Source organism: Triturus cristatus, chromosome 6, assembly GCF_964204655.1.
Source record: "Triturus cristatus chromosome 6, aTriCri1.1, whole genome shotgun sequence".
Lineage (NCBI taxonomy): Eukaryota > Metazoa > Chordata > Amphibia > Caudata > Salamandridae > Triturus > Triturus cristatus.
This window is the reverse complement of record NC_140589.1, coordinates 1,942,836,140-1,942,908,228: the sequence shown is the minus strand read 5'-3', so window position 1 is coordinate 1,942,908,228 and position 72,089 is coordinate 1,942,836,140. Positions and strand designations below refer to the sequence as shown.

At 46.7% G+C, this 72,089-nt stretch overlaps 1 pseudogene; it reads left to right on the top strand.

The window, feature by feature from the left end:
- Positions 1–23,172: 23,172 nt before the first annotated feature.
- Positions 23,173–55,631, top strand: LOC146822551 (olfactory receptor 2K2-like; annotated as a pseudogene).
- The last annotated feature ends 16,458 nt before the right edge of the window (positions 55,632–72,089 follow it).

Below are 72,089 nucleotides of genomic sequence, written 5' to 3'. Positions count from 1 at the left end.
CAGTCGCCTTAGGAGGTGATTGGGCAGCTATTGTAGCGGCAGATGCGCAACAAGTTGGTGGTGCTAAACCTGAGCCTCTGATTGCTGCCTTACCTGGCAGAATAATTAATCTGATGAAAACGCTGATGCCAGCGTTACGAGTCAATTGGGATAAACTATCGGCATGCAAACAAAAGAAGGACGAAAGCGTCTCTGACTTCTTCACTAGATTTGAAGAGACCTTCGTAGACCACAGTGGGCAAGATATGAGTACTGAGGGAGGCCAGAGATTGTTTGTCGACAAGTTCGTGTTTAATTTACTACCTGAGCTTAGTAACAAGTTAAAGGATTCTGAAAGTGCATGGGCAGTGTCGACAACAGCACAGATACTTGCAACTGCTCAGTATTACGAGAATAGAGAGAAAGAAGAGAAGGAAAAGTCAGAAAAGAAAACGAAAGATTTAAAGACCAAAGTTCTTTTGCAACAGGCGTATCCGCCTCGTTCGAATCAGTCAGATTCACAACAGCGACCACAGTATCAGCAACAGCCACAATTCCAGCAAGGGACGTCCCAAAGATTTAATTATGGTTTTCCCCGACAACAGTTAGCATGGAATCTGTGTGCTTATTGTAAAAAGGAGGGTCATTATAAGAATGAGTGTCCAGTACTGCACCCACAAACTAGTGGTGTCCCAGCTCAGAGAGGTAATGTTGGGTTTATGCAAGCTCCTAGAGGTAGAGGGCGTGGTACGATGACACCACAGACTGATCGCCAATCAAATTATTTCGATCAGCGAAATGTACAACCTACGCAACCAGGTAGATCTCCACAGTACCATGTTGAAGATTATTATGATCATAATGAAGACATTCAGAGAAGCGAGCACTAGGACAGCCACAGGCAAAGAGAGGGAGTAGTATCAGTTCCAGTTGATCAGAGTGGACCTTATGTCGCAGTAGTTACCTCAGGCGTGGTCGAACCGTTTCTGTTGGATACTGGTGCGGCAAAAAGTTCAATTATGCATGCGAAACTCCCTGGCGCACCTTTGTCTGGCTTAACGAACACTTCAGTAGGTTTTTCAGGCGCCCCTGTTCACAATCCTGTTTCTAGTCCTTTGCCAATATCTGTTGGGCCATGCGAACTGGAAGCGCCCCTTATTCTAACAACCGGTTGTAATGAGAATCTGCTTGGTTTAGATCTGTTGAAACGCCTGCATGCGACACTGTACTGTTCTCCTTCGGGAGTACAGCTCACATTAGGCAAAAGAGTCATCTCTCCAATGTATATGTCGATGGATAAGCTCCCACCGGAGCTGCGTTCTCTCCCTGATACTCTTTGGGCGACTGGTCCTAACGATGTAGGCCTCTTGGAAATTCCGCCTTATGTAGTAAGTCTGAAAGCTAATGTTAAATTCCCACGAATCCCACAATATCGGATTTCGAATGAAGGTGAACGTGCACTCTTGCTGATTGTGAAAGATTTAATACAGAAAGATGTGATTGAGGAAACTAGAGGAAATGTCTGCAATAGTCCTGTTCTGCCGATTTTGAAACGTACTGACCCTTCCAAACCTCCAATTTACAGATTTGTGATTGACCTCAGAGAGGTTAACAAAATAGTGATTCCACAGTTTCCTGTGGTACCAGATATCACTGCATTATTGACGTTGATTCCTGCCTCAGCTTCATGGTTTACAGTGATCGCCTTGAAAAATGCCTTTTTCAGCATTCCCATAGCCGAGGAAAGTAGAGACATTTTTGGCTTCTCCTTAGGAGGTCGCAGTTTCAGATTCAAACGCGCTCCACAAGGTTATTGTGAGAGCCCTTCAATTTACAGCCAAGCATTGAAGAGTCAATTATATGCCCTTGTACTTCCTCATGGTGTTGCTCTGATCCAATACGTAGACGATCTTTTACTGGCTGCTGATGACAAGGAAACTTGCAAAGCAGCTACAATTTCTTTATTACGTCATTTGTCAGACTTACATCACAAAGTGTCACCTTCTAAACTGCAATATTGTTGCCAAGAAGTGACCTACTTAGGTCATCTTTTGTCAAAAGAGGGAAGAAGGTTGACCCCAGAGAGAATCAAAGCAATTTCACAGATGACTGTACCAAGCACACAGAGAGAAGTGCGTGCGTTTTTGGGTGTTACGTCATACTGCAGACAATGGATCCCAAATTTTTCTCTCATGGCGAAACCATTGGTAGCCCTGACTGGAAAAGGTGTTCCGAGCCCTTTGCCATGGTCTGACGAATGTCAACAGAGCTTCTCCGACTTACGTGATGCGCTGTGTTCAGCTCCTGTGTTGGGTACTCCTGACTACAGTAAGCCGTTTTCACTATATGTCCATGAAAGAGAAGGTTGTGCTTTGAGTGTTTTAACGCAACAATTTGGTGACAAACAGCGGCCTTGTGCATATTTCTCATCCACATTAGATCCAGTAGCAAGAGCGTTGCCAAGTTGTTTGAGAGCTACAGCAGCAGCTGCGGTGTCGATCCGACAGTCTGCTGGACTAGTCATGAACAACATGTTAGTAGTCATGGTCCCACATGCTGTGGATACACTCATGAATCGAACGAAAACTCAGCACCTCACCAGTGCTAGACTATCAGGCTATGAACTGACGCTTTTGGCAAATCACATTCAGATTAAGCGATGCAACATCTTGAATCCAGCAACGCTGTTACCGACTACTCAGGAGTCGAGTGATTCAGAGCCCCATGATTGTTGTTTTAGAACTGAGGAAGAGACAAAAGGTCGGATTGATTTAAAAGACACTCCGTTGCCAGATCCAGACGGCACTTTATATGTCGATGGGTCTTGTTTTAAGTTACAGAATGGTGATGTGACGGCCGCGTATGCAGTTACGACTTTAAGTACGATTGTTGAGACTGCAAGAGTAAGTCAGAACTCTGCCCAAGCTGCAGAATTAATTGCATTAACAAGAGCGTGTGTTTTAACGGAGGGAAAGAGAGTGAATGTGTTTACTGATAGCCAATACGCCTTCGGCGTTGCACACAACTTTGGACGTCTCTGGAGAGAAAGAGGTTTTCTCACGTCCCATGGGACTAAGATCCAACATGGACAGTAAGTCAGTGATCTATTGGAATCCCTGACTCTACCGAATGAAGTTGCAATTGTGAAATGCAGTGCACATTGAAAGATTACGGATGATGTTGGGCGTGGAAATGCGTTTGCTGATGAGGTCGCTAAAGAAACGGCCAAGAACATGACGAGCCGAATGTACGTTGCAACGTCTGCAAGATGGATTGCTGAATCAGGAATGTGTGAGAATACGATTGAAAGTGTGAAGGCAATCCAGAATGAAGCAACTGAAAACGAGAAGAATGAATGGAAGGAGAAAACGGGTAAAATGGATTCAAGTGGATGTTGGGTTGATTTGTCTGAGCAGCAACGTTGGATGTTACCTGATGCGTATGTACTTGCAGTAGTCATGATGGCGCATGGAGCGGCACACATCAGTTCGAAAGGGATCTGTAAAATGTTAGCTCCAGTATGGAAGAACGATGGAATTACTAAGTGTGCGGAAAGAGTGGTGAAAAATTGCATGATATGCCTGATGCATAATCCTGGTAAGGGAACCCCAACCCCAACTGGCCATTTTGCTCCCCCTTCTTGTCCCTTTGAAGTGATTCAGTTGGATTTTATCCACATGGACAGGTGTAACAATCTCAAATACGTCCTAGTGGTAGTCTGTGCCTTCTCAAGATGGATTGAGGCCTATCCGTTAAAGGATAACACTGCTATGTCCACTGCCAAAATCCTCCTCAAAGAATACTTCCCCAGGTATGGTATGCCACGGATTGTTTGGTCGGACAATGGAAGTGAGTTTGTAGGGAAAGTTATGAAGAGTGTGTGTGCGGGTTTGGGTATTTCCCAAAAATTTCACAGTGCGAATCACCCACAGTCAGCGGGTTTGGTTGAAGGGTACAATGGCACCCTGAAGCTGAAACTTGCTAAAATTCAAGCTTCCACTGGTCTCTCTTGGCCAGACGCACTGCCTTTAGCTTTACTGTCCACCAGAGCGACTGTACACTCTCGAGTAGGGCTCAGCCCATATGAGATTGTGTTCGGCCGCCCTGCTAATGTTTGGGGAGTCCCTAGGCCAAAGGAATTCAAACAGATTGAATACCCAATGTTGATTGATTACCTTCATGATCTGACTGCTAAATTGAGCCTTATTCATCAACAGGTATTCGAATCCTTGCCTAAACTGCCGGAGAGCCCAGGCCACACGTTGAAACCCGGCGACCAAGTTTTAGTACGGAACTTTGAACGTACTCGGAACCTCCAACCAAGATTCGTAGGTCCGTTCCAGGTACTCCTAACAACAAGAACTGCTGTACGCCTAGCTGGAAGAAAAAATTGGGTGCACGCTAGCCATACGAAGCGTGTCCCTCTCCCACTCCCCTATGACAACTGGGTTAGACAGGGAATTGGTGTATCCGAGACAGAACCTGTTCCTAGGCACATCCCTTTCAGTGATGCAGAGTACATAACGGACCACCCACGAACTGAAACACAGAACTTTGATACCTCAGCAGGAACCGTTCCTTTGAATCTTGAACCGAGTATTGCACAAAGTGAACATTTGTCACCTGTGGAGTCGAACATTTCCGCACCTATAGACCAGCTATTTCAAGACCAGACAAGACCCGGAAAGTACAGATATAATCTACGTTCACATGTTATGAACTAATGACATTGCATAGTTACCTCTCTGTTTGAAAACTGTTTTGATCGTATTGCATTCCATTCAGTCAGGAAGTTTGCTCAAATTTTTATCTTTTTATTTTTGTTTCTCACACCTTACCATCTGGGTTACCGTAGGGTCGTAACGTGTGCCTTGTTTTAATTTGCAGGGAATCAGACACAAGGTCGGTTTCTTCTGTCTATCCTGGGAACTCCCAGGGTAAACAGAGGCAAGTTTTTAACAGGTACAAACCATCCATTGCGAACGGTTGTAGAAGATGGAGCTTCCTGAACTACGACGGGTTAATGTCATAAATGTGCACAAGACAAAACTATATGACATATTATACAGTAAATGTTTCCTAATGCAATGTACTCTGACACTTCTAATTGTTTTAATAACTTTGGTAGGCGGAATTATTTTTGGTATTCAGTTGATCTTTACACCTGTTACATCTACAGTATCTCCCCATGCTCCTGTTTCTCCGACTGTTGTTTCTCTTCATTCTTTCCATCCTTTTCCTGCCCACGAGCAAGCTCGACGCTCTGAGTTTATAAATAACACTTTCATTCAGCTCTTGCACCAACATCAACTAGTGGTTAACACAACAAACTGCTGGGTGTGTGGCTTGATACCACATGCCATGGACAAGGGCATCCCTTATCTGGTTCTGCCTTTTAGTTATAATGGATCATTCTGGGCATTTCAGACCATGTTCGCTTATGCCCTAGAGACCTATCCTCCACTCGGTATAAATCACTGACATGGTTAGAGATGTCAATAATACTCCGTTCATTCCCAAGGATGAATTGCGAGTTTACATGGGTTGGAATGTTACGGAATATGGCATTACTCTGGGTGAGAACAAACGTAAGAGCTCAACTCCGATCTGGGTCGTACCCCACCAAGGTCAAGTCTGTTTGCAAGGAAATGGGAGGAATCCGAAAGCTCGACTAGGGAAAAGTGACTGTATCGAAACATATGTTTTCCCATCACAGTCTTCCCCTGCATTCTTAGCTGCTAAGGGTACCTACTTTGTTTGCCAAGACAGAGCATACACATGGCTGCCTGCTGACTTCTCAGGCTCATGTTACATCGCTCAACTGTTACCTCCGACATACACTGCTGCACCGGACTATCACAAAACTAGAGTTGTGAGAGGTGTTTTCAGTAAAGAAGATACTGCTGGCCAAGAGGCAGGAGACTTTTTCAAGGGTTTCCTCCCATTCTGGGGGCCTATGGCCAACAGTAGAAACTTACGTCAACTAACACGGGTAGTTGAATCCACTATCACCGAAACTGCAGGTGCCCTTAGTAACCTGACAGCTGAGCTTCAAGCGGATCGCCTCATGACGTTACAGAACCGTATGGTTCTTGATGTGTTACTTGCAGATCGAGGTGGAGTATGTAAGATGATCCAATCAAGTTGCTGTGTTTTTATTCCAGATAATGCGCCAACAGTATACAAGGCCATCTCTAAGTTACATAAGATTTCTGACTCTATTCATGTAGAGGAAGGTGACTGGTCATTAATGGGATGGTTCTGGAGCCTGTTGTCTGCGTGGGGATGGAAGGTTCTGATAGTCACTAGTGTTGCGTTAGTATTTTTATTTTCGTGCTGTCTCATTGTTCAGTGTGGTCCTACCTTATGTAATCTCTGCATTTCTACATGCGTAAGAAGACCACCTGTTTTTAGAGATACGCCACGAGATAGAGTAATGCTTCAACAACATATCAGTGACCTTATGAAAATACAAATGGACTCTGACATAGAGTGAGTTATTGCCTATGTAAGGGCAAAAGGACGGTCTGAGGTTCTGTAGCGATCCGAACCCGTGAATTCGGTATCGTAGTACTGACACGATTTTGGTACCAATGAACCGCAAATGATCCATTATAAGCATGACAGTGTTTTCGCTGCGCAACTAGCATGAATTCACTGAAAAATAGGGCATTCTGTTGTAAAGTCATGGCATCCATTTTAGTTACGGCATCCATCTTGTTTCTTGCCCTCACATAGTCAATGAATGGACGATGACCCCGTCAGAGTCACCTTGTTAAAGACACGTAAGCTCGAGCCCGAGAAAGACTGACGCTGCATGACTAGGCAGAATCAAGCTGCCTCCCTTGCCTGAGGCCAGTCCTGCTATACTGGTTCTCGTGTCCGTTGTCCTGACTGAAAGGCGGAAGACGGTAGCCATGCCCGTTTATGATCCATAAACACCTCTTATCCTACGTTTCAATCCTTTGCACCTGGCTCTGCTCCTTTCCTTCTGGGCTTTTACAATGGGGAGGTTACGATTTTTATGATGGGGAGGATCGGGCAAAGAATGGAAAACTGTCGAGAGGACCTGATCGAATACCGAAAACCTACGACTAATTATTGTTTGATGTCAAATTTACTGTTTGTTTGGGATACCGGGTTGGGCATGAGAAATATTCGCGTAATGTTGCCTAAAGACATTTTGCGTGTATTTAAAGAGTAACCCACTTAATGCAATTTGAACAGTCTCGTAGATTCTGCCTCTGTGTGGTTCCTATGATTTCTGTGTCCCTGCAGTAAATAAACCTTGGTCTTTGACGCCACCATTGAGAAGCCCGTGTCTCTGTTTATTTGTGCACCGGGACAGGAGGAACTCAGGGGTCTTCGGGTGTTGTTTCCCTGACACCTCTGGACTCTTAAAAGTCCAGAACCTCACCCACTACACCTATACCTCTACCACCGAATATCACTCCTCCTCCTCATCATGAACTCACTTCCCCCCCCTCTCTCCAACATATCCCCTTCCCCGGCCTCACAACCTACCTGCATGAGTGACCCCTCCACCTCAACGTCCCACCTCACTAGCTCCCCTCTGACCCCGCCACACTGCATCTCCCCCCCGCCACCGATCAGGCTCTTATCTCTGGCCAACACCGAAACCCCATGCTCCACCCCCTCCTCACCACCCGAGCTAATACTCAATCTTATCGCTCTGACACTCTCTAACATCGAACTGAACCTCTCAACTGTTCAGACGGAACTTATGAGACTCAGAGAAGACTTCAGGGTTCTGCACAACAACAAGGCCCTCGGCAATCTGGATGCACCCCCCCACCCTTGCCTCACTCACCCCTCCCAACAGAACCTCTGGAACACTATTCCCCTCTACAACAGATCTTCTAGGCCGCATCGTGCTAGGTACAGTCTCTCCCCCTCTGCCACTACGGACCTATGTAACTCTTACCTTCTCAAATCCCTGATCTCCGAACACACCCCCTATTTCTCCAGCATCCCAGTGATCTTGGGAACGAGAAGAACCCCCTCCTCTCCCATCTCGCTCAGACCTCCTACCCAACTTACCACAATACACTCTTGCACTACCGCCAAAGCCAACTCTAAGCCACTATCCTGCAGGCTCGTTACCTGCCGCTCGGCTGTACGACACGCAAATGAAATACCCAAAATACTCCTTAGTGAATCCATCGACATCGCCTTCCTTACAGAAACCTGGCTTAAAGACCACTCAACGGCCATCCTTGACCTACTCACCCTCCCGGGCTACTCCATTATTAGGAAAGACAGAACAGACAGGTGAGAAGTTGGCCTGGCATATGCTGTCCACTAGTTATAGGGACACCTTGCACCAGTCCAATTCGACTCTTAAGGTGATAGGTTAAAAGACAACTTTTAAAGAAAGCTATCCTAGTGGTAGCTGTGGAGAGCAGCCTTCAGGCTAAGTCTTGAAGGAGTGTTAAGCTTATTGTTTTACCATAGATAACCCCTTGAATGACCAAATGAAAGAGTAGTCCACACAGGTATATATTCCAAATATATGTATTTATTCTAAGAATAAGCCCACAAGTCTCTTTCTGAGGCTGGAGGTAAAGATACAATTCAAACAAGCATTGATAGTTACAATAAATAGCACTGGAATCATAGGGCCCCAGGGGGGGACCAAACCATATATTAAAAAAGTGGTATAAGAACCACGACAATTCTACAGACAATGCCTAGGGCATTTAGGGTTGCTGGCCCCTTGTGAAACCACCCACGTTAGTGAGGAAGGGGAGACGCATGCAGTGGTATAAGCTACTGTCGGGATCTCTTTTAAAGCCTATGGAGAATGTCGCGGTTGAAATTTACAAGATTAAAAACACTTCTAGCAGGAGTTCAAGTTCACGACTTTAGAGTTAAGCTTTTGAAAGGCCCACACCCACGAGAGTACCGAGGTACCACTGTTACCTGCCCCAGGGAAGCCGGGTGCATAGGTCGTTTTCGATGTCGGGTCGCTGGCTGATTTTCAATGGCAAAACGTGAAGAACTGCTGCTAGCAAGAAGCGTCGTCGATGTCGTGAAGATTGAAGATGTAGATCTTGAAGAGAAGGACCTGAAAGCAGAGGGGACAGAGTCTGGGTCACGGCACAGTGACCAGGGGGCTCAGCAGAAAGAGCCCTTCAATGTCGGGTGCTTCCAGGTGGAAGAGGTGTAGCTTGAATCAGCAGCCACGGGCTCCAGGAGGCTTCAAGGAAGGCCAGCTTCTAGAGGGCAACTGTCCCACAAAGGATGAGGATTGCTGCGGTGTTAGTGTCCGGATTTGATGCACTAAGCCTTGGCAACCGCAACCCACGCAGGAATCACAAAACAGCTACTGGTGCAGACCCATGAGGTCTGTGCGAGGTCTCCAGCAAGGAGACTGAAGAGCAGGCCTGGAGCAGCCAGGGGACCTCTTGAAAGTGAAGATTGACCTCCGCTAGGGCCCACCAGTCGAGAGACAAGGGACTGCGGGAGGCAGCAATTTGGCGTGCATGAAGAAGCACCCACGGGTCGCCGGAGTGGGCTAGGGCATCGATCTTTGGCGCAATTGATGCTGAGAGGTTGGCTCAAAAATGGGCCAAAGCCCAACTTCCCCGGTCATCATCAGGTTTGTGTGCTGTGCAAGAGGTGGCCGGTGTCCTGGGGTATTGGGGATCTCGGCACCCACGTGGTCCACGGTGCTGAGCTTTGCTGTGCACACTCACTGCCCTCTGGGATGCTTGGAACCCCACCTCAGTGTGGGTAGGAGTCGTCGATGTCTGTAGGAGCAGCGAAGTTCCAAACGGGTCACTTGCAGGGTTTCAGGTGCCTGCCAAGCAGGGGGGTAACTCCTTTACCCCAAGGGAGATTTCTTCATTCAGCTGTGCGGCAGCAAGTCGAAGTTCAAGTCTGTAGAGTCCACGAATAATCTGAGGCTCTGGGGACCCTGCACCCACCTTTATCCAGAGGTATAGGTGGGTGGCTAAATCAGAGCCCACCAATGAGAGTTCAGGCGGGAAAGGGTGGCTACACTCTCTCCCCTTTGTGTGTTTCCCACAAGGGCAGGGGACAGGATGCCCCTGAACCGGTTCCAGGTGGTGTATGCAGAAATAGGCACTGGAGAAGCCTATGTGCAACTCTGAAAGACATCCTATTGTGCACCCACCCAGTTCCAATCCACATAGTCTGTCTGGGGAGGTGGGAGCACCTCCCTGCAACAAGATCCCTATTGTCCAGCTGCCGTGGCTGGAGTTCTGCCCAGCAACAGGCAGCCAGAGTCGTGTGGGTGGCGGGTAGCATCCATTTTGTACTACATGTACACTTTTAAATTGGTGTCTAAAATCTGCCGCTTTTACCATATCGCCCCTCTAGCAGGGGGAATCATGCCCTCAGCCCCATGGCTGGATTGGGGGTATGATTCCTACATGTTTGACACCAAACACGACATGGTTCTGTGCAGCCACTCTCAAGATATCACTCTATCGCAATTACTTATAATGCGGTTAAGAGCATATGGTATGGCTTCACTACAAACAACCTCGCAATAGTTTTAATGAAGGTTGCAGAGAGGCCCTACTCAGATAGGGGCTCCCCCTCACATATATCTCAGCACCCTGCCTTGTAAGATTAGCAAGGCCTGCCTTAGGGGTGACCTACGAGGATATATATGTTGTAATTAAGTGGGATACAGGGTACCTATATCCCTATAAAAGGGGTATTAGCACCACCTTACCCAGACTACAGTAGTGGTCTGGTGGTGTCAGTTTGTATGGCTGTCCCAGGGGTGGCACAAAAAGTGCTGCAGCCCCTGGTAGGCCTCTGAGAGACCCATGCCCTGGGTACCTAGGGCACCATCTACAAGGGGCTCACAGGGTGACCTCAGTATCCAATTGGTATGTACCTAGGGTACTCACATCGGTTTAGAGAGGAAGCAGATAGGCTGGGGTCCTGAATAGCAGGACCACAGCCTGCCTAGAGTCAGAAAACAGTCAAAACATCAGCAAAAAGTTGGGGGCAACTATGCAGTCGATGCCACTCTCCTACATAACTCCCCCCCCCCCCCAAACGCAGGGACATTAAACTAACCTTGACCAGTTGAGTCTTCATGTTCTAAGTGGAAATATCTGGAGAGGCCATCTGCATTGGCATGGTTGCTCCCAGGTCTATGTCCCACTGTATAGTCCATCCCCTGTAGGGAAATGGACCACCTGAGTAGCTTGGGGTTTTCACCCTTCATCTGTTTTAGCCATAGGAGGGGCTTATGGTCTGTTTGAACAAGGAAGTGAGTGCCAAACAAGTATGGCCTCAGCTTCTTCAAGGCCCAGACCACAGCAAAGGCCTCCCTCTCCATAGCTGACCAACGTCTCTCTCTGGGGGTCAACCTTCTGCTAATAAAAGCTACTGGTTGATCCTGGCCCTCTTCATTCAATCAATCAATCAAGACATTTATAGAGCGCACTACTCACCCGTAGGGTCTCAAGGCGCTGGGGGGAGGGGGGGTGCCGTTACTGCTCGAACAGCCAGGTCTTCAGCTTCTTCCTGAAGGAGAGGTGGTCTTGGGTCAGGCGCAGGTCGGTCGGGAGGGAGTTCCAGGTCTTGGCGGCCAGGTAGGAGAAGGACCTTCCTCCGTTGTTGCTCTTCGGATGCGGGGGACGGCGGCGAGGGCGTCGTTGGCTGATCGGAGGTGGCGTTTGGGAGCGTAGAAGTTGATTCGGTTGTTGAGGTAGCTCGGGCCTTGGTCGTGTAGTGCTTTGTGTGCGTGGGTGAGGAGGCGGAAGGTTATCCTTTTGTTGACGGGGAGCCAATGCAGGTCTCTCAGATGTCCGGAGATGTGGCTGGTTCGTGGGATGTCGAGGATGAGTCTGGCTGAGGCGTTCTGGATCCGCTGGAGTCTCTTCTGGAGCTTGGCGGTGGTACCAGCGTAGAGGGCGTTGCCGTAGTCCAGTCGACTGGTGACGAGGGCCTGGGTGACGGTCTTCCTGGTCTCGGTGGGGATCCACCAGAAGATCTTCCGTAGCATGCGTAGGATGTTGAAGCACGCCGAGGATACGGCGTTGACTTGCCTGGTCATGGAGAGGGAGGAGTCCAGGATGAAGCCCAGGTTGCGCGCGTGGTCTGTTGGTTTGGGTGCGGAGCCCAGGGCGGGAGGCCACCAGGAGTCGTCCCAGGCGGAGGGCGAGGAGCCCAGGATGAGGACCTCCGTCTTGTCTGAGTTCAGCTTCAGGCGGCTGGTCGTCATCCACTCGGCTACATCTTTCATCCCTTCGTGCAGATTGGCTCTGGCGGCGGCGGGGTCGTTGGTCAGGGAGAGGATCAGCTGGGTGTCGTCGGCGTAGGATATTATGTTGAGGTTGTGTTTGCGTGCGATGGCCGCGAGGGGGCTCATGTAGACGTTGAAGAGGGTGGGGCTCAGGGAGGATCCTTGAGGGACGCCGCAGATGACTTCGGAGGCTTTTGACTTGTACGGTGGTAGGCGGACTCTCTGTGTTCTTCCGTCGAGGAAGGAGATGATCCATTCCAGTGCCTTCTCCTGGATTCCGACGTAGCTGAGGCGCTGTACTAGGGTGCGGTGGCAGACAGTGTCGAATGCCGCGGAGAGGTCTAGGAGGATGAGGGCCGCTGTGTCTCCGTTGTCCATCAGGGCTCGGATGTCGTCGGTGGCAGCGATGAGGGCGGTCTCGGTGCTGTGGTTGGCTCGGAAGCCAGACTGTGAGGGGTCGAGGGATCCATTCGTCTCAAGGAAGGCGGCCAGCTGCTTGTTGACGGTCTTCTCGATGACTTTGGCTGGAAACGGGAGGAGCGAGATGGGGCGGTAATTCTTGAGTTCGGTGGGGTCCGCTGTGGGTTTCTTGAGTAGAGCGCTGAGTTTGGCGTGCTTCCAGCTCTCAGGGAAGGTGGCGGTGTCGAAGGAGGTGTTGATAATGTCCCGTAGGTGGGGTGCGATGACAGCGTCGGCCTTGTTGAAGACGTGGTGAGGGCAAGGGTCGGTCGGAGATCCGGAGTGGACGGTGTTCATCATGCGGATGGTGTCTTCGGTGCTGATCGGGGTCCAGGTGCGGAGGGTGGTGGTGGGGGGCGGTGGTTCGGTCGTGGTGTGTGTTGGTTGGGTGCTGAAGCTGTTGTGTATGTCTGCGATCTTGTTGTGGAAGTATGAGGCGAGGGAGTTGCAGAGGTCTTGCGATGGGGTGATGTCGTTGTTTCCTGCGCTGGGGTTGGATAGCTCTTTCACGATGTTGAAGAGTTCCTTGCAGTTGTGTGCGTTGTTGTCTAGCCTGTCCTTGAATGCGGTTTTCTTGGCGGCGCGGATCAGCTGGTGGTGCTTCCGGGTGGCCAGCTTGAAGGTGGTCATGTTGTCCGGTGTTGGTTCCCTTCTCCAGACTTTCTCGAGGGTTCGGCAGTTCTTCTTGGAGCTCTTGAGTTCGTCGGTGAACCATGGGGCTTTCTTGCTGCCGGGTCTGCTGGGCGGGGTCCTCAGTGGGGCGAGTTCGTCCGCGCAGTTGCTGATCCACTTCGTGAGGTTGTCGGCGGCCTGGCTGGGGTTCGCTGAGCTTGCAGGAGGGTGTTGGCTCAGGGAGGTGACGAGCTGGTCGGCTGTGATCTTGTTCCAGCTTCTGCGGGCAACCTGTTGCTGGCGGTGGTGGGTCGTCGTTCTTTTGAAGGTGAAGTGGACACAGCTGTGGTCCGTCCACTGAAGCTCTGTGGCGTGGCTGAAGGCGATGTCTGTGCTGGATGAGAAGACTGCGTCGAGTGTGTGTCCGGCGAGGTGGGTGGGGGTGGATACCAGCTGCTTGAGTCCAAGATTGGCGAGGTTGTCGAGCAGGGTGCTGGTGTTGCGGTCGTTGTTGTTCTCCAGGTGGAAGTTGAGGTCCCCCAGGAGGATGTAGTCAGCGGAGGGGAGGGCGTGCGGGCTGACGAAGTCGGCGATGTCCTCGCTGAATTGGGTGCGTGGTCCTGGAGGTCGGTAGATCAGGGTGCCTCTGAGGGTGGTCTTCGGGTCTGTGTGGATCTGGAAATGCAGGTGTTCGGCGGTGGTAAGGGTGTTGTCGGTGTTGGTCGTGATGCGGATGGCGATGCCTCCTCCCATCTGGTTGGCAGTGCGGTCCCTCCGGGTGATCTTGTATCCCTCTGGGATGGCGATGGCGATGTCGGGCGCTGAAGAGGCGTTCATCCAGGTCTCCGTGAGGAAGGCCACGTCAGGGGCTGTGGTGTCGAGGAGGTTCCAGAGTTCGATGGCGTGTCTGTGGACGGAGCGGGTGTTGAGCAGGATGCACTTGAGGTGGCTGCTGCTGGTGTCCGGCTTCGGCTTGGCGCTGCAGGTCTGGATGCAGGTGAACTTGCAGGCGTGGCAGCTGAAGGGTCCGTGGGTGCGTCGTGGGGTGGCTTGGTAGCATCCTGGGAGTCGACCGGTGTTGAGTGTGCTGAGGGTGGCGGCGGTGTACGTCAGGCGGGTTGGCCGGGGTCCTCGTGGGCCAGGGGTCCTGGCACTGGGCGCGGTCCAGGCGCGGACGGGCGTAGACGGGCTTGCCTTTGGCGCGCCTTTGGTGCACAATCGGCGCGCCCGCTGCGCGTGACCGCTGCGCGTACGCACGGTCGCCATATATGGCCAAGTGCGCGGGGGGGTGGAGCAGCTGGGAGGCGGGAGCGGGGAGGGAACAGAAGGAAAAAAGGGGCGGGGTTAGCGGCGGTGGCGGGAATCGGGGAGGGAGGACGAAGGGCAGCGAAACGGCCAACAGGAAGGAAAAGCAATACTAATGGCAGACTATTACAAAAACAAAAAGGTGAAGATTAACAATATACACAGGCAAAACAGCAAAACACAGCAGGGGCAGGACAGGCAGGCACGGACCACGCTGCTCGAAGGCAGGGGGCGTGGTCACGCGGCGGCAACGAGGCAGTCAGGCAGGGGGGCACACGCAGCAGCTGGTGGCCGTGCGGCGCGGGGGTGTCCTAGAACTAGGTCACACTCACCTGCGTCGCACGGTCGCCATATATGGCCAAGTGCGTGGGGGGGCGGAGCAGCTGGGAGGCGGGAGCGGGGAGGGAACAGAAGGAAAAAAGGGGCGGGGTTAGCGGCGGTGGCGGGAATCGGGGAGGGAGGACGAAGGGCAGCGAAAGGGCCAACAGGAATGAGAAGCAATACTAATGGCAGACTATTACAAAAACAAAAAGGTGAAGATTAACAATATACACAGGCAAAACAGCAAAACACAGCAGGGGCAGGACAGGCAGGCACGGACCACGCTGCTCGAAGGCAGGGGGCGTGGTCACGCGGCGGCAACGAGGCAGTCAGGCAGGGGGGCACATTCAGTTGTGATAATACAGCACCTACCCCCACCTCAGATGCATCAGTTTGAACTATGAATTCTTTGGAGTAGTTGGGGCTTTGGAGCACTGGAGCAGAGCACATGGCCTGTTTTAGGTCATCAAAAGCTTTCTGACAGCTGACAGTCCACTGAACCTTTTTTGGGAATCCTCTTAGAGGTTACGTTATTTAAGGGGGTCACAATGGATCCATATCCCTTTACAAATCTTCTGTAATAACAAGTCAGGCCTAACAAAGCTCGGACCTGAGTCTGGGTGGTTGGAGCAACCCAGTCCATGATGGTCTGGATTTTGCTCTGAAGTGGTTGAACCTGGCCTCCACCTACAAGGTGACCCAGGTACACAACCTGACTCTGCCCTATCTGGCACTTAGTAGCTTTGATAGTGAGTCCTGCCTTTTGCAGGGCTTCCAAAACTTTCCTCAGGTGGATCAGGTGATCCTCCCAGGTGGAGCTAAAGACAGCAATATCATCTAGATATGCTAAACTGAAGTCATCCAGACTTGTGAGGACTTGGTTCACCAACCTTTGAAGAGTGGCAGGTGCATTTTTCAAAACAAAGGGCATTACAATGAATTGATAGTGCCCACCAGGGGTAGAAAATGCTGTTTTGGCTTTTGCAGATTCAGCTAACCTTATCTGCCAGTAGCCAGCTGTCAGATCAAATGTGCTCAGATATTTGGCTGAGGCCAATTTATCTATGAGCTCATCTGCTCTGGGAATGGGATGTGCATCAGTCCTAGTGACTGCATTGAGTCCTCTGTAGTCTACACAGAACCTCATCTCTCTCTTGCCATCTTGGGTGTGAGGTTTGGGTACCAGGACTACTGGGCTAGCCCAAGGGCTATCTGAGGGCTCAATTACTCCCAATTCCAACATCTTTTGGACTTCTGTCCTTATGCAGTCCCTGACATGGTCAGGTTGCCTGTAGATCTTATTCTTCACAGGCAGACTGTCCCCAGTGTCCACTTCATGAGTGCACCAGGTGGTCTGACTTGGAGTCAGTGAAAACATATGTCTGAATGACTGGAGAACTTGTCTGCAGTCAGACTGCTGCTGGGCAGTGAGGCTGCCTGCCAAGGCTACACCGTCCACTGACCCATCATCAGGGTTGTGAGAGAGCACGTCTGGGAGACGGTCACTCTCCTCCTCCTTTCCTTCATCCATTGCCATGAGCAAGCCCATGTCAGCCCTGTCCACCTATGGTTTCAGTCTGTTTACATGAAATACCCTGTGGGGACTTCTGGGAGTGCCAAGGTCCACCAAATAGGTGACCTCTCCCTTCTTTTCCAAAATGGTATGGGGTCCACTCCATTTATCTTGGAGAGCTGCTGTGGCCTCTGGCTCCAACACCCATACCTTCTGTACTGGATGGTACACCACCAGTACAGCCGTTTGGTCATGCCAGGCTTTTTGCAATTTCTGACTTGCCTCAAGGTTTTTGGTCGCCTTCTTCATGTACTCAGACATCCGGGAGCGGAGACCAAGTACATAGTCCAAAATATCCTGTTTAGGGGGCTTGAGAGGTAACTCCCATCCCTCCTTCACTAGCAGAGTGGCCCTCCAACAGGGTGGCCAAACAAAAGTTCAAAAGGGCTGTAACCAACCCCCTTCTGTGGCACCTCCCTGTATGCAAAGAGAAGGCAGGGCAGAAGGACATCCCATTTTCTCCGAAGCTTTTCTGGGAGTCCTTTGATCATACCCTTTAGGGTCTTGTTAAATCTTTCAACAAGCCCATTGCATTGAGGATGATAAGGGGTGGTGAACCTGTAGTTAACACCACACTCCTTCCACATTGCCTTGAGGTAACTACTCATAAAGTTTGTACCTCTTTCGGAAAATACCTCCTTAGGGAAACCCACCCTGGAAAAGATTCCTATGAGGGTTCTTGCCACCACAGGTTTTGTGATGGTTCTAAAGGGAATAGCCTCTGGGTATCTGGTGGCCTGATCCACTACCACCAGAATAAACCTGAGCCCAGATGCTGTTGGTGGGTCAAGGGGACCAACAATGTCAATCCCTACCCGTTCAAAGGGAACCCCCACCACAGGTAGTGGTATCAGGTGGGCCTTTGTGGACTTACCTGACTTGCCACTAACTTGGCAGGTAATGCAAGAGCTACAAAAGCTCTTACAGTCCTCACTCATCTGAGGCCAATGAAAGTGAGGGACAATGCTGTCCCAAGTCTTATTTTGGCCTAGGTGTCCTGCTAAGGGAATATCATGGGCCAGTGTGAGTAGGAAGCCCCTAAACTTCTGAGGTATGACCAACCTCCTGGCTGTACCAGGCTTGGGGTCTCGACCCTCAGAGTAAAGGAGTCCATCATCCCAATATATTTTATGGGTTCCACCAGCATTCCCAGCAGCCTCAGCAGCAGCCTGCTGTCTGAGGGGTTCAAGAGTGGGGCAGCTCTGCTGCTCCAGGCTCAAGTCTGTCCTAGAAGGTCCCCCTGTCCCCAAGAACTCAAACTGATCATGCTCAAGTTCATCTGAGACAGTTCCTTCTTCAGGGGTCAGATCCTCTTCTGCTAAAAGAGTCTCTTCAGACTGATCCTGGGGGGAAGGCACTGCCTTACCCCTGCTACTCCTCCTCTTGGGAGGTCCTTGGTCCATTTTTCCAGGATCCAGGGCCTGTTCAGTTTCTTTCAGCTTTGCTTTTGACCTTGTCAGGGCAAACACTTCTGCAGGGATACCTAGCATTGCTGCATGAGTAGTCAGTTCCACCTCAGCCCATGCTGAGGTCTCCAAATCATTCCCTAGCAAACATTCTACTGGTAGGTCTGCACTTACCACAACCTTCTTTAGGCCAGTTACCCCTCCCCAAGAGAAGTTAACAACTGCCAGAGCATGGTTAGTACTAGGGGTGGGCGGAATTTGCGAAATTAACTTTCGCAAACTATCGCAAAAATGCTAAAAATCTCCGCAAACATGCCGGAAATATCACGGAGACGCGGACGTTTTTTTCCCGCTTGTTCGCGGTATTTTTTGCGTGATCGCGGGTCGCCAACTTACCCATGCGGTTGCTCACGGGCGCGGCCATCTTGTTTTCACTTGTCCCGCCCTCTCGCGATGCTTACTTCCTGTTCCGGGTCACGCAATGCATGTTCGCGCCCGTTCGCGGTCGATATTTCCTGTTCGCGACCGCTTTTACTAGATCTCGTTGCTTTTTGCATGCTCGGGAGAAAATATCGCGCGAACTTGCGCACGTGGTCGCAATGGGCGCGGCCATCTTGTTTTTCACTCAATTGCATGGTTCTGGGGCCTGATTTTGAATCCTCCCAAAATCTTTTCAATCCTTTGTTTATAGCCACTTTTTTGGGATCTTTATTACTTAATATTTCTCTAACTATTTTCCTGCCTCTATATTTTTGGTTTTTGTCTACTTATTTTTTTGTTTTTTAGCTACTTTTTCTCTTTCTATTGCCTGCTATTTATTTCCTTTACTCCTTTATTTATTTTACCTTTTCTTTCCCGCCCCGTCCCCAGAACCATGTCCAAGGGTAGGGCTGTTCGCCGGCGCAGCCAGAGCCGCGACTGCCTTCCTTGCGGAAGGCGGCTCCCAAAAGGGGTGCAGGCACGGGCCTTCTTTGGGGAGGTGGAGTTGGCTGCACTAATTTTCTTTGTGCAGCGCCACCTCCCCTCAACCCTGGCAGCAGGTGGCAGGCCTGGGTCTGGGTACGGCCTCCGGGAGCGTCGGCAGAGGTGGGGGAAGGTGCGCCGGGCAGTGTCACGCTCCTCTGGTGTTCGGCGCACCCAGGCGCAGCTGACGCACCGGTGGTCCAACATCTTGGACCGTGAGCAGGACCTGCTGGGAGTGGAGGTTCCGGGGCTTGGTGAGTACCTATTTAATTATTACTACTTTGTGTCTGTTCTTCTGCTCTGTGTTATATATTGCAAATATCTTTTTTTCCTTCCAACCAGCTAGAATGTTGCTGCTTACATTCCAGGTTAATTACGTTTAAAAGTCTGTGATTTTTTTTGACACAGGTGCTCTTCTGCGCTACTACTAATCTTACTTGTTTGCAGCTTTGCGTTTGCGCTTGCTTAGCGTGATTCTTTACGAGTTTATTTTAGAGAAATTAAGTTACGTAATGCTACAGTGACTCACGTCCACTCCTTACTTTGTCCTGTCACTAATAGATAGGGGCGGATTGATACTTAGGTTTAGGTACTTTGTATGAGCTTCTAATTGGTTAGTGGTATGTGTGATGCCCCCCCTCACTCAGTTATGTGACGTGCTGCTAGTACGGCAGTCTTTAGAACCTTTTCTAGTTTGTTCAATGAGTGGAGGTAGGCTTAGCAGTTACTTAGCAGTAGCAGATCAGCCTCAATCAATCAAACCCAAATTTGGTGTATACAAAACATGTAGTCATGTTCATGTGTCCTCCATGATTTGATCATACGCATTGTTGAGGAATACAGTGGAAATGCATACTTAATGTACAATTGGTATGCCTGGAATAGGTGGGCTAGGTTGGGTGGTACGCTGTACTTAGGCTTAGTTGTAACTTGGTATTCTGGAATCAGAATGGAAGACTGGATTACTGTTGATAAATAGTAACTTAAGTAGTCGAACTGCGAATCCCCCGATATTACTTGTTGACCAGATGAGATTGGTCAATTTAGTTATTGCAATTGTTGTTTACATAAGTGTTTTTTGACCGTTGTTGAAAAATATTGTATTTGTTTGACACCATCCATCAATGTTTGTCTCTTTCTTATATCTTTCCTGTTCATCAGCACCCAGGGGCAGACCGACAGGGACTGGGCAGTCGGCGGGACACACAGAACACCACCAGGAGGACACCGCTGAGGGCTCCTCTGCTGGCCCCAGTAAGTCTTCTTGTTTTTAATAATATTTCTTATTCCATAACTTGTACTGCCCCATATTTTTCCCGAACTATTGTTTGTTTCCAAATGCTATTTTTTTACCACCAATTATCCTTCGATCTGTACGGTTTAAAAATCTTATCCCTGCCTCCGCTATGATGACTCTGAGTACTACTACTACTACATTCTATCAGTCTGTCTGTACTGTAGTAGCTAGTCTTGCCCAGTCGGCCAGTGCCACTCTTTGTGAAAGGTTGTAATATAAAACTCATATTCACCAGTAGCTCGAGCCATTGAGTCCAATCCGTTGGGTCGTTGTCTTGTACTACTTTTACTCTTATAGATCTTGAGGCTTTGAAAAGTCACAGCAACAGCCCTACCAGATTTATTACTATTTTGATATGATACCCTATAGGACATACTACTGTTGTAGGGATCTTGCACATACACAGACATTTGCACCAGAAAATAGGATGTTGGTGATGGTATGTTGGACCTTCCTTGCACACCTCAATCAGAAATTCCGCACGCACCACAAATCCACTGCTTGACTATAGTACTGTCTTGTCATAACTATTAGGTCTCGGAACCCTCGACCTAAGATACCCAACAAGTAGACAACCCAGAACATAACACACCCAACCTCTCAGTCGTGGAAGCAATTCACATGCACACCCTTACTTTAATTTGCTCACCCGTGTAAGTTAGTCCACACCAAATACCACCAAGTCTATGTTAGTTCAAAATGTTTATTTCAATTTGAGAAGGTCTGTACACTGTTTTCTTATAAATGCAGCACCAACCGGAAAATCAATAACATTAAAACAATATACATTGTTACACTTATACAGTTGGGAATTAAATCATGATAACTGAACAGTGGTGGAAGGCAGCACCACCATCCCATAGCAATTTAGTTTATATAAATTCATAAATGAAGATGTGAGTGAAGGGACCCCTCACCTTAGAAGAACCTAGTACTGGTAGTTGTTGCATCATTCAGAAGCTCTGGTTCGTAGAAGGGAATCTCGCGTCTGTAATGCGAAAAATGAAATGGTGTGCGTTAGTATATTGCAACTTGCAAGCATTTCTCAGCCGTGCCAAAAAGTGTAGCATTTATGGATAAGCAATATGGACTAACAGTAACAGCAGTACACCAGTACTTCCTAAAAAAGTGGCTTGTTAATGTTTGTTGACCGCTTGTACGCAGCGCGTAGACTAGACAGTAGCAGTGTGAGGCAGGTCATGTGGGCTCAAAGGTGTCTTAAGCTGCACGGTAAAGGTAACGTCACGTGCAAAAATAAAAGACACAAAGGTAAAATTGTAGCATGGCTAGGGCTAATTAAGCAAAGGCTACAATGATCATATATAACTATTAGTGTCTACTCTACTACTACCTGATTTGTACTAGTGATGTATGATAGTATTAACTCATTTTTCAACCTTGCTACTGATCAATAGGGGGGAGGTGTATATGACGCGTAATAAATGTGTAATGTTTTCTAGGCGCACTACCGACCACCATTGCCGGGGCCAGCGAAGGCGACGCCGAGGGCGAGGATGCGACAGTTGCTGCAGATAGCAACGGAGCGGTAGGGGGAGTGGCAGCACCAGTGGCAGGCGGTGGTAAGTTAGATTCATAATTCTTAACTATTGTTGAACTTGACAGTACACTCACTGCAAGGGTGTACTGTATGTATATGTATACTGTACTGTTGAGACTTAGGGCCCCATTAGGATGGCGGGCGTATTGCCCCCGCTGGGCCAGCGGTATTCACCGCCGACACCACAGGTGCAAACTTCCCGCCATCCCTGTAGAAAAAATTCAGACCCCCCATATGTCGACCAGGCGGAAATGGGTTCAATATGGCGGTGGTGTCTCTCTGAACACACCGCCAGCCATATAATCTGCATTTTGGAATGCCTTTGCGTGGCGGCATTGCCGTCCGCCACGGAAAGGCATGCAGACATTGCAGAGTATGCTTGGGGGCCCCCATGGAGGGTACCTACCTATGCTATGGTACCCCCCTGCCTTTCAAAGCAAAACATGACAGGCTCCGTGCGGGGCCCATCATGTTGTGCTTGGAAAAGCAGCACAACATGTATTTTTAGCATTGCTTTCGGCACCGCCAACCAGAATGTAAAAAAAACAGGATGCGCATCATCCTAATTAATTGTCCCCACGGGACCCCCACCCTTTTTAGCGTGAGGATGGTGGGCAGATAAAGTCCGCCCACCATCCAATGTCGTAAGTAAGTATGAGTTGTTGGGGACGTTTGAAGAGTGAACTAGAAGACTAGAATTTCTTTAATTTGCATAGGAGCGGGAGTATTGAGTAACCAATGGCCTCATCTATCTGATTTCAACTCCGCTTTGAAAGTTTTATGGAGAAGAGCACCTGGTGCACTGTAAGTGAAAGACGGGTGGAAGTAAGAAGGACGGGCGAGATTTAAAATGTTATGTACTACTGTGCTTTATAGTGCTACTCTACCATGCCACTATGTGTATAAATAATTAACTTGTCTTACTGTTTTTCTAAGAGTATATTTTACAATTGTCTTGTTTTTTAGGTCTCGGGACCATCAGGTCTGCCGAAAGGCAGAACCGGAAGTCCAGAGAATTAATGTTTTGGAGAAGAGGGGCTTGAACCCGCCCCTCTTCTCTCCTCTTTTCCATTGGCTGGCCTCTTAAATGCTGGACAGCCATTGGAGAAGAGGCTTTGTCTCTCCGAACAGGCCCCGTCCTTTTCGGATTCGGGGGCGTGTTTTTTGCGAGTTTTCTCAGGGCGTGTTTAACACGCCCCCGAATCCGAAAACACGCCCCCGAATCCGAAAATGTCGCTGTCTTTCTCCGAGGCATTTCTGCTTTGCCTCGGAGAAAGGCGGTGGTGTCCCGGCGTCTGGACGCATTTGTTAATTTACAATACTTTGCCTATGGGTTTTCTGGTCAGCCTGCTGTGAATAGACTCGCTTGTGAGCTGGTGCTCTTATTGGTCCAGTTGAGGGTGGGTCTTGATGCGTTCAGAACAGCGTAGAATCCATCAGGCCTCAATGACTGTGAAGGACTTCCAGAATTGTCGAGCAGCAGCTGAGATCCTGGAGCCGCCCTTGAAGGTAAAATGAGGCCTTTCGACCGAGGCGGGATACTGCTGCACATTGGAAGCTGCAAGGTTACAGGATGGCCATTTACCCTTTCGTGTTAAGCTTGGATTCCGCTCTTGGCTGCGCCAGCGAATCCACCTTTGAGGTTTCGTGTGGCTTAGCCCTGTTTTCTCCTCTAATCCCTTGATTGCTAGGCTGCTTTCATCCCGGTTCCAAGTGGTTTTATCTGTGCTCAGCACGCAGCCCTTACCTCGGAGAACGACCCATTTGAAGACATTGCTCAGGGGGCTTTGAAACTTGCCAGCTCAGCGCTGCTGAGCATCGCAAACCCTCTTTAATTTCTAGCTTGAGCTTGTGATTGTGAGCCAACCGCACTGCCCTCAGCCGACGAAGTTGCACTTGATTCTGCATGGCCTGCTTCAGTATCAGTACTTGTTGTGGGTTGATGTGGCGGGCTTTTAATTAGCAGCCCTTCGTTTTCAAACTTAATGGCTGCTTCAGCTATACAACTTTTGTCGCGGGCAACATCATTGTCGGAAAAAGCAAGGAATAGTCCTAATTTTGCACGTGGATCCAGAATTGTGGCACAAATGTAATGTTCTTGTGACAAAATTTTATTTTGTATCCTTACATTTTCCGTTAAGCGCCGGGATAAGCTCTCCACCAAGTCATGGGCTTGCCTTCTGTTCTCTACACCTTTGTATGATTCAGACACATTATTCAGCTCATGCTCTAGCATTTGCAATAATGGGATAGCTTGGCCCATTGTACAGTCCTCCTCGCTGACTTCACATGTGAAGACCTCAAAAGGAGACAGCATCTCAGTCAGGCATTTAATTAGGGTCCATTGATCCCTCTCAAGCTTCATGCCTTTAACACTAGCATCCCCTCTTCTTTTCCAGACATATTCATGGAGTGACCTGTGCTGTTCGTACAGACGATCAAGCATGTAATACGTTGAGTTCCAACGTGTTGCCACCTCCTGGATGAGTGCCTTGACTGGAACCCCAAATTCACGTTGGATGATCCTCAGCTGCTTCCGAGCTTTAAAAGAATGGCTGAAATGAGTGCATATTCTTCGGCAGATGGCCAGTAAATTGCTGACTATGGGTTCTTTTTTCAGAAAGTCTTGAACTATAATGTTTATGCAGTGCGCCAAACACGGAACCCTGAAATAGGAACCAAGATCCATGGCCTTAAGTACATTACTGCCATTGTCTGTGGCAACAAAACCAATACGAAGCCCTCTGGGCCGCAGCCATTCCAAAACCTTGGTGCGAAACTCATGTAAAATGTTTTCAGCCGTATGAGATTTCTCCATGGTGAACATGGCTACAGTTGCATGTTTCCGAGTACCTTCAAAAATCGCAGCTGTGTCAACAACACCTCGTGCAGATAGTTTATCTTTAACCCCCACAAAAGAGATCCAGTGTGCAGTGATGCACATGTAATCTGTGGCTTGGCAACTGCTCCACATGTCTGTTGTCAGGTGGATATTGTGCACAGCACTCTTCTGCAAAGCTTGTCCAACCAATTCCAGCACATCATGATGTAGTGCCGGAACAGCAATTCCTGCGAAATAGGACCGGCTGGGAACTTTCCATTTCGGGCAGATGGCAGACACAAATTCAAGGAAACCCACCCCTTCCACAAATGAAAAAGGAAGAAGGTCCAGCGCTAACATTTTAGCCAGCTTCGCATTGTACAATCGTGCCATTGGGTGGTTGTGTTGGAACTGCCCCTCCAACCTAAACATGCTCTCAATGGTAGGCTGGCTTACTTTCCTTAGTGGTGCTGTTTTCATTAACCCACTAAGGCTCAACGACACAGATTGTCTCATTGAGGTACTCGCCGGTCGCCTTGGTGTCTCACCCACACTCTGAGTATGGCTCTTACTGCGGTGCCACTCTGATGTTACTGAGGAGGATGTGGGCGTTACCACTGCAGTGACTGCACTACTGGAGACAGGGCTAGAAATGCCTCCCTGTTCTTCACCTGCCACCACAATAATATCGCTCCCTGATTCCTGACCAACTTCAAAGGGTTTAGTTTTTCTACTTTCTTTTAACTTACATAGGTGATCCTCCCACACGATATTGTGGTGTATTTTTAGATGACTTGCTTGTCCTCCGGTACCATAGTTTGTACCAAGCTTACCACGCCGAACACCTTGCCGACAAATTGAGCATATAGCAACGTTCTCCTCCTTGGCGCTAACAGAAAAGAAGTCCCAAACTGGGGAGGAGAACTTTCTGGCACTGCTGGATGTGCCACTTTCAACACCAGATGAACTTGAGAGGTGTTTGAAAATGTGTGCCCTGTGCACCTACACTGTGACTTTTACTACCACTACCTAATGAGATGGGTGAGCTAGATGTAGGTCCCTGCCGGGCCTTGGAAAATATGGCAGCTGGAGGTAGTGGTGGTGTAACCTGTGTTGGCTCAGTAGCAGCCTTTCTGGATAGGGTGAGAATGTTGGTCTCTAATCCCCTTGGGGCGGGAGTAATGTGCGTGATGACTGGCTCGTCTTCATCATCATCATCACCCCCCTCTTCTACATCTACCTCCATAACTCTAAGTTTTTCTGGGACCTTCCTTTTTAGAAGCATTGTCTTGTGGCGTATATCACTCTCAGACTGAGCTGGTGGGACCCAAGTGTCATCACGATCATCAGAAGCGGGGCTTGAAGAAGAAGATGATGGACTAAGCCTCCTTTTCCTTGCTGGTGGTCTGGAAGACAATGAATCTTCTGAAACAGTGGTTTGACTTTGCTCCACTTTGTCTGCAGGAAGCTCGATTTCCTGAAATGCCCCTGCTGGAGCAGAGTTTTCTGTTGGAAATCTATTGGGTTTTTTATGCTCTGGTTTGTCTATTGTCGAAAGAAATTAAAATTATTAATTTATAACTACTAATTATTTGTTTTGTGTAAATGTTCTGATTAATCAATACAAACTAATAAGAGAAAAGTACACGTGGGGATGCATTAATGTTGCTTTAAATAAGGTGCGGGTTTAATTAAATGAATGTTGCTGAGTGCTGTTTATTTTGAAGCACAAAAACGCTTTTAAAATGTCGTGTACTAATGCTTTTCTTGTGTTGCAAAGGCTAGATAATTACATACACATAAGGGTATTAGTGGGGTTAACACTGTTTAATCACTATGCTGTGGTAACGTTGTTTTTGTCTCTTTTAATTAAGATGGTACGTTTTGGCCTAGTGAAAAATGGCTGCCGTTTAAAGCCTGCATTTGGGTAGTCGATTTGTGATGAGAAGGCCTTGCTGAACATGGTCGAGAGTCATCTGACCACAGTCTTCGCCTGGTTTAAAATTTTCCGTGAGGACAGCAGCTCTGGGCGGACATCCAAGTGTCCTTGGAGGACAAAGGAGCCACAATGAACTTTGTGATTATAGTGGTGGCTTCGTGATGATTCTAAGGAAGAACATTTCAAAAAAGAAACATTTGCAAATTTGAGTCCTCTTCTTCCGTTTTTTTATTTTTGTGATTTTTCTGAGCGGAGATTTTCCAAATGTAGCGATGCTACATCCTTTCCTTCTCGCTCTGCTCAGCGGTTCAGCGGATGTTTTAAACATTTTATGTTGCCTTCTTTTGTTAGATTTATTATAAATATTGTTAGCCTAGAGAGGGTTTTTGCCATCTATGCCACTTCTTCCCAAACTTGCGTTGGTGAGGATCGATGCTGTGAGGACGGCGACTCGGGAGACTTCTACTGAGAGACCTGTCCTGACCCATTCTGACATTTAGCTAGAATAGGTAATTATGAGAATAATGATTTACTTTGATTGATTTCCTTTGACTAATTTTAGATAAAGTGTTTTAATTTTAAAATACAGTGTTGGTGGTTATTTCTTGTCAATTATTGAGTACTCTATTTTGATTATTGGTGTTTAGATTACTGTTTAAATCATGACTCAGGATGACATCAAACTGATCCTATTGGCCTCAGTGTAGATTTAGGGTGTTTAGGAGTTTTCTTTCCACAGGTTCAGCGTTGATAGAGTAATTGAGTATATGTTAGTGAAATGGGCCCAAGTGTATGATGAGTGTATGTGCGTGTATCTGTGAATTTACTCTATCTGTGGAAGTAGGGAGAATTTGTACACCCAAATCTGCACCACCCCTATGTCAGGAGCAACAACTACTATGGTGGGCTGTTGCGGTAGCTGCAGCTGTTCTTGTTGCGGCAGCTGCTGCTGTTCTTGTTGCGGCGGCTGCTGCTGTTCTTGTTGCGGCGGCTGCGGCAGCTACGGCAGCTGCTGCTGTTCTTATTGCGGCGGCTGCTGCTGTTCATGTTGCGGCTGCTGCTGCTGTTCTTGTTACGGCGGCTGCTGCTGTTCTTGTTGCGGCGGCTGCACACTGATCTGCTGAGTTTGCGCCTGCGTTGAACTTGATTGTGTACTACTTTGCGGTAATGACATTTCTTCAACATCGCTGCTCGTTAGTAGACTGGCTACCTCTGCGACACTAAAGCCCTTGGGCCTTGGTTGGTGTGGTTGGACCGCTGTGCTGCTCCCAGCTTGGTTCCCGGACAACGCTGCTGCAGGCGTAACTTTTTTGGTGCCAAAAAAAACATTGGCCGGCACACCACCAGTCGTGGTTAATGGCACTTCCTTTTTCTGTTCCTTCTTCTCACCGGCAACTTTCTTGGTACTGGAAATGGTACCTTTCTTTGGGGCCATCTTCTTCAGATGTCAGGCAGGATGCAGATGCACAACAAGTTCTGGTCACACGTGGACGTGATGCGCAGCAGGACTTCTGGCTGGCTGGCAGTACAACGGGTAGCCGGGTGATGCCGATGACACCTCCTACTCTGTCTTTTGTGCACCTAAGACAGGAGAAGAACATCAGTGAAATGTTGCATTTGTTTTTGTGGTTCAGTTACTTAGTACTGTACTAGTGCAAACAAAAGATAGTCTAGCCATTTATGACTTTTTTTAAACTAGAGGTATGTTATACTGCTGTGTACAGCCACACACTACACTCTCAGGAAGGATAGGAAAGTTAATAATGGCCACCAGCCACATGGCCAGGCCCAACAACATCAGAAAGCCCACCCCCAAAAAAACACACTTCCCCAATTCAATCCAATGACATCCATGCCCTAAATGATGTCTAAATTCAACAGACCACACAAAACAAAACACTAGATTAATAAAGCTGTGGCTACCTGCTCTGGTCCTAGTGGATGAAAGCAGGCCTGTTGGCAGACAAGGCCAGGCAAGCTTGTAGGCCTAGGCCTCAAAATGGCCACCAGCCACATGGCCAGGCCCAACAACATCAGCAAGGCCACCCCCAAAAACACACTTCCCCAACTCAATCCAATGCCATCCATGCCCTAAATGATGTCTAAATTCAACAGATCACACAGAAAACACTTGATCAATAAAGCTGTGGCTACCTGCTCTGATCCTAGTGCATGAAAAAGCAGGGCTGTTGGCAGACAAGGTCAGGCAAGCTTGCAGGCCTAGGCTTCAAAATGGCCACCAGCCACATGGCCAGGCCCAACAACATCACAAAGGCCACCCCCAAAAAGCACACTTCCCCAACTCAATCCAATGCCATCCATGCCCTAAATGTGCTTGAAAATGAAATACATTCAAAAAACAACAAAAGGAACAGTTGCTTCATCATGCACACACACCCATGAGGCCATGCCCATGGCTAGCTCGGGCCTACTACTACTACCCACAAAATAAAAAAAAATAAAAAGGAATGATGATAATTAATTATCAAAAATAAATTGTAGTTACTTACAACAACTGCAATGCCCACAATCAAACAGACACAACAACCACTTACTTGTAAAATATCCTATTCCAAAAATCCTCAAATCCAATTGCAATGATGCAGCAGACAAAAAGAGTGATCTTTCCAGCTCCAAATCCAAAGGCAGAATGAGCAGGAGATGGACAAAGCACTGGGAGGAGCCTGCTGGACAGGAACAGGAAGTTGGAGATTCTGTGTCACTTCCTCCCTCTCTCCACCTTTTAAAAAAAGGACTCCTTGCACAAAAAAGTACAGCCAAATGTCAATGTAAGGAGTTGTTTTCATCCAAAATCAGCATTTGCAGAAGGTTTCATGCTGCTAGAGCTGATATTCCTCTCCAAATTGAAAATTTTACATGTTCGAGTTCTCGAGCTTTACATTACTTCCGCCGGCGTGTCGAAAATGACATGATCGCGTTCTCTTTGTCCCTGTCGCGTTGGATATGACGTGTTCGGGGCCTCTTTCTCCTGTTCGCGTTCGATTAGACGTGCCCGCGTCCTCACCCTCTCGCTCGCGATGTAGAATGACGTGTTCGAGATCTCAATCTTCTCATACTCGCGTGGTGCATGATTGCGAGAAGAAAGACGTGATCGCGCGACAAATGACGTGATCGCAGGACAAATGACGTTAATGCGGCCGCGAACTGTCGCAAGACATCGCAAAATGGCTATCAAAATCCAACATCTCGTGGAGAACGCGACCGGGTCGGGAAAACTTGTCGGCGAACGCGGGGATTCAGGTAAGGCGATCGCGCGCACGCGAGAATGTATTTTTTTACAGCGCGAGCAAGAAAAAAATTATCGCTAAGCTGCGGAATGCGGAAATTTTGACATTTTTGCGCTTTCCGCGGAACGCGAAAATGCCAAAATATCGCAATTTCCGCGAACGGAACGGAATTTTGGCCCAGGCCTAGTTAGTACTCACATTGCTTGCATTGGTCACTTGGTAAGTTTCCCCAAGTATGATCTGGCTAGGATCCACAAGGTCCTTAGTCACCATGGTGACACTAGCCCCTGTGACCCTGTAAGCTAGAGACTCCCTTCCATTTATCCTAGGCTGTTGTTTGTATTTGCCCAGACCACTGAGACTCACAAATAGGGACAGGTCCCCATCACAAACTAACACAGCCTGAGTAGGCATTCTGACTAGGCCAGATTCCTCTCCAGATCCCAGGGTCAACCCTACTATGCCCTTGTTCTGTGTACCACCACCTATAGCTGGACTAGGGGGAACAGGTGCCTTAGGGGCAGGTGTAGTGGTACTTGTGGAGTGTTTGGCCTTATTACAGTCTGAATTCCAATGGGGTTTCTGCTTACAGAATTTACACCATGGCTTCCTTGGCTGTTTAGCTTTGTTGGATTGGTAATTATCAGATGCTGCTTTTTGGGGGCCTGTTGAAGACTGCTGGTCTTTTCCCTTTTCCCCACCCTTCTCAAAGTTTTTGGCATCTTCCTTTTTAGTTGCACCCCCCAAGGGCTGGACCTTTTGCCTGATCCTGGTTCTGACCCATTTGTCTGCATTCTTTCCTAATTCTTGGGTAAAGGTCAGATCTGAGTCCACCAGGTGCTGATGCAATAATTGATTCTGACAGTTATTAAGAATCTGCTCCCTCATAATGAGATTGTACAATCCTTGGTAATCATTTACTTTACTGCCATTTAACCAACCTTCCAGAGCCTTGGTAGCACAATCTACAAAGTCTACCCAATCTTGATTTTGTGCTTTCTGGGTGTCTCTGAACTTCAACCTGTACTGATCAGTGGTTAGACCAAACCCATCTATCAAAGCATCTCTCAAGATATAATAATCATCTGCATCCTCTTCCCTAACAGAGAGGAGCTTGTCTCTTCCTTTGTCTGCAAAGGAGAGCCATAAGACTGCTGCCCACTGCTCTACTGGGACCCTCTGAACTTTACAGGCCCTTTCAAGTGCAGTGAACCATTTATGGATGTCATCCCCTGTCTGATAAGGGGGCACAATCTTATGCAGGTTTCTATTGTCAGGAGCTCTCTCTCTAACTCTAGGGGTATTATTACTGCCACCAGGGGTCTCTAGACCCCATTTTCTTGAAGCTTTCTGAAGCTCCAGGGATTCCCTATCTAATGCTAACTGTTCTCTCCTGAGCTGAAGCTTGGCCTGCTCAAACTGGATCAGCCTACATTTCCTCTCTTGGGAGGATTCTCTTCTCTGAGAAGAGGTAGAGGTCCCTTTGGATCTCTCAGAATAGTTAGACTCCACTGAGGGGGATCTGTTCCTTCTGTTTGGATCCACCACTCTCCCATTAGGGATGGAGGGAGTGCCTCTTGGGCCATCACCTCCATGTTGTGAGTGGTCTGGTTCATCCAGGTCAAGTTCAACTTCCTCTTCCTGGTCCTCATCAGAGTTCACCATCTGAGTGTCCTCTTCTGTGGGTTGCCCACCCAACCTGTCTACCCCTTCAGACACTAGAGTCTGCTTGAACTCTGCTATGAGCAGCATTTCCCTGAGACGTTGAGTGTTGGCACCTTTGGTTGTCTTCAGTTGTCTAGTAGTGCACATCTCCCTAAGCTCAGCAAAAGAGAGGTTGTCATACTTGTTGACTGGAACCCTTTGGGGTCCTTCCAGGGCCTTATGGTCTCCTGATCCTAAAGACATTTCTAGTGTAGTGGTACTGGTGTATCTACCTACACTAGGTGTGGCCTACTGAACCCTTTCTTGAGTTGTAGTCAAGGTGTGCTAAGCCCTCTACTCACAACTCCTAAGTTCAGTAGAACTTATTGTATTCTAAGCTTAAATGTATATGTACGTTTAGTACCAAGTGGCTTTCACTTTAGAAATTTAATTTGTTATCTGGTAAAACAATGGCAAGCTTGAATCCAACCGCTGCACACCAATGTGAGAAGTTGGCCTGGCATATGCTGTCCACTAGTTATAGGGACACCTTGCACCAGTCCAATTCGACTCTTAAGGTGATAGGTTAAAATACAACCTTTAAAGAAAGCTATCCTAGTGGTAGCTGTGGAGAGCAGCCTTCAGGCTAAGTCTTGAAGGAGTGTTAAGCTTATTGTTTTACCATAGATAACCTCTTGAATGACCAAATGAAAGAGTAGTCCACACAGGTATATATTCCAAATATATGTATTTATTCTAAGAATAATCCCACTAGTCTCTTTATGAGGCTGGAGGTAAAGATACAATTCAAACAAGCATTTATAGTTACAATAAATAGCACTGGAATCATAGGGCCCCAGGGGGGGACCATACCATATATTAAAAAAGTGGTATAAGAACCACGACAATTCTACAGACAATGCCTAGGGCATTTAGGGTCGCTGGCCCCTTGTGAAACCACCCAAGTTAGTGGGGAAGGGGACCCACGGGAGACGCGTGCAGTGGTATAAGCTACTGTCAGGATCTCTATTAAAGCCTATGGAGAATGTCGCGGTTGAAATTTACAAGATTAAAAACACTTCTAGCAGGAGTTCAAGTTCACGACTTTAGAGTTAAGCTTTTGAAAGGCCCACACCCACGAGAGTACCGAGGTACCACTGTTACCTGCCCCAGGGAAGCCGGGTGCATAGGTCGTTTTCGATGTTGGGTCGCGGGCTGGTTTTCAATGGCAAAACGTGAAGAACTGCTGCTAGCAAGAAGCGTCATCGATGTTGGGAAGATTGAAGATGTAGATCTTGAAGAGAAGGACCTGAAAGCAGAGGGGACAGAGTCTGGGTCATGGCACAGTGACCAGGGGGCTCAGCATAAAGAGCCCTTCAATGTCGGGTGCTTCCAGGTGGAAGAGGTGTAGCTTGAATCAGCAGCCACGGGCTCCAGAAGGCTTTAAGGAAGGCCATCTTCTAAAGGGCAACTGTCCCACAAACGATGACGGTCGCTGCGGTGTTAGTGTCCGGATTGAATTCACTAAGCCTTGGCAACCGCAACCCATGCAGCAATCACAAAACAGCTACTGGTGCAGACCAATGAGGTCTGTGCGAGGTATTCCACAAGGAGACTGAAAAGCAGGCCTGGAGCAGCCAGGGGAACTCTTGGAAGTGAAGATTGACCTCCGCTAGGGCCCACCAGTCGAGAGACAAGGGACCACGGGAGGCAGCAATTTGGTGTGCGTAAAGATGCGCCAACGGGTTGCCGGAGCAGACTAGGGTGTCGATCTTTGGCACAGATGATGCTGCGAGGTTGGCTCAAAAATGGGCCACAGCACAACTTCCCCGGTCATCGGGTTTTTGTGCTGTGCAAGAGGTGGCCGGTGTCCTGGGGTATTGGGGATCTCGGCACCCACGGGGTCCACGGTGCTGAGCTTTGCTGGCATGCTTGGAAACCCACCTCCGTGTGGGTAGGAGTTGTTGATGTCCATAGGAGCAGCAAAGTTCCAACTGGGTCACTTGCAGGGTTTCAGGTGCCTGCCAAGTAAGGGCGTAACTCCTTTACCCCAAGGGAGATTTCTTCATTCAGCTGTGCGGCAGCAAGTCAAAGTCCAAGTCTGTAGAGTCCAAGAATAATCTGAGGCTCTGGGGACCCTGCACCCACCTTTATCCAGAGGTATAGGGGGGTGGCTAAATCAGAGCCCACCAATGAGAGTTCAGGCGGGAAAGGGTGGCTACACCCTCTCCCCTTTGTGTGTTTCCCACCAGGGCAGGGGACAGGATGCCCCTGAACCGGTTCCAGGCGGTGTATGCAGATGTAGGCACTGGAGAATGTTACGTGCAACTCTGAAATACATCCTATTGTGCACCCACCCAGTTCCAATCCACATAGTCTGTCTGGGGAGGTGGGAGCACCTCCCTGCAACAAGATCCCTATTGTCCAGCTGCCGTGGCTGGAGTTCTGCCCAGCAACAGGCAGCCAGAGTCGTGTGGGTGGCGGGTAGCATCCATTTTGTACTACGTGTGCACTTTTAAATTGGTGTCTAAAATCTGCTGCTTTTACCATATCACCCCTCTAGCAGGGGGGAATCATGCCCTCAGCCCCATGGCTGGATTGGGGGTATGAATCAACGATGTTTGACACCAAACACGACATGGTTCTGTGCAGCCACTCTCAAGTTATCACGCTATTGTGATTACTTATAATGCGGTTAAGAGTATATGGTATGGCTGCACTACAAACAACCTTGCACTAGTTTTAATGAAGGTTGCAGAGGGGCCCTACTCAGATAGGGGCTCCCCCTCACATATATCTCAGCACCCTGCCTTGTAGGACTAGCAAGGCCTGCCTTAGGGCTGACCTATGAGGATATATGTGTTGTAATTGAGTGGGATACAGGGTACCTATATCCCTGTAAGGGGTGCAAGCACCACCTTACCCAGACTACAGTAGTGGTCTGGTGGTGTCAGTTTGTATGGCTGTCCCAGGGGTGGCACAATAAGTGCTGCAGCACCTGGTAGGTCTCTGAGGGACCCATGCCCTGGGGACCTAGGGTACCATCTACAAGGGCCTCATAGGGTGTCCTCAGTATCCAATTGGTATGTACCTAGGGTACTCACATCGGTTTAGAGAGGCAGCAGATAGGCTGGGGTCCTGGATAGCAGGTCCACAGCCTGGCTAGAGTCAGAAAACAGTCAAAACATCAGCAAAAAGTTGGGGGCAACTATGCAGTCAATGCCAATCTCCTACAAGACAGAATTGGTGGTGCTATTGTTTACAAAAATGAAGTGCAACTCTCCTGTGTTAAAAACGCCGAACACTTAACCTTCGAATACCTTGGCGCCTAAATCATTATTCAGGGTTCCCCCCTAATTCGACTATATAACATCTACCACCCTCCGTGTGATCCACTTCCCTTCGCTGAGGAACTATCCGCCCTTCTTTCACAACCCTCTCTCTCCAACTCGAAAAACATCTTCCTTGGAGACTTTGGCATCCACTGGAACAATACTGCTGACCCCAAAGTCGCCCATCTCTTTAATCTTCTAGAAATCAATGGCCTTGTTCAACTTTGTCACTCGCCCACCCACACCAAAGGTGGTACTTTCGATGCCATCATATCCAATAATGACCTGGCTACCATCTCTAGCATCCTTCCCATTGACTGGTCTGACCATCACTTCAACCTGCTCAAGATCGAATCTGCTCCCCTCCCCCCTCCTTTTAAAAATCACCCACCCTTGAAATGGAGCAGAAACCTCAACCAAATCCCTCCTGGCAAACTGGAGTCTAAACTACAAGCTCAACTTCTTCTCACCCCTCTCTCCCAAGACGCAAATGAGCTCACTGAACTCTTCAACAAGACCACCAGTGAGGTCATAGACCTCCTAGCCCCTCCCAAACTAAAAACTAAAAAAACAAAAAACCATTCCATCTAAAACTTGGTTTAACTCTGATCTCAATGACGAAAGGCGTTCACTTAGACTGACTGAAAGATCTTGGAGACAACACCCGTCGCCACCCACCTTGCCTGTCTCAGAGCCACTAGATCATCCTATAAAAAACACATCTTCAAGGAAAAGGCCTCCTTTTTCCAAATACAACTCGGTCGGACAAAAAACAGACCCAGAGAACTATTTAAAATTGTTCGCAACCAAACATCCACAGCCCCCCCCTAAACTTACTACCTCACCAAATAAATGTGAAGAAATTGCCAACTTCTTCTCGGATAAAATTGTAAAAATCGAGCACTCCTTCCATCTAACTGAGATCACGCCCAATTCCCCTCTTGTCACTGACAATACACTTATTGATCCTCCTGTAATGACTCTGTCTCCTTCCCCTTCCACTCCCCCTCTCGCTACTACCCCTCCAGATCCCAGCCTTTCCCCTCAGCAACTAAAAAACTATGCATCTTGGTCTAATTTCTACCCCGTGACTGAACTCGAAGTCTCTAACATCATAACCAAACTTAAACCGTCCTCACACACCAAAGAACCTATCCCCTCCAGTCTTATCCAGAATCTCAACCACATCATTGCCCCTTACTGGACCAACATCATCAACACCTCCTTCTCCACAGGTTGTGTCTCAGACTCTCTCAAATCACGACCATCCCTAAAAATTCCACCTCAGACCCTAATGACCTGAACAACCTATCTCTAACCTACCTCTTCTTTCCAATGCCCTGGAAAAATGTGTTCAGCTTCAATTAGATAAACACAATAACAACTTCAACCTTCTTGACCTCTTGCAATCCGGCTTCAGAAAAGGCTGCAGCATGGAAACCGCCATGCTAAATATAATCGACAATATTCAGGCTTCCCTTGACAATGGTGAATCCTGCCTACTCATTCTCCTCGACCTCTCGGCTGCCTTTGATACAGTCAACCACAACTCCCTTCTCAACTCACTCAAGTCCCGCTTTCGCCTTAAGGGTCAGGTCCTTAAATGGTTCGCCTCATTTTGCCAACACAGACCACAACAAGTCAAAATGAACGACTGTCTATCCAACCCCTCTCCGGTTTCCCTAGGCGTCCCCCAAGGCTCTATTCTCTCCCTTCACTCTTTAACCTCTTTATGGAACCTCTTACCCTCATCCTGAAACAAGCAGGAATCAACTACCACCTCCATGCAGATGACACACAACTGTACTATAAGATTAGGTCCAACACTGATGTACTTCATCTTAACCACACCTGAAACCAGATCCAACACTGGTTCCACTCCAACCAACTCAAACTCAATCCCAAGAAAACTGAAATCATCCTCTTTTCCCCTAAAAACAATGGACTCCTCGTCCAAACCTGGATCTCTGACCTCAATGCACTCAACTGCTCGCTCTCTTTGTCCAACTCTGTGAAATCTCTTGGTTTTACCGTTGACAAAAATCTAACCCTCAACGACTACATAAAAAACTCTGCTAAAAGACCCCTCTTCACTCTCTGTCACCTGAAGAAAATCAAACCCTTCATCCCACCGGAAGACTTCAAATGGGTCGTCCAATTCCTGGTACTCTCAAAAATCAACTATGGGAACGCTATCCTCAAAGGAACCCCCAAAGCCCACCTAGCCCCTCTCTGATCTGTGCTCCACCTAGCAGCCAGGCTCATCACTGGCTACAAATGCTTTGATCCCTTCTCCCCTGCCCTGAAGACTCTCAACAGGCTGCCCGTTGATGGTAGATCCTCCTACAAGACAGCATGCATCACACATAAAGCCCTACACCAGAATGCCCCGCTGTACCTCACAAACAAGCTTAAACAACCATTGGCATAGCCAATAGGTCTCGCATTTGGGACCTTATTAGTGTTTAGCTATGCAGCATATTATCCTGGGTGCTATACCTCAAGAGATTGAAGAGCTATAGGAGAAAATCCAGTGAGCGAGAAAGAGTCCATTAATGGGGAGGGAAGACGGAGGAAGAGAGAAAGGTAGAGGAAAACAGAAATGAAGAGAAAGAGATTGTGGGAGAAGGAAAGTATCAGGTGGGACTGATGAGATGCAAAGATGATAAGTGTCCCATAATATGTGTAAGAACACCAACCAGGCCTGACTTTCACCAAACACAAATTGGATTATGGGACTTGCAAGCCTCCCTGTGTAATTGTGGGGCTACAACTACAAGCCAGGCAACACAAAATCACGGGGATTTTTTTAAACGGATTGGTTCAGGGAGAGTAGGAAGGCGGTCTCATTTATGGACACCCTTTCTGCATTTACACTTTGATCTTTGGCTTGGTTAATCAGACAGTGACTGCAGCTGCCCTTTGCCTGGATTCTCACGCCAATGCCACCCCAAGCTTCTGCCAGACATCCTGTGTATGCCGAGGTGGTACAGTTATGATAGTGCCAGGGTGATCTGTAAATGAGCATAATAAATACCGACTAAACATATTGAAACTTCTAACCTCCCCTCATACATAGAGTTTTGTTTAAAGCATAACAACCCCGTGACCTGCAATACTTTACTGAAGCAGGCCCAGACAAGTGCCCAGTGGCAAGACAACGGCGTCATTTACTCGGACAAACCCAGTCTGTCAGATGTCGGATCCAGTTTGCAAACATAATCTTCCAAACAAAGTTCTGTTTAAAAGACTGGTGGTGAGAACTTTCAAACAGTTGGGAACTTCCTCTGGTTCTTGTGAGAAAGGGTGTGAACGGCAGGGCAGGGTCAGGGTGGCAAGCTGGGAAAAGAGGCCGTGAGGAGAGGACCTGAATGTAGCAGGAGAAAGAAAGGGTTTAAGAAAAGCAGGGGGAGCTGGACAAATAAAACAATTCCTTTTACAGGCAGCGCAGTCTCGACAGGGTTGTTAAAATTAGCGTCTGGTTACAGCGACCTTTTTGCGCCTTACAGGCTCACGCCAAAGGAGATGGCCTTTAACTATAGTTATACCTCGAGTCACAAGGGTTATAAAGGCATTAGAACATCCAACCGCTTTGGCCAGAACGTTCTACAAGGAGAAACAGAAATTGGAGTATGGACTCTATGAAGCCAGCGATTACTGGCCCGAGTTACTTTATTGTCTCCAGTGGGGATCCCAATACTCAAATTTTCTAATAATATTTTTATTTGTGCCTTTATTTAGTGCAAACTCGTACCAAGTGCATTGAAGAGCTTAACATGAGCAGCATTCAGTAACATTTAATAAGGTGAGGTTCAGGTTTTTTAAGGTGTGGTAAATAATTTAATTACCGGGACTTAATTTGATACAGAAACATAATAAAATAGCTCAGTAAATAAGAGGCAGAATCCGTGGTATTAGAGGTTCGGAATGGGCTTTATTCCAATGGTCGATTATAATCGGTTGCTCCAAGTTCCATCACCACGGAGGTTCAGGAAGTGAAGTACATACATTATTGACAAGAAATGACTTTTATAGAACATACATTACAATGAAGCGAATGCGGTAGGCGTAACAATTGATAAGGAAAATGACGATTCATATGCGTAACCGAAAATGGGCGTAATAAGGAGTAAAAAGGAACATAATTGGTTATGATGTCATATATAGGTGGATCTATAAGATTATACTTGGCATAGATGCGCGCGCAGCAGCATGACGTGTGATTGACGTGCAACTAGGGGGTGAAGGGGACTTGACATTTAGCTCTACATGTGGAGACAAGAAGTCTGGGGGGTCAAGTCAACCTAATCCCAAATCATATCTAACATCCTATGTTTAAAGAACTATGTTATCCACAAAAGAAGGACTCTCGGACAGAATCTATTCTATACTGACTGTGCGTGCGTGTACAAGCGTCCAAGTGTCTATATGAGATGCAAGGGGCAGAAACCTCCCATGGTAACAGGGCTATGAATTACTTGCATGAGGACAGAGAGGCCGGGCCCTTTGCTTGGTAGCTGAAGGAAATGTTTACCTAAACTACTAGACAGGAATGCATCGGCTGAGGAGCGAAGCAGATAACTCGAAGGTGAAATACAGTTTTTGGCAGGCAGGCAAACCGGCCGAGGCAGGCACCGTTAGCCACACAGGGAGTAGGACAAAGTTCATGGATACAGATGCGAGCTCAAACTGAAGCTGTCAGAGGCAGAGAGCAGAGAAAAGCTTGATGGCAGAATCGGGCCTACTCGCCTGAACTGCAAAATGGAGTAACTGAGCCATATAAAGCCGGTGGCCTTTCATACTTAGGAATGGAATATCCAGCCTATTCATGGCGGATCTGACAGAGGACAGGTTGACGGTGGACGCACATGTATTTGCGTCTTCATAACTGGAACTGGAGGGAACATACATGTACTTGTGATTCATACATGGAACCGTTGGGGTCCAAGATAGGGGACATAACTGATCAGAAAAATCCATATTTCCACATTCCCTCCTTGTCCCCTACTTGCCCGTTAAGAGATATCAATCTTCATCAATCCATTGATCTGTTCATATAACATCATTTGTTCTTCTTTCTTCTTCCGTGACGAATGAAATCTTGGTGGTGGAATACACGATGTGGCACACAGACCACATATCGCTGGTCCACATTGTAGACATAGACAGCAACTGAATAGTATGAGAAGGCCAATACCTAGGAAAGATAGGACCTTCCATCCAAAGGTAGATAATACACTCCAAAACCAACCGGACCAAGTCCAAGTGCCTGGGTTCTGGTGTATCTGGCTTACAATCTTATGAAGGCGAGTTATGGCTTTATATACAGATGGCGAATTTTCTGGTATGAAAATGCAACAGCTTGATCCGATGACCCTACAAGCTCCGCCCCTATCAGCCAGGATGACGTCAAGGACAAGACGATTTTGAAGCACAACAATCCGCATAGCAGACTGCTCTTCTGTTAAATTGCCTAAAGCGGAAATAGTTTCATTCACTACTGCTTCAAGGGTTCTAGTTAATCTACGTATCAGCTTACTATTAGTAACAGTACCTATATAGGGAAAGAGACCTTTATTGAAATCTGTGTATTTTTCCCACGCTGTTTCAGTGTAATCAACTATTGGGAGATCTCTCCTTACTCTATTATTTACTAAATGAGTGTTTCTGTGATAATCAGGAGGAGCTAGAAAAACAGGTGGCAAAAGGAATCCAATGTAGCAAGTACCATCCCAATCTAGAGGCAAACGTACATATGCCATCTGACCACATATGAAATAGGAATGGCGGAAAGCTCTAAATGTGGACTTGCCTTGATCATTGAATTCTACTACAGTCGTGCATTTACTATGGCCCATATGTATGGAACCATTTTTCCTTACACATAGTTCACCCTTTACTGGAAATATTGACATAGCGGGCAAAATTGGAGTAGCTTCGGATTCGACATTTAGGATCATAAGATTAAGCGTAAAATTACCTAATCACTACACTTCATTTTCTAGATCAGTTCCTGTTCTCTGGGGAAGTCCCTCCTTGTTAGGGTAGCAGACCTTAAGCAAAACTAGGTTCAAATTTCCCCATACCCAGTTATCTTGATAAACTGCAGAATTCGAATCTAGAGAATTAATTAAACTAAACCATGCTCCACAGGAGCCGTTGTGTGTGAACGGGTATGGAAAGAGAGGTAAAATTCCTTTATAAGTCTGATAGGGAGGGAGTCGGCCACATATCCAACAATTTGTAGCATTGCTAACCTGATGGGAATGATGTAACATACTGATAAACGTGTTATTGCGCAGCGCAAATCTATAAGACAACTCAAGCGGAGGTAATTCACTAAAAGAATGTTCAGCAGTAACATTGTAAACATTTCTGGCAATAGGGTAATATATGTGCAACAATATACTTGCAGTAATTATTAAAAGACTTAAGAAAAACAAGATTAATAATGTCACTATGCAATGACTACGCAGTGATTTACAGTACGCCTGTCGTTTCAACATTTTTCGCGATTTTCCATGATTCAGGTCTAAGGGATACATGTCGGAGACAGATTCAACCGCTTCACCTTGGAGAGGACTTAAACAATCAAATCGTCCGACGGTCTAGGCCTGAGTTTTATTTTATAAAGTTCCTGACTGTTGGCCTCAGCCAAAGGTAGTTTTGAGTCAATGGGTGAAGACACACGAGGTGGGCTATTTACATCTGAAGGAAGTCCATGAAATTTCTTGATATGACTTGAATGCACCCATCCTTTTCTGCCTTCAATCTTCACGGCTGTCCTTGTGGTGAGCAGGACCAATTTGGGTGATTTCCACCTGGGCTCCAGCTGAGTCTTTCGGTCAAAATTCCTCACAAGAACGAGGTCTCCCGGAACTACGTCATGGGGTTTCACCTCAGTGTTGTCGGGAAAGGCTGCAGCTACCTGTGAACGACAAGATTGTAGTGCAGACATCAAGGAAGCCAAGTAATCTGTCAGCATATTACAGTCAATATCAGTTATTTTGCGTGGTATAGGCGTCCCCCACATATTTGGTGGTCTGCCGAAGATCACCTCATACGGGGATAGCCCTGTTCGAGAGTGTGCTACCATTCTCATGTAAAAGAGTGCAACTGGTAACGCTACTACCCAGTCGACACCTTTCTCTCTGCATATTTTGGACAATCTGATTTTCAGTATCTGATTATGTCTTTCTACGAGACCTGCTGCCTCGGGGTGTCGGACACAGTGGAATTTCCACTGATATCCTAACAGAAGTGAAACATGTTTCATTAATTCGGATGAGAACGGCTGGCCGTTATCTGAGTGAACAACACGTGGTAAACCGTATCGTGGGAAGAATTCTCGAACCAACTGTTTGGCAGTAGTCGGGGCAGTGTAATCTGAAACCGGGTATGCCTCCGTCCAACGGGAAAGAGCACAGACAACTACGAGAACATATTTGAATCCTCGACATCGTTCCATCTGGATATAATCCATCTGGAGGACTTCAAAAGCATGATCGGGAGGATGAAATCCACCTTGTTCTACGGGAACGCTTTTTCCTGGGTTGAACTGGCAACAGATCATACAGGTACGAACTTTTTGTTTGGCTGCTGCTCGCAAATGTTTATTGAACCAAATGTGTTGAATGCTGTCTAGCATAGCTTTTTCTCCTAGATGTGCTGGACTATGTATAGTGTTAATTATAACTTGGACCATTGAATCAGGAAGGAACCACACAGACTTTTCCTTCATCATCCATCCTTGGTCCGTTTGGATCCCTCCTAATTCAGTCCATTTCTTTATTTCGTCTGGTGTAGCATGTGTCTGTATGTCAATTACGTCAAGAGTAGGATCTTTAACTGTCATACAATGTGTCGGCATCGGGACTATTGTCTTTGTCATGTCGGAGGTTTGAGTTTGAGCAGTCTGCTTAGCTGTTCTGTCGGCTAGATCATTGCCTTGAGAAATGATATCAGTAACTTTCGTATGAGCCTTACATTTCATAATTGATATTGCAGTGGGTAGATGTATTGCATCTAATAAGGCATGAATGAGGGGTCCGTGCTGAATGTGGGCACCGTGAGAAGTTAAATAACCTCTCTCTCGCCACAGCACGCCGAAGTCATGTACAACTCCGAATGCATAACGTGAATCAGTGTATATGTTGACTTTTTTATTTGTGGCTTGAATACAGGCTTGTGTCAGAGCGATAAGCTCTGCGGCTTGAGCTGACAAGGTATTTATGCGATCAGTTTCAATTATTTCAGTGTCTGTTGTGACTGCGTAAGCAGCCACTAACTCTCCTGTACTTGTTCTCATACATGAACCATCTACATACAATGTCAGGTCTGGGTCTGACAATGGAACATCGGTTAAGTCTTGTATAGGTTTCGTCGTTATTGTAATAACTTCAATACAGTCATGGGCTAGTGGGTCTGTTCCGATTACAGGTAAAAGTGTGGCAGGATTCAATGTGTTACAACGTCTGATTTCTATATGTGGCTGAAACAATGTAAGTTCGTACCCTGTAAGTCGCGCTATAGTCAAGTGTTGTGTTTGCGTTCTATTTACAAGAACCTCTACCGCGTGTGGTACTTGAACTGTCAAAGGATGTCCTAACACTATGGCGTCGCTCTGTCTTATTGCTAAAGCTGTCGCTGCTACTGATTTTAGGCATGCAGGCAAAGCCTGAGCTACGGGATCTAATGTGCTAGAAAAATAAGCACATGGTTTGTGTGCTCCTGCTTGTTCCTGTGTGAGTACTGACAAGGCAGTACCTTCGCGTTCTGTAACAAAGAGTGTAAACTGTTTTCTGTAACATGGCGTTGCTAAAACAGGTGCTTGACATAAAGCTTTCTTTAGGCTTTCAAAAGCTTGTGTATGTTCCTGAGTCCAAGGGAGAACAGTCGATGTGGCTGCCTCCTGTGTTGTCAACTGAATGAGTGGTTTTGCTAGAAATGCATACTGAGGGATCCACTGCCTACAATATGAAGTGAGGCCTATGAAAGCCCGTACCTCCTTTTGTGTCTTGGGTATTGGCATGTTAGCTATTAACTGAATGCGGTCGGGTGTAAGCTGCCTTCCCTCCTTGGACAGCGAGTGTCCAAGATAAACAACTCGCTGGACACAGAATTGCAGCTTAGAAGGGGACACCTTGTGCCCCTTTTCGGCTAGAAATTGTAAAACTGTCAGTGATGCTTTCTCACATTCGGGTTCGCTTCTAGCGGTGATCAACAGATCATCGACATATTGAAGCAAGGCAGTGTTAACTGGCATGTGGATACTGTCAAGTTCTCGTTTCAGGGCTTGGCTATAGATGCTGGGGCTTTCTGTAAATCCTTGAGGTGCGCGTGAGAATTTAAAGCTACGTCCATTTAAACTAAATCCGAACAAATATTGGCTTTCCGGATCTATTGGGACGCTGAAAAAGGCATTCTTGAGATCAATTACAGTAAAGAATGTTGCTTCGGAATCAATAGCTGTCAGTAATGACGAGATATCTGGGACCACAGGAAATTGTGGCACAATGCATTTGTTTAATTCGCGCAGATCAATAACCAATCGATATACTGGCGGAGCCTTTGGATCTGTTCGTTTAAGAATCGGAATTATCGGTGAATTACATACATTGGAGTCTGTTTCCACAACTACTCCTTGGGCAATGAGCTCGTCAATGATTTGCAGTAAAGCCACTACAGCATCTGGTGGTAACTTGTATTGTCGCATTCGTGGTAGTACCACTCCTGCCTTTAGTGTAACTCGATATGGTGTAATATTCATGCAACCAACATCAGTAGGGCCTTGTGCCCATAAATGTGTAGGTAAAGTCTGCAATCGGGGATCCATGTCTCGAGACACATAGTGACCTTTGAAATCACGTAAAAACAATCTTACTCCTTCCGGAGAACAACATATTATAGCTCCTAGAGCTTTCAGTGTTTTTATTCCTAACAAGTTTTCTGGACATGATTTAGTAAGCAATAAATCTGTAGTTCGGGTCAAAGGTCCTATCGTAAGTGGAAGAGGCTGTGACACTTCATTAACAATAGGTTTTCCTGAAAAACCAAGGGAAATGTTCTGTGAGCCTGAGAGGGGTGCCCCTGGAACTTCACTACGTTTTATGGTTGTTCGACTTGCCCCTGTATCGAGTAAAAATTTTCTGTCTTGGCCTAATAATTCACTATGTACATAAGGTCCTTCTTGATCTACAGGGATCTCGATAAGGGGTAAGTCAACTTCCCTCTCTAGGCTGGTTCATGCGTATCGTTGGTAATCAGGATAGTCGTACTGTGCGGTCTGGTACAGTTGTCGTGTCGTGGTTTGTGTGGCAGCAACAGGCAGCGCTGGTGCAGCTGGCACAAACTGTATAGACTGTGGTGGAACTGGCATGGACTGTGCATGCTGCGGGGCTCCTTGTTCATTCTGATCCTGTCTAGGTGGCCGTGGTCTTTCTTTTGTATTACCTATGGCGATATTATGTTTCAAAACTGGGCAATCGTGTACGTAATGACCTGGCTTTTTACAATAGTTGCATGTCCCTTTTACAGGTCCTGTTGAATCACTGGAATGTGTCGTACCCTTTTTATGTCCTTCAGCTGGAACTGTCTGGGAAACTAGCATTTTCATTTTCGTGTCTTTCATGCGTCTGTGTTCATGTTCTTGTTCCTCTCTAATTCTATTGTGATGGTACTGTAACATTTGTAACATTTGTGATGGAGTGTTACCTTGCCAGGTACTCTCGAATTTTAATACTCTATTCTTTACTTGGGGCAGGGCATTTTCTACTAATTTTGTTACAAACAGATGCGGGTATGATTCGCTACTTGCTTTTATGCCACTATTTATACCAAAACATTTTTCAAATCGGGCATAGTAATCACTAGTGTCTTCATCTTGCTTCTGCTTACAGGCTGAAATTGTACCCCAATCTTCCTTTTTCGTAGTTAATAAACGTGGCAGTACCTGTACTAGTAAACCTGGTAGTGCTTTAGTTTTATCCCCAAGCCCTGCTCCTGCAGTTCGGGCCTTTTCTTCCGCTTCTAATACTGACCATTCTATCTTTTGGTCTCCTACCTCCCACTCTTTTTCCCTGAGTTTCTCATAAATGCCAGCAGGCATCAATACCTTTAATATTGTCATAATGTCGGGATAGGTATACTCTCCCATGAGTAACATGTCTTTAATTTCTCGGTGAAAACCCGCTGGATCTTTGTCATGACTGGGTACCACTTTCTTCATTTCTAACAATTCTATTTTCGATATGGGCGTATATACAAATACGCGTTTAAACTCATTGTCCTCGCCTTTTATTGGGTGTACTTCTCGTAAGGGATTCTGTCTATCCATGTAATACGTGGTTCTTTCCTTGATGGGCAATGAGACACGTTCTGAACATACAAAAAGAATATACTGCTTTCTTGGTTCTAGAATTTCTTTAATTAATTTAGTACCTGAACCTCTCCATCTATTCATGAGCAATTCAGTCAATATGTCAGGTAAGGGACCAGGGTCCGAATGCTGACTCTGATATAGTATAAGGAGTTGTTGAATCATATAAATCCCAGCTAAACGCTGTTCATCTGGGGTGAGATTCAAAAATGTGCGTGCTACTGTATCATCACTATATTTTCCGGGACTGTCCACCCAATGGACAGCTGACCTAGCTAAATCTTGTTCATCCATAGAATCGAGAAAATGATAACCCCTTCGTTCTCGGAGTAATTTGTCGGCGGCTTGGAACGAATGCTCGTTAGACCTTATATTAATTATAGGTATTTGGAAATTCCTGTTATTATCTGGACATATCGGACGTATCGGGTCAATAAGACATCTATTACTATTACAAGATCTTCCTCTACCTACATAGGCTATGGTGTCTGACTGTCCTGCGGGCAGTCCTGATCCTTCCTCCTCGCTTTGTTCGAACTGGTCTACCGCTAATCTTTCTTCGTGTAGGCGTTCTATTTCTTTACGGATCTTTCGGCACATGGCTATTATACAATTTTGCTTATCATGTCTACCTTCTGATATATTCTGGCTCCATCTGGTAAGAATTTGCATTGCTTCCGGGTCTACCCCCGGTCGGTCTTGATTTCTGATCACACAATTTATGAGGAAACGTAACAGTTCCCCCTGTATCTCCACTTTCTGGTATTCCATAGCTCTGTTAATACTTTCAGAATCTCGCCCTGTTTGAACAAAATGATATATATTATCTAGATGCGCAGTCATTCCCGGTAACTTCCCTAAATACACTGCGGCTCGCCTGATACGCAATGATGCCATGATCATTTCGTCCTCTTTGCCGGGCACAGGGTCATATCTACAATCTACAAGAAGTTCCTTAAGCGTACGGGCATTTATGAGTTTGGGGGTACGTGAATGTGCTGACTCTTGAAAGGTAAGTTTATTTATTCTGGGTGGCGTAGAAAAAATGTTGGTAGCACCTCCCGTAGCCCCATCTGGGGTGTCGGGTGTGAAAGGATTCGTTGAACGCGACACAGCAACTATAGGTGTGGACACAGCTATAGAAGTAGCTGTAGGAACAGATGCGGAAACAGATGTGCTTGCCGGAACTTGTGACACGGTCTGTTGCTGTAGGGATACGGGTACTGGATCTTGGCGTTGAACCTCCCTGGTAGGCGGTCTATGTGGGGCGGAATTAGCATACTCGGGAGCTGCGTCATCTAAATATGAGGAAAGAAAAACATCTTCTGCGGTTCTAGGATGCCCCTTAGGATGTACCTTTATTGGGAATAATGGGGTTGGCAAGTCTTTCGGTATTTCTGGAGTAGCCTTAGGTAATCCTTCGGCCAGAAGGGGATACATACCATTCATAAGGGCATTTCTTTGTCTGTCTACTTGTTCTGATTTCACTCGGATACCTTCTTCAATTAATAAATTTTCTCGAACTTTATTTGAACTCTCTTTATTCTTTTCTTCCTGTCGGAGTGCTTTTTCTGTACGTCTATGAGATTCTTTACGCCATAACTCAACGGCGTCTTTCTGTGACTGTCTGACTTTCCTTTTCCATAACTCTTCTTCTACTTTCATGATGCACTCTGCATCCCAGGTTCCCGCTGTGGGCCACCTCTGACTTTCTGGTAATTCCTTGGTGTAGTCTACCCATAAATCAAGAAATAATATAGCGTCTAAGCCATGTTTATGATACATGAAGTACCCTGGAGTGTCCCTAGGAGGAATAGGAACGGCTTCTTCGAGTACCCCTTTTCTTGTAGTGATCTGTCTTAGTTTCGAAAAGAGCGGCATATTGAGAACTGATCTGATACTTGATTTTGAACAAACTTAATACAGTAAACACGATAATGAACAGTCATTCATACCACAATATGCAGAACGTACTTAAAACATTTAACATTTAACATTTACCTGAACAATCAATAATGATGACGGTCTAAGGAAAACTTAATCACTAAAACATAATACTCGACTTTAACTGATTTATTCTGACTTTATATACTTGATATACTAGATATACTGCTAAACAGTACAGATACACTGCTGAAACAGTGCAGACCGGATTTGTGTACCCAAACCCGTCTTGACCGGCACAACCTATGTGCACGTCAGAAATGCCTCCCCAGTAATGGTACTCACCGGGTAGCTTCGGAAACGGAAGGCCTCGGAAACTGAACTGAACTTGAACCGGACTGGACTCGACTCGACTCGTCGGAAACTGGACTCGACTTCGGACTTCGGGAACTGGTGGGCCTCTGTATACCTCGGATCTTGCTCTCTCAGCTAGGCTCTGGTCGGGATACTTCGCACTTCTCACCGCCTCGTCTGGGTGTTGATCGCAGCCTCAGTCGCCCCCGCTTGACCGGAGGGAGATACAGGAAATCCTGCTGGTACGCGTTATTGTCCGTCCAGCTGTGGCAGGAGACCGGGCCTGCAACTCACCGCCGGCGCGTGAGATGAGAAAGTGTCCCTGTTCGGGCGCCATTCATGTGGTAAATAATTTAATTACCGGGACTTAATTTGATACAGAAACATAATAAAATAGCTCAGTAAATAAGAGGCAGAATCCGTGGTATTAGAGGTTCGGAATGGGCTTTATTCCAATGGTCGATTATAATCGGTTGCTCCAAGTTCCATCCCCACGGAGGTTCAGGAAGTGAAGTACATACATTATTGACAAGAAATGACTTTTATAGAACATACATTACAATGAAGCGAATGCGGTAGGCGTAACAATGGATAAGGAAAATGACGATTCACATGCGTAACCGAAAATGGGCGTAATAAGGAGTAAAAAGGAACATAATTGGTTATGATGTCATATATAGGTGGATCTATAAGATTATACTTGGCATAGATGCGCGCGCAGCAGCATGACGTGTGATTGACGTGCAACTAGGGGGTGAAGGGGACTTGACATTTAGCTCTACATGTGGAGACAAGAAGTCTGGGGGGTCAAGTCAACCTAATCCCAAATCATATCTAACATCCTATGTTTAAAGAACTATGTTATCCACAAAAGAAGGACTCTCGGACAGAATCTATTCTATACTGACTGTGCGTGCGTGTACAAGCGTCCAAGTGTCTATATGAGATGCAAGGGGCAGAAACCTCCCATGGTAACAGGGCTATGAATTACTTGCATGAGGACAGAGAGGCCGGGCCCTTTGCTTGGTAGCTGAAGGAAATGTTTACCTAAACTACTAGACAGGAATGCATCGGCTGAGGAGCGAAGCAGATAACTCGAAGGTGAAATACAGTTTTTGGCAGGCAGGCAAACCGGCCGAGGCAGGCACCGTTAGCCACACAGGGAGTAGGACAAAGTTCATGGATACAGATGCGAGCTCAAACTGAAGCTGTCAGAGGCAGAGAGCAGAGAAAAGCTTGATGGCAGAATCGGGCCTACTCGCCTGAACTGCAAAATGGAGTAACTGAGCCATATAAAGCCGGTGGCCTTTCATACTTAGGAATGGAATATCCAGCCTATTCATGGCGGATCTGACAGAGGACAGGTTGACGGTGGACGCACATGTATTTGCGTCTTCATAACTGGAACTGGAGGGAACATACATGTACTTGTGATTCATACATGGAACCGTTGGGGTCCAAGATAGGGGACATAACTGATCAGAAAAATCCATATTTCCACAAAGGCACGGGGAAATTAATCGACTTTTCGAGAATCATAGGATGTTGAGCCGACGTCGGGACTCAAACCTTGGTTCAAAGTTCCAAAGTGGCAGCTCTGGCCATAGAAACACATCCTCTTCCAACCATATTGAACACACAACAGATGATGCATCCTCGGTCATTATGTAATATGGCCCTAAAATAGCCTGCAGATGGCTCAGTGAGTTAAAAGCTCACCGCTGACGTCGTCTCTGTGATAGATGGATCACGAGTATGAAGCCCATCAAGACCTACTCGGGCTTCATTTACGCAAGTTTGATAAAATTAGCAATTTAAAAAAGATAGTAGTGCTTACGTGGAGCTTATAGAGGGAAAGTTGCGACGTGAAGCTCAGAATAGAAAAAAATATTTAAGGTGAAGGATTACTCAGTGAGTTAACACTTCAAAGTGTGATCGCCAAGTCTTGAGTTTAATTCCTTACAAAGCGCACTCAGACTTTCAAGACTTCGAAGGTCGGTAAATCGAGTGGCATCTGACTGGGTATTAGCAATGTGTTTACAGTGCTTAAACCCGTTCAATGCAGTAGTAAGCGCTACATTAAACAAGCGCGCGGCAGTAAAAGTAAAAGTACATTAGCAGCCCGGGAGTTGTGTGCGCGCGTGCGCGCGCTATAAGAAAATAATTTTAAAAAACAAGCATTGGCCACGAAAGTCATCGCGATCACGATCGCTGTGAAAGCGAAAGTGATCGTGATGACGCAGAAAGGCGTTCATTAGTGCTGCTGGCTGGCCTAGTGCATGGTGGCTGAGCGCGTGCACGCTCACGTGCACGCAAGCGCTAGGCCAGCCAGCAGCACTTAAAAAACTCACACACAAAATGTCTCTCCGAGCCAGCGCATGCGCTGGGCTCAGCGAGACCTAAAAAGCGGCCAGCTCCAGAACGATGAGGAGCACAAACACTTTCCTCCTCATCCCTCCCTTATTTAAAAAGAAAACCACTCAATCTCGCTCCTTCTCTGGAAATGCGCCAATCCTCTGGAATGCCCGCCCTAAGGAATTGCTCTGCAACCCCTCCTACATTGCCTTCAAAAAGGACCTTAAACTGCACCTCCTCGGCAAATACTGAGGTCCATAAATCGTACCTCTGACGACCCTATCCTCGTCTACTTCACTCCCTCCCCGCACCTCTCCCCTCCCCCTTCTATCTCCCCCATCCTATGTAAAAATGCATGTAAATGTATCTGCTCTTGCTATGTCTTTGTTTATTAGACTTCAATGGAACGTTTGTTTTTATTTATTGTTTCATGCTGTGCTTTTTGAGCAACTCCTGTAATCTTGTTTTCACACATGTAAAGCGCTCTGATACCCCCGGGTCTAGTCAGCGCTATATAAAACCTTTCAAATAAAATAAATAAATGCATACCTTTGTCATGTCCTGTGCTTTGCTTTATTGGTTCTACAGACCATGCTTGCTTTGTTTTCATATGGTCCTTCAAGCTCAGCCCCCATGGAACTTACAGATGGCATTCAGTGCTGTGCATCATTGTGACCTGAATTTCTTCAATGTCTGATTTGGTGAGTCACACTTTGGTTTCTGTGACAGTTACATATGCTTGGCTGTCTGCGCACTGTAATTGGATATTGGATCCGTGCCAATTTTGGTGGGATGTGATTGCTGTTGTGGTCATATGGCTCCATGCGTTTTGAGAAAAATGGTGGGGTGCATGCACTGTCTACTTACCTGTTCTGCTGTTGCGTTGGGGTGGCATTTCTGACATATCTCTCTGGGGGTGTTTTTAAGTGCTCCATCCTGCTCATGGGTGTGACAGGGGGGCTTTTGGGCGAGTTGTGGTGCTGGCTTCCCACCCACAGACACCCCTCCCTTGGAAGATGGCACCTACCTGTTAGGTGAGAGTGAAAAATGCAATGTCTACAATATGCTTCTGGGAGGGGGAAGTGCTCCATCTTGCTGTGCTGTGGCCTGGTGGGAGTTGTAGTGCAGGCCTCCCATCCCCAAAAATCCCTCCCTGGGAAGATGGCTACCTACCTGTTAGGTGAATGTGACAAATACATAGGCTTCCACATGCTTCTGGTTGGGGGGAGTGTTCTATCATGCTGTGCTGTGGCACGGGAGTGCCTGGTGGGAGTTGTAGTGCAGGCCTCAAAGCCCCAAAAATCCCTCCCTGGGAAGATGGCTACCTACCTGTTAGGTGAAAGTGACCACTACAATGGCTGCCACATGCTTCTGGGTGTGGGGAGTGCTCCATCTTTTTGTGCAGTGGCACAAGGGTTCCTGGTGGGAGTTGTAGTGCAGGCCTCCCACCCCCAAAAAGTCCTCCCTGGGAAGATGGCTACCTACCTGTAAGTTTGATGAGGCCAATGCAATGGCTGCCTAATGCTTCTGTGTGGGGGGAGTGCTCCATCTTCCCCTGGGGTGGAACAGGGTGGCCTGTTGGGAGTTGTGGTGCTGGCCTCCCACCACCTCATACCCCTTCCTGGGAAGATGACTACCTACCTGTAAGTTTGTTTGGTGAGATACAATGGCTGCAACGTGCTTGTGGGGGAGTGCTCCATCCTGCTCAGGGGTGGGACAGGGGGCCTGGTGGGAGTTGTAGTGCTGGCTGCCTGTATACATGCAACCCTGGGAATGTAGCTGGCTACCTTTGGGGTGAATCAGATGGGGTGAATGTTATATCTGTGAGACCTGTGTTGGATGTGATGGTGCAGTTGAATGGGATTGTGCCTAGGAGGTGTGGCTTTGTAGTTATTCAAGTCAGTACATGGCTGTCTAATGGTAGACATTTGTTTGTACTTACCAGCCTGCACTCCCCCGGGTATTACTGTGAGACTCACTGGATGCAGTATGGCAAGCATCTTCTCCTCCCATGCAGTGAATGTTTTTGGTAGGATGGGAGGGCCGCCACCAGTCATCTGAGCCAGATGATGGTTCTCGTTGTTCTTCTATTTCACCACCCTCTTCAGGTCATGCCACTGCTTCATGATTTCCTACTTGGACCACGGGGTGGTCCCTACACAGTAACCTTATCGACTATCCATTCCCACATTTGAGCCCTGGTAGATAATGGTGTCTGTTGGACCAGAGTATCAAACACTTGTGGTTCTACTGTGATTATCTCATCTACAATGAGTGACAACTCACTCTGTGTGAATTTGGGTATTTTCTTTTGTGCCTTGGTGTGTGATGTGCAAATGGTTTGAGGTGCAGTTGTGAGGGTGGTGGGGTGGTGTAGGTGGGGTGTGTGTGTGTTGTTATGCTGGTGAGATGTGTCGTGTTTTGCCTATCCAATGTGTTGCAGGGATTAATTTCTTCAGGGCTGGAGAAGTGCAAAGGATTCTGGTCAGGGAAGGGGCTGGTTTTATACTCAGCTATGTGAATGTGTGAAAATTGAGTATTTCTTTTTTACTGAGTTTTATATAGCGTGAACTTGACCCGAATCGGGTATCAGAGCGCTTTATATAGCACCAGTTGCCTTACATGAGGACACATTCATTTTTTTGTTAGGCACTGGGAGATTAAGTGATTTGCCCAGAATCACAGGTTGTTCAGCGTTGTTGCTGAGACTCGAACCCAGTTCCCCAGATTCGAGGACGAGTATTGCTGTCAGGTGTGTTGTGTGGGTTGTCTTGGGATTTGTATTTTGTTAGTTGCCATCGGGGTGTGTCCTTGAGGTGTGTTAGGTGTTTTTGGGGGCTGAGCTAGTTTGATGTGTGCACTTGGTGGCCTTGTTGTATGTTTTTTGTGTCAACCGCCATATTTGCCAAAGAGCGTCCGTGGCAGTGGGTATGCAACAGCCCTTCCATTCCGCCGGCTTTCCCATTCATCACTGTTTGTGATGGCGGAGGTCGGAAACAGCGGATCGTCCCACTGTCACCTCAATGGAAACCTAATTTTCCGTGCGGTCACTCCGCTGGCCTCGTGGCGGGTTTGTGGGTTTCTGCCGCAAATCTGACCGCTGTGGTCAGATTTTCACCAGCTCCGCCCGCTACTGGCGGTCTTTAATGGCCTCGCTCTGACACGGTTGGATTTTTGTGGTGGTTGATCCTAATTGGACTGCCGTTTTTGCCGCTGACGGTTGATTTCCGCTACTATGATGGTCAGGTGGTGTCTGACCGCCCTCTTAATGGACCCCTAAGCACGGACAGTTTTGGGAATCAGAGCTGATGAACGTAGGCAGTGTGCCTTCTGAAGATCTCAAACAGTGCAGTGAAGAGCTCAATACTAAAAGTCAGGGGTGGGTGCACAGGTAAACCCTAGCACGTGGCGGTAGCAGAGTTTTTGCCAAACTCCATGATCCAAGTGGAGCATGGAGTGGCAAAACTCCACACACTCCACTGTGGACGCGGAATTTACCATCCACCCTTACTTTCTATGTATGCTACAAAGTGACTCCCTGGGGCAGAGTAACCCAAAGCAGTGATATGCGCTGCTTTGCGTTACTCCAGATTGATCAAGCCACGCAGGCCAGGCAGGGATGCCTTGCTTGGATTGATAAATCTGACGTTAGAGTTGCATCGTCCTTGTGCCCCTGTGCAGATGGGCATGGGTACAATGGTGACCCCAATTTAATAGTGACCCCTGATTTCCTTGGGGTAATGAGAAGCATTGGAGCCAATTCTACTAACATAGGCTCCCATTGGCTGTCATAAAATGGCACAGATGTAAAACTGTCACTGGTACAGGGGTACCTTTAGCTAAGTGTGGCCATTTTTGACCTTATTCTGATTATTCTTGCGGCTAGACATTGCTGCTGAATGTTGACACTTCCAGGGTCATGCACACCGATGTACCGCCGATGGATTATTCAAAGTGTGGTTGATTATTAATCAATATTATTTTTTCTCCGCAGGTATGGAATATCTATTCAATGGAAAAGGAAAATGAAACCTTTGTGACTGACTTTATCCTCCTAGGTTTTTCCTATAGTCCACATACCAAAATATTGCTGTTTGTAGTGCTCCTAATAGTTTATCTGATCTCCGTCACTGCGAACAGCCTTTTCATCCTAGTTACCCTCACTGATTCTCGCCTTCACTCACCCATGTACTTCTTTCTTTGTAATTTGTCATTTCTGGATTTCTGCTACTCCTCTGTTGGTTCTCCCACTATCCTAGAAGGTCTCCTCGTTCAGAACATCACCATTATTTATATACAATGTATAACCCAAATATACTGGGGCCTCTCTTTGGGTCAAACTGAATGTTTTCTTCTGGCAGTGATGGCCTGGGATCGCTATACTGCAATCTGCAACCCCTTAAATTATCAACAGGTCATAAACAGCAGAGCCTGTGTCAAGCTCGCCATCTTCACCTGGGCTGGTGGATTCCTTTTTGGTCTGTCATCTGTGGTAGTTCTCCCTGTGACATATTTTTGTGGGCACATTATTGACCACATTTTCTGTGAAGTTGAAGCTCTCTCATGACTGACGTGCATGGACACTCTTTATACAAATATTTCAACTCTGGTTTCAGCATTTCTCACTCTTGTTTTTCCTCTCTGTATAATTCTTTTCACTTATCTTAGAATCATCTTCACCATACTGCGAATGCCGAGGACAGATACAAGACACAAGGCATTCACTACCTGTGGGTCACATCTGGTGGTTGTTACTCTCTTCTACGGAACAGCCATGGGGGTTTATTTGAAACCAAAGTCAAGTGTCCAATCCCAGAATCACAAGTTAATTTCTGTATTCTATGGCATGGTGGTTCCAGCACTTAACCCTCTGATTTACACTCTTAGGAACAAGGATGTGAAGAAGGCTGTGCAACATCTTTGTTCCATGAACATGCAGATACGAACATAGACTATATGTTACCACATAGAGTGAACAACCAATTCTTTCCAACAGCTAGTTTTACTTCCATATATGGTTTTTGCCTGTCTGGTTGTCTTTTTTTAATTGTTTTTTAATCTCTTTTCTTACCTCTTGGCTCTATTGTGGGTGCCTCTTGAAAGGGATAAGGAAATGCCTGATATTATGTGAAAGGATTATGTGGCAGGTTTCATTAAATCAGTTCTTGTTGGTAACTGCTATGACAGAGAATACATGACTTTATAGAGAGTTCCCAGTGAGATTGTTTTATTTACGTGAGGTTCAGAACAAACCGGGGATGGCTGCAGAGAACCACACGTCTGGGTATCCACAGGTGACTCTGCCCTCGCCCCCAGCAATGGAGTTTCGGCGTTCCAGAGTCTTGGCATTGTAATCACGGAGGTCCTGTTGGCGGCACCCACGCGAAAGTATGGAGCTTCTGTTGGCGGCCCCCTGTGAGGTCCGTCTGAAACGCAGCGTTTTGAATTTTGTCGCAACATTTGCTTATCTACCGAGCTGGCAGTCGGGCAGCATGAGATGCTGATGGCAGAAATGTTAATGGTGGAGAGGCTGCAAGCTGCAGACTGCAGGCTCAAGAGGTCATAGAGAAGCAGGATACAGGCTGGGAGGGCGAAGAGGTGCAGAGCCTGAAATAAGAAACTTTTCCAGAGAACAAACTCGAGGAACTCGAGAATCACTCCCGAAGGTCTAATCTTCGAATAGTGGGGGTTCCTGAAGGGATCGAGGGAGCTCAAACTTTGTAATGGGCCGATTTGTTTATCAAACAAAAGGTTATTCTAGAATTTAATAGAGATCTTACAGATACAAGGGCACACCTAGTTCCAGCTCACCCCCTGCCAAACTGAAAGATACCACAAACAATCTTGCTGATTTTTGCTGACTTCTGTGTCAAGGAGAGAATTTTGGCAAAGGCGATACAGCAAAGACAATTTTCTATAAATTAATCTATTAAATGTAGCATATTTGCTGACATGTCAGCTATGCGTAGGCGAAGGCAAAAGGAATTTGTGAAGATGTTATATCTGTTCAAAGCACAGGGTGCCCAGGCCGCAATAGCGCAACAATCAAAGCTACGCGTTCTTGTGAAGGGGAAGTTTCAGCTTTTCTCAAATTTAGAAGACGCCCAGGGCTTATTGACAGAATTTTGTTCAAGAAGTTGAAAATGAGTTGAAAATATTTCATGGATATAACAGGAAAATTAAGCTTCTTCCTTGCTGGGGGTAACGGGATCACTAAACGTGTAGTTCCATGACACCCTATAGGTTTGCAGGGTGTGCTGAAATGTGGCTAGTGTGGCTAGTGGGGTTTTCCACATTTAAGGAGAAGAGGTGTGGGGGTGCCAGGGGTGGGAAGGGGGAACAGGTTCACGGAGTTCGGGGTGGGGGTGCAGGATTATGGCAGTAAAAAGAACAGCTGCAAACAGGATTTTGATGGTTGGAATAGGAGTCTCATTAACAATATTTACTATAAATTTTGGAAACATGAATACAGCTAGAAGATGTTGCATTATATCGCTAAATGCTAATGGTATGTTGAATAGACAAAAATACGGCAGGCTTATAAGATGGCTCGCCACGTTAAGACCTCGAGTCCTCTTCATCCAAGAAACCCACTTAAAAACAAATCTACCAAGGCTTTTCATTCCGGGGCTGTTTTCTAGAGCATTTTTTGCCTCAGCGGGGTTGGCGATAAGAGGGGTAGCTATTTATTTCTGTAGAGATATGGACTGGGAATTTGTCCAAGTAAAGAGAGATCCCCAGGGAAGGTAGATTTGGGTCATGGTGAGACTTAATGGGAGTATACTGAATTGTACTAACTACTATGGTCCAATTATGGATGATCCATGTGTATTATCAACAATACATGAACTTCTTATTGGGGTCCCCAGTCAGATTGTCTTGGGTGGGTATTTTAACTACATACAAGACCTAAGAGAAGACACCTCAAACAAAAACAAGAAACAGCTGAAACCAAAGACTAAAAAAGTATTTGAGGCTTTAGTACAAGGTCTTCAGCTAATTGAGTCATGGCGAAAAGTTAACCATGATATCCATGACTATACCCGCTTCGCTCACCAATTTCAGACTGCTTCACGAATAGATTATTTTTTAACATCCCGTTCCTTAGAGCTCGTAGAAGCAGAAATTGGTGGGAATGCATTCTCGGACCACTCCTATGTTAGAGTGGGACTAGAAATCGAGGATGTGAGAAGGAGGAGGTCCAGGTGGCAGTTGGACCGCCTCCTTCTCCAAGAACTTCAATGGGTTGAGGGATTTAGAGAGTGGATACTTGATTTCTTTAAAAGGAACGAGCAGTTGGCTGAACTTTTTTCTGTATGGGGTGGATTCAAGGCGGCACTTCGTGGACAAATGATTGCTGTTTCAGCAGCACAGGCGAAAAGTCAATGTGTAAAAAATTGCTGAATTACACCTTGCCCTTGAAAATGCCTCAAGTTTGTGAAATTCCCCCTTACGGGGTCAGTGGGAAGAAGCAAAGAGGGCGCTGAGGGATTAATTTATTATGGAGGAAATTAACAGTTCACGGACCTATCAACAACGGGTTTATGATGAAAACCAGATGGTTGGGAATCTTTTAGCGTGGTCCACTAAGACACGACAAGAAACTGCCCTTATTATGGAGGTAATAGATCCTAAGACCAATTTAGTAGTGACTGATAGGGAAGGGATCGCTCGTGTTTTTGTTGAACAATATCAACAGCTTTATACTACTGAATATATGGTCAGTCAGGAAGCGCTACACGAATATTTTGCAGGGGTAGAACTTCCAAAGCTATCCAAAAGCTTAGTTGATCAGGTGCAAGGGGATCTACTACCAGCAGAGATTTTGGCAGTGTTAAAGTCTTTTGCTGGAGCGAAAGCTTGTGGTGAAGATGGACTGCCTATTGAATTTTATAAAGTATTCACCAACGAGCTGATCCCCTTTTTGATAAAGTTGTTTAACTATGTAAAGGTTGAAGGTGTTGTCCCCCCTGAGTTTAAGAGAGCGATTGTGGTTAGTTTTGAGAAAAAGGGCAAGAAACCCAACAATGTTAATTCATATAGACCAATAAGTTTGTTAAATGCTGACTACAAGATCTTGATGAAGATCTGGGCACATCGATTCACCCCATTAGTCCAGGAAGTGGTTCGTGGTGACCAGTCGGGGATTGTTGCTGGGAGGGCTATGTCATCCAATACAGGGTTTTTGATTCAAGCGCTTGATTAGTTTAGTATCAACAAGACGCCGGCTTGTATTATGATGGTCGATGCGGAAAAAGCGTTTGATTTGGTTAATTGGGATGCTCTATTCTATGGTCTAGGTAGGTTTGGTGTTCCGTCGCAAGTTAATACTATGCTTTGGAACATCTATCAGGGGGCCCAGGCTCAGTTGGTAATTAAAACAAACTAAGTAGGGTCAGTAGACATCAATCGAGGGACCAGACAAGGGTGTCCGCTTTCGTCCTTATTATTTGCGTTCTTTATAGAACCTCTGGCTATTAAAATCCGAGCTAATACGGATATCAAAGCCCCGATTCAAGGTATGGCAAAATTAAAGCTGTTTGCTGATGACGCTATTTTATATCTCAACCCTGAAAAGCAGAATTTAGACCAGACCGTAGCCGAATTTAGCCAATTTGAACTTATTGGGGGCTATAGAATCAACCAAAATGAGACTGAGATTTTAACGTTGAACATTGGAATGGACTTTCTCCAGGCAGATTTAAAACAACAGGCTCCTAGATCAGATCCTATACGGTATCTGGGGATCTTTGTTTCAGGTCAATATGAGCAGCTATTTAAATTGAATTACGAGGCAACACAGTAAAAAAATTCAGAAATTATTGGAAAATTGGTCACGCCTTCTGTTAACCTTGATAGGTCATGTAGCGCTCACTAAAATGTCTATACTTCCTCTTTTAACTTTTTTGTTTACCAACATACCTATTAAGATCAATGTCAGCTACTTTAAAGGGCTTGAATCCATGATCAGGTTTTTGTATGGAAGAAGAAGGCTTCTAGAGTCAAACTCCCAGTGTTACAACTTGACACGAATTTAGGCGGATTAGCTTTACCGAATATCCGAACATACTATGAGTCAGCGATTATGGATTTAACAGCATGTTTATTGTCCAGTACAGGGCAATTAGACAATTTGTTTTTTGACAGGATGGTACAAGAAGCTGGCTCGCAGGCCCCAACATTTCTTAAAACTTCAAAACTCCCCAAAAAAACTGGATATAAAACTCTCCTGGAATTTTCTAGTAGACTACAGTTTTTTTAAACAAAGTGGCTTTTCTGGGCTTCATGTATTAAAGTTAAGTGAGTGTAAAAGTTTGAGCCTTCATATTCATTCCTGTCATCTTAAGATTTGGAAGGATTGCGGTCTGGAAGTATTGGTGCGTTTTATTATTTAGGAAATAGTGATTACTTGGCAAGAAGTACAGATTAGATGGTGTGATCGCAACAAGCCGGTCTTTTTTGAAAATTTACAAATTGTACATTTTATGAACAAATACAATCTTTTATCTTGTGGTGCTCCAACTAAATTAGCAACTACGCTATTTACAGCTAATGTTAGAAGGGTGAGCAACTGGTATCGGCTGCTGTTGGTTGTGAAGTTTTTGGAGAGAGTAAACCAGGAGACCCAATGTACCTTTTCTAGTCGGGAGTGGCAGGCCTTATCTCTAGCAGGTAGTAGGGCTTTAAGAGCCACCAATCTTAAAAGAATGGCGTTTTTGTCCCGGTGGATGGCGTATTTCACTCTGAAGGCATTGAATAAAATCTATCCTGAGGTGGAGAATAGATGTTTTTTTTGTTTGGTTGAAGGTGAAGGGGGATGGAGACACACATTCTTCACCTGTTAAAAACTAGGGGTATTTTGGGATAGAATGTTTGCAGCTATAAGTCGGGCATTCCAGAAACCGTATGATGCAACAGTGGAGGCGGCCCTCTTTGGTATAACGAGTCGGGAGGCTAATTTGTCAAAATCAGAGGGGACATTTTTAGCTATCTCGACTCTTGTTGCTCGCTCCTTAGTTTTGCAAAATTGGAGATCGAAAGAAGTGCCTTCATATGAGAAATGGTTAAACAAGATGCAGTGCACCAGGACCTTTGAAAAAGCTCATGCAAGGCTCATGGGGGCAACTAAAAAGTTTACTGCGACTTGAAAATATTTAGCCACTCTCATAATTCAAGCCTGGTTGATTGTGACACTTCAGCATTTTAGCACTTTAGAAACCCAGAAGATTTTATTCTAGATTGTTATTAGTAAGATGGGGAGAGAACAAATAAATCATAATTGAAAGTAAATGTAGTTGGGAGGAGCCCTGCTTGCCGGCTAGCGACAAGAATGTGTTTTTAATCCGTATTTTTATGGTTGTATTACATCATTTGAAAAATTCACCAATGTCTATTTATGTTTTGCTATCATGTATTTAATGAGATTGTCAGGCTCAGTTTTATTGTAATTAATATGTTTTTGACTAATTGATTATTATCCTTGTTGCTCTGCTCAATAAAAATAATTATTAAAAAAAAGAGATTGTTTTATTTGCATTTTTGGTTCTGTTGTGCATCCTGAGCTATGAAAGTAAACCATTACCCATGACACGGCATGACGCTGGCACTGCGACACAGCATGACGCTAGCACTGCGACACGGCATGACGCTGGCACTGCGACACAGCATGACGCTAGCACTGCAGCCCATACATTTGACAACTCTAAGGGAACGAGAGATATGAATTGTGCCTATGGTAGGTATAATGAAACTATGGTATTATTTATGTCCTTTTGGGGCCACTGAAGTGTTTTCTTTGCAGACACTGCATCTATTAGGTATCAGAATGGCTACTCTTTTATTTATGCCATAAAAGATGCTGAGTACAACTTTCAAAGACTAAACTGACCTCAGCAGAAATATCCTGCAAGAGGGGTGCCATTCTCTTCTGGCTGGACAGAGGAAATGTGCATTTCTTTGCACCCAAAATGCAGCAATCTGGAAAAACATGTTCATCTATCAAAGTAAGAACTCAACTCAAGAAAAGTGGGTGAGCAAATCAATAAACAGGAAAACTAACAGAAGTCTCTACATATTGCAATCTGTTGTAATCATGTGACACAATGATCCAGGACTTTTGCCTACTCTGCCTCCTCTAAGTCCCAGAATGCAGAACCTCCTCACAGCTGCCTCATTTTCCACATAACGGTTCCCAGTGCTTCAAACTGCACCTGCTATTAAGGCGCTATGAAGGGTTCGTGAATCTTAATCATTGGCTAGGTGTTGTGAGATGGTGGCTTGAAAAGCCAGTCATGGAGTGGTTTGGGTGGAGAAGTGTGTAATTTGAGGAGTACAGAGAAATAGCTTATTGCTGGTATTGTGAGTCAGGCCTGGGAGAATTGAGGAGCCATGGGGCCGTCCAGAAGTCTTTCACCCCATTAGATGCACAGGTGAGTGTCTTGTTTCAGCTCCCAGTTTGATTACAAGCTCAAACATTTTAGCAAATGGGAGCCAGTGTATGGTCTTATGTGAGAAGTGTGAGAAGTTGGCCTGGCATATGCTGTTCACTAGTTATAGTGGGTACCTTGCACCAGTCCAAGCAACCCCTTAGAGGTGATAGGTTAAAGACAACCTTTTTTGAAAGTTATCCTAGTGGTAGCTATTAAGGCTGCTCTCTTTAGTTACCACTAGGATAGCTTTCAAATAAGGTTGTCTTTAACCTATCACCTCTAAGAGGCTAAGTCTTGAAGGAATGTAAAGCAGCTTGTTTCACCAGTCTATAATCTCTTGAATGACCAAATGAAAGGAGAACAACACCAGGTATATATATAAAATATATGTATTTATTCTAAACACTCCCTCCTAGTCTCTTTATGAGGCTAGAGGTCAAAGCACATACATTACACTTAATATCACACAGTAAATTAGCACAATATACGCTGAGCCCTAGGGGCATACCAAAACATATATTAGGAAGTGGTATAAGAACCACGACTTGACTAGACACAAGGCCTAGAGCCTGTACAAGTGCTGGGGCCACAAGGAACCACCCAAGGTAGTGACACAGGGGACCCACAGGGAACGCGTGCAGTGTGAGAACACGGCCACGAATCGCAATTAACTTCAATGAGGAAAGTCGCGTTTGGAAATTTAAAGATTAAGGACACTTAGGAGAGGACTTTGAGAAAACCCATTTAGAGTTAAAGGGTTCTAGGGCCGACACCCACAGGAGCACCGGAGTACTCGAGTTACCTCACCGAGGGAAGCCAAGTGCATAGATGTATTTTGGTGTCTGGAATCGTCGTTGATTTCAATGGCGATCTGCTGCAAAGTGCTGCTGCCGTCGAAGAGGAAAGTGTCCGGGTGGATTCAAGCCTGGATCAAAGATGGGAAGAACCTGAAAGCAGAGGGGACAGAGTCGGGGTCACTTGCCAGTGACCAGGGGCATGATAGACGAATGCTCACCGATGTTGGGTGATTTCAGGTTGAAGAGGTGAAGCTTGACTCTGCAGCCACGAGGACCAGGAGGCATTGACGATGACCAGGAGCTGGAGTCAAGCTGTCTCACAAAGGATGTCGAGTGGTGCAAGGACGGAGCCCGGATTGGACCAAACAAGCCTTGGCAACAGCAACCCACGTAGGAAGAGAAAATATGCTGCGGTGCAGACCAGCAAGGTCCGGGGGACTCACCAAGTGGTGGAGAGTCAGGGCACGTCTGGAGCAAGCAGGTAAACACAATGAAAGACAAAGTTGCCTTCTCAGGGACCCACCAGTCAATGGACCAGGGATCGCAAAGGTAGCTCGAGCGAAAACACAAAGGGCCAGCTCATGGAACACTCGTATAGTGTAGGCCTGCAATCTTCAGTGGAAAAGGCGCTCAGAGTCTGAGCTACAAGTAACCCAATGCATAGCCTCAAGGAATGTCGAGAAGCTGATGCACTTGCAAATGTGCACGGTGTCCAGGGGTTCCGGTTCCACGGTACTCACGAAGGCTGCAGGTCTCAGCTTTGCTGGGGACTCAGGTCGGCCTCGGAGAAGTCTGGAAATCTACCTCCTGGGCTGCAAATGCTTCGGAGTCCGGCGGGAGCTTCGGAGATGCAGACCGGTCAGATGCGTCTTTGGTGCCAGCCAAGCAGGGGAGTAACTCCTTTACTCAAAGGGAGATTCTTCAGTCATCTAGTCCGGTAGATCATCGAAGTTCCAGGATATCTGTAGCAGAGTTTTGTCCATGTGTAATCTAAAGTCCTGTAATCAGGGTTTCCTTTCTTATACCCAAGGAAGGGGTTGGACAAACTCTGGGGACCCACCTATGGGAGGGTTTAGCCCCTGCAAACGGTTTGAACTGGGCTATGCACAGGGACACCAACTGTGCCCCCAGTGCAGACTTCAAAGCACTCTTGTGAGGTTCCGTATGACACGGGACCGCAGTTTTGAGTGGTAACGAATATGGATGAGTTTGGTATCTACGAACCGCAAATGACGAGTATAATGGGTGTACGCAGTTTCGCTATGCAGCCACGTATGGTTCGTCTCATTTTTGGGTTCGTTCATCTGGACCCTCGGGTTCCATTTTAGATACAGCATCCATTTTGTTTCTTGCCCTCAGGTAGCCAGCGAACGGGCTTCTTGTCCGCTCCGTGACCCTGGGACTCTCAAGCTTACACGAAGGACACATGTTTCTTTGAGGTGACTTTTACGATGAGGGAAACGACACGACTAAGGCAGATGGCCTCGCTCGAGGCTCATCTTGCCGCGCCGGTCTATTGTTTCAGCCATGCATACATTAGACATGAGGTCTTTGACCCCCCTATCAAGTTTCCTTTATTGCCCCCAACACTCTTTTCTAACCTGTTGTGCATCCTTGTCCTTTCCTTGCATCTGTTTTTCGTCCTTCCTCTTAATGTGTTTATGGTTAGGATGGAATGTGTTTATTGCGGAGGAAATATGTTTTTACAGTTGGGAACCGGCAAGACTGTCGTAATTATGTTCCGGCCTCCTGAGACATGAACGCGACCCTTTTGAAGTTTATTGTGGGAACTGAGTTGTAACCTTTGTTCGCCATACTGCGCTATGGCAAAAACCTGTATAAAAGGACCGACCCACTTCTACGAATTTGAAGCAGTCTCCGAGAACCTACACGTTGTGTACTTCTTGTGACCTCTGTATCCCTGCAGTAAATAAACGCTGATCTCTGACGTCGCTGGAAGTGTCCCGTGTCTCTGTGTTTAGTACGCCAGAACAGGTAACCCACGAAGGTTTCAGGTGTTGTTCCCTGGCACCGCTGGGTCTTAAGAATAACCCAGTCCTTCAGTTGGCGCCCAACGTGGGGCGACATCAACGGTACCGGTCCAAAGCCCGACGATCGTGAGGAACTTCGTGTGAAATCTCCGAGGGAAGGTGCACCCCGCTTCATCGATCCAGTTGTCGAAATAAGTGGCCCGACGTCTTTTCCCGCGAAGATCCCCGCCTCCTGACGGCTGCGACGGACCGATGCCCTGACTGTCGACCTGTTTTGGCGCCTGGCGTAGTCCTTTGTACGGCGAGACGATCGACGGGCCTTCCTGGTGACGCCATTGTTCTCTCAGTTAAGTATTTGTGGGTCGCTCCCAGTGTTGCTTTGTTGTTTGCATGGTTCCATAGCATTTGTGGTTCTTAGTAGTTGGGTTTTATTTGACGATTGCAATTGCCAAAACCGAGGGTCTTGCATTTTTGTGAGGACATCGTAATTCGATAACCCTTGAAGTTTGTAAACTCGGTTAGTGTGCACGATGCCTGGCCGTAGTACTTTGTTTGGGTTTCTCAAATGTTGCAGCATGGATTCCCGGCTGGAGGATTCATGTCCGATACCTCCGGTTGGAACTCCGATTTACGAGCTCTATAGTCGTCATGGCGTGGGTCCTATCGTATATAATAAATATTGGGTCCGCTACACTAAAAAGGATGGCGTCCTCAGTTGGCCATCTCATGGTAGTTTCGAGACTGCCGTTTTAGATAATTTGGAAGCTAAATTGTTTAAAAAGAAAGCTAGGCCGGCCATGTTTGATTCCTTCCGGTTGTGGCGGAAAGAGGCCAAGCAGAAAGAAATCAAACAGAATAAGAAAAATAAAAGAGAAGGTGTTATTGCAGTGATGCGAAATGCAGAACAATATCAATTAGACAAAGATGAGAAAGAGCAGGAAGTTAGTGCTCGGCTACACCATATGGCAGTGGATAAGTGTTATCCGGTGCTACCTTCTAATATCGATAAGACAGGAGAAGAAGCGATGGAGGATCCGCTCTTGTCTTATCTGATGAAATCGCCACCTCCCTATGCTCCCGATGTTATGGGTTCCGTGCGTCCACCTCTTCCTCAACACGCTGTTTTGGCGGCTGCTGGTCAGCCCGCCGTTCCTCTCGTACTCCCGAATCCCCTTGGGCCCCAGATCGTACATCCTCTTGTTCCGGCCTCTCTCCCTACTGCGCTTTTCCAAGTCCCTCCTCAGCCTGTTGTTCCCGCTGCTCCTGCTGCTGCGTCTACTTCTACTGTTTCCACCCCTATTGTTGCTGCGCCCGCATCTTCTTCCTCTTCTCCTTCTGTTCGTAGTCGTCTTTTGACTGCTGTTGCTTCTCTTTATTCTCCGCTTTTTGGGCCGATACTTGGCTCGACTCTTTCAGATGTCGCTCAAAGGCGCAGTCAGCTTCCTGATGGTAGGGAACGTGAATCGTTGGTGAAAACGGCACGTAGATGGATTCGTAACCCTGTTAAATACACCTCACGTGTAGTGTTTGAAACGTTCTCTCAGTTTAATGTGCCTACGCAACGATTTGTGTTTGAAGAACTGTGTAACTCGTTGAAGGAGGAGTGGGACGATGATGTGACAGATAATGTACCGTCAGAGGTTTCTGAGCTGCAGCATCGGTTTGCCTCGGGTGTAATCGTAGGCGACAAAGTTCGAGAGGCTTTAGAGCGCTTGTTATCCTTTCGATGTACAGTGCAACCTCGTGCGTTGTTTAAAGACGAGACTGCAGAATGGATGGCACAACCTGGTCAATATCCTATACGAGAAGTTCCTCCGGTATGGATGCCAGGTGATCCTGCTGCTAACCCTCCTGTTCCAGGCCGTTTCCAGAGAGTGTGGATACACCTCCCTTGGAAACGATCGGAAGTTTTACAAGTGAAGCAATCTTTGCCCGATCCCCGTAAGAATCCTGCAGGTTATTATAAGGAGCTGTCCCAATTGGTGGATGCTACTGTTATGAACTTAGCCGATATTGATATGTTGTTTGGCAATGTGGTGCCTCAGCCGATTTGGGCAAAAATTCGTCACGAGAATCACGCAGCCGAGTTAGGCGGTGACTGGGCTGCCCTTACGGCGGCAGATGCCCAGCAGGTCGGTGGGGCTAAACCTGAACAGCTTATTGTGGCTTTGCCTCAGAGGATAATTACCCTCATGAAAACGCTTATGCCAGCGATGCGCGTCAATTGGGACAAATTATCAGCATGCAAGCAAAAGAGGGATGAAAGCGTTTCTGATTTCTTTACGAGATTCGAGGAAGTGTTTGTTGATCATAGTGGTCAGGACATGGGATCTGAGGGTGGTCAGCGGCTGTTTGTTGATAAGTTTGTATCGAACTTGCTGCCTGACCTTAGCAACAAGTTGAAGAATTCTGAGAGTTCGTGGGCTGTTTCTACCACTGCCCAAATATTGGCTACGGCCCAATATTACGAAAACAGAGAAAAAGAGGAAAGTGAGCGTGCAGATAAGAAAACGAAGGATCTTAAAACTAAGGTCTTATTGCAGCAAGCCTATCCTCCGCGTTCGCATTTCAGTGATACACAACAGCAAAATAGACCACAATCACAGTTCTCCAGATCGCAGACGCGAAATGCTTCCCCCGCACCTCGTTTTGTGCTGGGATATAATCAATGCGCATATTGTCGTGGGGAGGGCCATCTGAAGTTTGATTGTCCGGTTCTCCGTGATAGGAACAATGGTGTGTCGGCTCGAGGAGGACGTAGTGGCCCTCAACAGGCTTCCCGTGGTAGAGGTCGTGGAGTTACCCAGAATCAGGCCGAACGCTTTGCAACGTCTTCGGACTCGCAAAATTGTTTCGATAGGCGCGAACCATCGTCCGGTCGGTCTGCACAGTATCATGTGGATGACTGTTATGTTGAGTGTGATGTTGATACGGATGGTATCTACTAGGACAGCCATAGACAAAGGAAGGGAGAAGTATCAGTTCCGGTTGATCAGAGAGGGCCTTATGTTGCAGTAGCCACTTTGGGCGTCGTTGAGCCTTTTCTGTTGGACACTGGTGCAGCAAAAAGTTCCATCATGCATTCGAAACTCCCTGGCGCGCCTTTGTCTGGCTTAACGAATGTTTCCGTTGGATTTTCTGGCGCCCCCGTTAGCAATCCAGTTTCTAGCCCTTTGCCCCTTACAATTGGGTCTCATGAGCTAGAAGCTCCTTTGATTTTGACTACTGGTTGTGGTGAGAATATTTTGGGTCTGGATTTGTTGAAAAGGTTACATGCGACTTTGTATTGTTCTCCTACGGGTGTGGAGCTTACGTTGGGTAAGAGCGTGATTTCCCCTATGTATTTATCGATCGACAAGCTCCCACCAGAATTGAGATCTCTTCCGGACTCCTTGTGGGCGACAGGTCCCAATGACGTGGGCCTGTTGGATATACCACCTTATGTTGTCCAACTGAAAGTTGGTGCGCGTTTGCCACGCATACCCCAGTATCGTATTTCCCTTGATGGTGAAAGGGCACTATTAGCGATCATTTACGACTTGATCGGTAAAGATGTTATTGAGGAGACACGGGGTAATGTGTGCAATAGTCCCGTGTTGCCTATTCTGAAACGAACGGATCCCTCCAAGCCTCCTGTGTACCGTCTAGTTATCGACTTACGGGAGGTGAATAAGGTCGTTGTTCCGCAGTTTCCTGTGGTGCCAGACATTACAGCTTTATTGACTCTGATTCCAGCCACTGCGTCATGGTTCTCGGTCATCGATCTGAAGAATGCGTTCTTTAGCATTCCGATTGCTGAGGAAAGCAGAGACTTGTTTGGTTTCTCATTAGGTGGTCGCAGCTTCAGATTCAAACGCGCACCACAGGGCTACTGTGAGAGTCCATCAATATACAGCCAAGCTCTTAAGAGCCAACTTGATGCGTTTGTGTTACCGGCTGGTGCAGCCTTGATTCAGTACGTTGACGATCTGTTGATCGCTGCTGACACCGAACAGCTTTGTAGGACTGCTACAATGTCACTGTTACAGCATCTTTGTGACTTACATCATAAAGTGTCACCTTCCAAACTGCAATATTGTTGTCAAGAAGTAACCTATCTAGGTCACTTATTGTCAAAGGCGGGAAGAAGGTTGACCCCTGAAAGAATTGCAGCAATTGCTCGAATGTCTGTGCCAACAACTCAGAGAGATGTGCGTGCCTTTCTAGGTATCACGTCATACTGCAGACAGTGGATCCCGAACTTTTCACTGTTAGCGAAGCCATTGGTAGCTCTCACGTGCAAGGACGTTTCGACTCCTTTGCCTTGGACGGAGGAATGTCAGAAAAGTTTTTCTGAATTACGTGATTCATTGTGTTCGGCTCCTGTGTTAGGTACTCCTGATTACAGTAAGCCTTTCACATTATACGTCCATGAGAGGGACGGTTGTGCGTTGAGTGTTTTAACACAACAATTTGGTGATAAACAGCGTCCGTGTGCATATTTTTCCTCGACCTTAGACCCGGTAGCTAGAGCGTTGACGAGTTGCTTGAGGGCGACAGCGGCAGCGGCGGCGTCTATTCGACAGTCCGCAGGCCTGGTCATGGATAATATGCTTATAGTAATGGTTCCGCATGCAGTTGATACGCTCTTGAATCGGACAAAGACTCAACATCTGACGAGTGCAAGGTTGTCTGGGTACGAGCTGACCCTTTTGGCAAGTCATATACAGATTAAACGTTGTAATGTACTGAATCCGGCGACATTGTTGCCGATTAATATGGAATCAGATGATGTGCTGCCACATGATTGTTATTTACGGACTGAGGAAGAAACAAAAGGTCGTGTGGACCTGAAAAACACCCCCTTGGCAGATCCCGATGGTACTTTGTATGTGGATGGTTCTTGCTTCAAATTGCCGAATGGCGATGTGACGACTGCGTATGCTGTAGTGACGTTGAGCACGGTTGTGGAAACTGCGAGATTGAATCAGAATTCCGCACAAGCGGCAGAGTTAATTGCATTGACAAGAGCGTGTGTTTTGTCGAGGGGAAAGCGAGTGAATGTGTTTACTGACAGTCAGTACGCGTTTGGTGTTGCGCATAATTTTGGAAGGTTGTGGAGAGAAAGAGGATTTATGACATCGCATGGTACGAAGATCCAACACGGGCAGCTTGTGAATGATCTTTTGGATGCACTTACATTGCCTAAACAAGTGGCGATCGTTAAATGTAGTGCACATCGGAAAGTGACGGATGATGTTGGTCGTGGTAATGCGTTTGCGGATGAGATTGCTAAGGAAACGGCTAAGAATCTTGCGACTCGAATGTATGCCACGAGTTCAGTGAGGTGGTCGACGGAGACTGGTATGTGTGAGAATACTGTTGAGAGTGTGAAAGCAATTCAGAATGAAGCTACTGAAGCTGAAAAGACCAAGTGGGAAGCAAGTATTGGAAAATTGGATATGCATGGATGTTGGGTTGACCTGACGGAATGTCAGAGGTGGATGTTACCAGATGCGTATGTATTAGCTGTTGTGACGATGGCTCATGGGTTGTCACATATTAGTGCGAAAGGAATATGTAAGTTCTTGTCCCCTGTATGGAGGAATGAGGGTATTGCTAAGTGTGCCGAAAGAGTGGTTAAGAATTGTATGGTGTGTTTGATGCACAATCCCGGAAAAGGTACCCCCACTCCGCCTGGTCATTTCGCTCCTCCTGCTTGTCCCTTTGAGGTTATCCAGTTGGATTTTATCCATATGGAGAGATACAATAACCTGAAGTATGTTTTGGTTGTGGTTTGCGCGTTCTCCAGATGGATTGAGGCCTATCCTCTTAAGGATAATACTGCCCTGTCCACAGCAAAAATCCTGCTGAAGGAGTACTTTCCTAGGTACGGAATGCCACGGATTGTGTGGTCGGATAATGGAAGCGAGTTTGTGGGAAGTGTGATGCAGAGTGTGTGTAAGGGCCTTGGAATTCGGCAGAAATTCCACAGTGCTAATCATCCTCAGGCAGCGGGTTTGGTTGAAGGGTACAATGGTACCCTAAAGCTGAAACTCGCTAAGATTCAAGCTACGACTGGTCTGTCATGGCCTGATGCCTTGCCTCTGGCTCTCCTATCGACCAGAGCAACCGGACACTCTCGAGTAGGGCTTAGCCCATATGATATTGTGTTCGGTCGCCCTGCGAATATTTGGGGAGTCCCGAGGCCTAGGGCTTTTGATAGTCTTGAGTATCCAATGTTGATTGATTATCTGCATGATTTGACCACTAAACTACGGTTAATCCATCAACAGGTCTTTGAAGCTCTACCGGCGCAGAGGGTTCTGGACACCAGCTCCGGCCAGGGGACTGGGTGGTTACCCGAAATTTTGGTCGGAAACGTAACTTGGAGCCAAGATTCGTTGGACCCTTTCAAGTTTTGTTGACGACGAGGACAGCGGTTCGACTGGAGGGCCGGAAAAACTGGGTCCATGCCAGCCACACAAAGAAGGTACCGATCCCTTTACCAACTGACGGTTGGGTGAGGACTGGGATTTCGGCCACAGAAACTGAGACTCCTTTGCACTTTGTGCCGTTTAGTGACGCTCAACTTGTGGATGAGGATTCGTCACTGCCAAACCCATATGTGGAGTCATCAGTAGCAGAAAACCCAAGGTCTGACTCGTTGTCCACTTCATCGAATCCTGTTGCGCCAGCTGAACAATTGTTTGTAGAGCAAACTCGACCTGGAAGAAATCGATACTTTCTTCGTTCAAGGACTAATAAAAATTAATAGTATGATGGTTTTTGACGTTACGAATATTATGGACAATTACATCCTTTCTTTTTGAGTTTTTATGTGCCTTTCCACTGCTAAGAGATTTGTAATAAATTTGAAAGTTTCGAGGAAACCTCTCCATCCGGGTTACCGTAGGGCCGTGCGGGTACTTCTTTCTGTTTAGCAGGTTTCTGACGCTAGGTCGGTTACTTTTGTCGATCTCTGGGAACTCCTGGGGATTGATAATCGCTATTCAGAACGAAGTGCGTCAAGTACGTCACGGACGGTTTGTAGAGGATGGCATTCTCTAAGCTGTTGGAAGAAGAAAGGGTGTCGGCACAGAGATTAGAGTTATGGAGGGTTGTACGAACAAAATGTTTTTTGTTTCAGGTGTTTCTACTGTTTCTGACTTTATCTATGCTATTGGTGGGTGGAGTGTATTTTGGAGTATCG